The sequence below is a fragment of the Desmodus rotundus genome, chromosome 3 (assembly GCF_022682495.2).
Source record: "Desmodus rotundus isolate HL8 chromosome 3, HLdesRot8A.1, whole genome shotgun sequence".
Lineage (NCBI taxonomy): Eukaryota > Metazoa > Chordata > Mammalia > Chiroptera > Phyllostomidae > Desmodus > Desmodus rotundus.
The window spans coordinates 67,070,602-67,141,994 of NC_071389.1; the positions used below are offsets into that span (position 1 = coordinate 67,070,602).

At 39.3% G+C, this 71,393-nt stretch overlaps 1 protein-coding gene and 1 long non-coding RNA gene across 5 annotated transcripts; both read left to right on the forward strand.

Annotated features, from left to right (window-relative positions):
• Positions 1-7,006: 7,006 nt before the first annotated feature.
• Positions 7,007-17,573, forward strand: LOC123480273 (uncharacterized). Of its 2 annotated transcripts, XR_006656193.3 has the most exons (4): positions 7,007-7,146; positions 7,326-7,445; positions 14,049-14,090; positions 15,201-17,573. It is a non-coding gene; the product is annotated as an uncharacterized lncRNA (long non-coding RNA). The 2 variants fall into 2 exon arrangements; XR_006656192.3 differs by lacking the exon at positions 14,049-14,090.
• Positions 17,574-24,389: 6,816 nt separating this feature from the next.
• Positions 24,390-51,269, forward strand: CDC7 (cell division cycle 7). 3 transcript variants are annotated; one of them, XM_024565580.3, is made up of 12 exons: positions 24,390-24,477; positions 25,156-25,333; positions 33,489-33,572; positions 34,970-35,105; positions 38,495-38,588; positions 38,672-38,814; positions 39,740-39,992; positions 40,642-40,737; positions 41,460-41,638; positions 42,443-42,525; positions 44,721-44,870; positions 49,513-51,269. In XM_024565580.3, exons 2-12 carry the CDS (start codon positions 25,219-25,221, stop codon positions 49,902-49,904), a joined length of 1,725 nt encoding a protein of 574 aa, XP_024421348.2. In that variant the 5' UTR covers positions 24,390-24,477; positions 25,156-25,218; the 3' UTR covers positions 49,905-51,269. The 3 variants fall into 3 exon arrangements, with proteins under 3 accessions (XP_024421348.2, XP_071077060.1, XP_045055511.2); XM_071220959.1 differs by having other exon boundaries at positions 39,740-39,905; XM_045199576.3 differs by lacking the exon at positions 24,390-24,477 and adding an exon at positions 24,493-24,756.
• Positions 51,270-71,393: the final 20,124 nt, after the last annotated feature.

A 71,393-nucleotide genomic window follows, 5' to 3' on the forward strand; every position in this document is an offset into this window, starting at 1 on the left:
GTGTGTGCTCCTTCTAGTCTAGCTGCAGACAAATCCCGTCTTCCATCTGGGCCTTTCACAGAGTTTCTCAGTTTCATTCCTGTCCTACCCTCATGGCACCTAGGTAGTATTGAGGGAGAGGTCCATCTTTTATTCCTACCCTAACTTCCCCTCTAATTCAAAGAGGCTGGCTTCACCTTCACTTTGAGATTTCTGCATCAGTAACATTCAGCACTGCCTACATGTCCAACATCAATAAATCAACTATCAAAATTACACACAACATATCTGTCAACTAGAGAAAAGATAAAAAGACTTTCAAAGACTAAAGACAAAGGAGATTGTAGGTTATCGCCTGATGACTCTGTTTAAAATGTGGTGGGATGATATCTATGGGGTATTAATAGAATATTTTTCTTTGACACTTTCCCTTTCAACACTTCCCCTTGTCCATTGCCTCAGGGAAGGGGTGTCACAGAAGAAAGCATATTTTAAAAGAGCCTCTTCTTAGCTTTTGAGTTTCAAAGCCAAGGGCCCGAGGCGAACAGAACAGACCCAGGACAGTTTCTTTCTTTTTTTTTTTAAAGAAAAAGAAGAAAAGATAAGAACCTGATGTCAGTCCTAGAGGGTGAAAGGAGATGGAAAGGGACAAGAATCAAGGAATGCAGTAAGAGATTAGAAGTTGGGATCCTTGCGAGAAGGCTGTCTGCACATCCTCACTCCATCCCCTCCGGCTGAACTGAGTCCTGTGGTCATCTCTTACAGAAACTCTGGATGGCTTTGAGAGAGACATAACAGCGATAAGGGCCCGCAGGAGGCAAAACCCTGGAGAACTAGCACCTTAGACAGCCTCACCCACGCGCCCCGGTGTGGTGCAGAAACCATGGAATGCCTTCTATGGGCCTCAGACAGCACAGAGGCGATGAGACACTAACAGCTATAGGCTTCTCCACCACCCAGAGTGTCACGGGGGCACCTGACTGAACAGCAGAATGATGGCTGTTGCCCGAGAAGAGGGGCCTGAACCCAAAAAGGGCTTTAGAAATGAGCTTCAGAGGTGACTCAATGACAGCCATGTAGAGCATGGACTGAGGACCCTGTGAGTTGATGGTAGCCCCAGAAGATATCAGCTTGGCCAGATGACTCCAAGGGTCTAAGGTCCAACCCCAATCTCATACCCTGGCACTCCTAGAACATAGGTACAGCCTTGGGAAAAAAGAGGAGAAACCCCAATTTAACTGAAATTATGTTTATGCTGTCCAAGAGGAAGACTGAAAATACAACTTAAATCGAGCTAAAGAAAGATATTTATATTTCTTATACATCTGCATTTGTGAATGAGATTGAGCCCAGTACCTATAGACAAGAACATGCAAGATGACTGAATCATAGTGCTATCAATTCTTAAAGTACCATGGAAGAGAATACAAACCAGCACAGCTTTGAATCCAGACCTCCTTCCTTCACTCAGTGAACTCAAATAGCTCCCCTGTCCCCGATTCCTTCTAAAGCCACCTGGATACATATACTCCATCAGTGAGTCCTTTCACTTCCACTCTCCCGACACCATCCCCTTCTTTCTCTGTCGTCACTGTTTAGCCCAGGCCCCATAGTTTCTTTTTCGTACTAACATATAACAACCACGGCAACAGCAACAATTAACAATGACAACAAGCTGACATTTATCTGAGCCTCGTCGTGTGGCAGGCACTGTACTGTTTGCTGTCGTTTGACTGTCACATCAGTCCTCTGAAGTAGGTACTATTTTCCTCCCCATTTCACAGAGAACGGAGGCCTAATGAGGTTTAAAAAATTATCCATATCCATACAAGTTGAAAATGGTGAAGCCAGAAAACCTGGGCCCAGGCATGTCTCCAGAGGTCATATTTTAAACCACTACACTATACTGCCTCCTCTTAGTTTCCTAACTCTCCCTGCTTCTAATATTGTGCTTTTCCCCTCCATACTATTACTAAATGTTGGTAAACATATATCTGAACAGAACATATCGTTTGTAAAATTCTTTTAACAATTCCCCATCACTTTGAACATAAAATTTAAACTTCTTAGACAGGTATACAAGAGCTGACATGACCCAGCTCCTGTCTACTTGTTCAGCTCTATCACATATGCATATTTCCCTGGCCGTATAAAACTGGTCAGGTAGTTCAGTTGGTTAGAGCAGTGGCCTGATATGCCAAGGTTGCAGGTTCAATCCCCAGTTAGGGCACAAGCAAGAAACAACTAATGAATGTATAAATAAGTGGAACTACAAATTGATGTTTCTCTCTCTCTAAAAATCAGTAAATAAAAATTTTAAAAAATACTAGTGGCAGTTATTCTTACCCTAAATGAATGGAAAGGACAGCGCACACATACCAGTTTCCACTTACTCTTTTCAAAAGTCCACTATGTGCTTCCTAGTTCTGCAAACACTTTTTTTAACATCCTGTCCTAAAATATATAGTATTTAATTGTAATCAGTAACTTTTTTGTCTAATCACTGATTTTTTTTTTCTGTCTTCTTCACTACACTGTGAACATCCTCAGTCAAGGCTATACTTTGATTCTGTTTGATTTGGGGCAGAATGTAGCAGGCCCCGATATAATAGTCAAATGAAATATTCAATAAAATATCTTTCATATCTGCATCTTTTCTGCCTGATTCAACAGGAAGTTCACAAATGTAAATTGGGGACCTATTACATGCCAGGCACTTTGATATATACTTTTAAATTCTATTCTCCAAATATTATTCCCGTTTTAAATATAAAGAAAACTAAAGCTGAGAAGAGCATAAACAAAATAATAATATATTGTCTTGCAGGATTTTTTGAGAAGTAAAAATAACATAAGTACCAAGCACCAGATCCTGAATGTAATCATAACTCAGTAACTGGCAATCCTTAAAATTATTGATCAGTGGTTAAGTGCCAGGGCTTATAGTTTCTCCTAACGATTTGTCAGTGATGGTCCAGAAACACCACAGCTGCTTATAATTTAAAATTAATGGCTCATCTTCTTTTCTTAAGACAATTACTTCCTTTCTTCAGTGCTCATCGTTATCCTTAGTGATACCCCTTAATTCCCACAAGCTCCACATTTTTAATTTCTAGAGATCATTTCAAAAAATGAGACACAGCCCCTCTTGAGACTTCCTGACCCCACTTTGGGGAATACATGCTTACATTTTTCCCAGCATTGTAAAAGAATTTCCTTCCTGGCTTTAAAAAAACGGAGTGCTGCCCACTTGTCATTTTTAGGGTTGATGAGTTGCAGCCTTGCCTAGAACCGCTGTGGAGGATTGCGGAGAGAACCAGCTGGCTCTACTCAGATGAAACTTCAATTTCACTTTGCAGACCCTCTCCACTGGCACCTGGAAGTGTTCATGCTCTCCAATCCTAATGCAGAACCATAAAATATTTACCTGCCCCTGTGGGGTGTGGGATTGGCACTGCCCAATACAATGAGCAATCCCTTCTAGGATTCCAGTCCCAGCTGTGCCCCAACCCAGACGGCACGTGACTCCCTAGGGATTTTGGTGAGAAGGGAGAGGAAGAAAGTAAAAGAGTGGAAAAATAGGAAAAGAAAAGCCAGGAAGGGGTCCCAGATGAGTTCACATTCACTCAGAAAAGAGGACCTAACACTGAAGAGCCTAGTGTTAGTGAAATATGGAGTAGGAATGGACCTTAAAGCCAACTAGTTCAGTCGTGAACAAACTTCTTTGCACGTGGACCAATTGAGGAAACAGGAAAATGTTGACAGGTTTGGCAGGAATAGATCTTCGCAAGTTAACAGACATATTTTACTCCACATTTCCTCCTAACCTCATAACTCTTGTCTTTTCTCAGGTGGCAGACAGCATATGAGCTATGCATTGTCTCAGAGATAAGAATACACAGCAGGCTGATGAATTTCAAAACCCTAGACCTAGGCTTAATACTGCAACACACTTAGCATTTTACATGTGTTCTCTTATTTAGTCTCCACAATAATCCTATTATGTGGTGTGATAGAATAATGGCTCCCTCAAAGATCTTTATTTCCTAATCCCTGATGCCTGTGACTATGTTACCTTACATGGCAAAAGAAATTTTGCTGATGTGATTGAGGGTCTGCAAGTGGGAAAATTAGTCTAGGCTATCCAGGTAGGTTCAATGTAATCACAGGGTTTTTATGAGAGGGAGGCAGAGGAGTCAGAGAAGATGTGAGAATGGAAGCAGAGGTGAGGAGGAGCTGAGGGTAAGGTGGGGGAGAGGGGAGGGGTGGGGGAGGGGAGGGCAGGGGAGGGCAGGGCAGGGGAGGGGAGGGGAGGGGAGTTCGAGCAGTCACTCATATCAACCAGCATCAGGGAATGTTTGATTATTTTTGTGACATGAACAAGGTTCATATTTTGTTCAGACATAAGTATGGAATAGTCTTAGTTTGTCCTGATGGCTCCCAGCTGCAGGGTGCCCTCATCTGATGTCGCTATTTGGTGAAATTGTTTACATTCAAAGGGATCAGTAGGCTTTGCCCGTAGTACCAGGCCAGCTGTCTGATATCAGGGGCTGTTTCTTTTCTTTCTCACTTTTTACATGGTTTGTATAATTGCCCATTTGATGTTTACTCTTTATTTAACTATTCCCTTTCTACTAAACATATAGGCTGTTTCCAGATTTTCAATGTTACACATAAACCTGTAAATTTAGGCCTCACACTGCCTTAAACACTAAAGGAGATTCACCCGCTCCTGTAACTCATATGTCAAGAAAATGAGAAGACCAGTCATGGACTGGAGAAAATATTTGCAAATTAAATATCTGATAAAGGCCCCCCCCTTTTTTTTGTCTAAAATACATAAAGGACTCTTTAACCTTAATAAGAAAACAGGAGAATTTGAGATCTTGCTCCCCAGCATATATCGTCAGTTTGGCTCAAATAAACTCTTTTAAAAAGGAAAAAAAACCCACCTAATTTTTAAAAAGAACAAAAGATTTAAACAAACACTTTATTAAAAACTGTACAATCTGGCATAAAAACACATAGAATATGCTCAGCAACATCAGCCATTAAGGGAACGCACAAAGTGATACTACCGTGCACCTATGAGAATGACTAAAATGAAAAAGACGGATCATACCAAGTGCTGGGGAGGATGTAGAGCAACTGGAACTGTCACAAGTGCTGGTGGGATGTAAAAGGTACACCCACTTTGGAAAACAGCTTGGTCGTTTTTTAAAGGGTCAAATACTATCATGTTACCCAGCCATTCTACTACTAGGTATTTATCCAAGAGAAAAGTAATATGAGGGGTGACCCAAAAATCCAGGAATTATCTTTTGGAGGCAGGGCCCCTTGTAGTACATGCTTCCCCCGCTAGGTGAGTATTCTAGGAACCCACCTGTATTAGTGTACCAGCTGGTGTTGTTGTGAGAGGCTCTGTTTGGCTTCAGTGAAATTTTTTTTGAAGACTCTTTCAGTGTGTTTGCCCATTTCATGATGGGTGATTTACAAGCGCACCTGCTCATGCCCCACTGAGTGTTCACCAGTTTTTGACCAAAAACAGCATGACCCTCGTGCCCTACTCTCCCTATTCACACAATCTAGTCCTGAGTGAATTTTTTTTTGTTTCTGCAGATGGAAAAAGTCCTCAAAGAGAAATGTTTTGACGACACGGAAGAGGTGAAACCAAGTACAGCAGAAGCACTAAAAGGTATCAAAATCGATGAGTTCACAAACTGTTTTCAGCAGTGGAGAAAATGTCTCAACAGGTATATTGCATCAAATGGAGGAAGGTGACTAAAGTTTAAACATTTAAGAATAAATACACACTTTTTATAAATAAATTCTGGGGGTTTTGGGGATACAAATGATCATAGCAGTTTTATTTATAATAGCCCCAAACTAGACATAACCCAAATGTTCATTAATAGGTAAATGGATAAATAAATAGTGGTACATCCATACAATGGCATACAATGCAACAATAAAAAGGAATAAACTTTTGATAGACACACCAAGAATAGGTTTTAACAGTAACTATGCTCGGTGAAAGAAGTCTGACTAAGGAAAGTACATTTGTATGATTCTATTTATGCAAAATTCAGAAAATGCAACTAACCTATATAGTGAAAGAAAGCCCATCGGATGTTGCCTGGGGAATGAAAAGGGACAGGGGTGAGTGATTACAAAGGGGCAGGAGGAACTTCTGGAGGTGATGAATCAGGTCACTATCCCATTTGTGATGATGGTTTTATAGGATATACATATATCACTACTCATCCAATTGCACACTTTAAATATGTATAGTTTATTGTATGTCATTATACTTGAATAAAGCTGTTTTTTAAAAGGGGGGTGAAAGAGACGGGCTTCAAGGAGGCCAGGGACTGCCATCAGAGATCCAATTTCTTTCCCTTTCTGCACTGTGCCCCTGGGCCCGGAAGACAGCTTCTTCCTCATTGACAGGGGATTTCCAAGCAAGAATACTGAGACCTGGAATTTACCACTATTGCATTGCCTGAGGCTACTTTTGAAACAATAACTATGGCCAGGGGAACAGAATGTAGTGAACAGGGCCCACCTCTAGAAGTGAAGTCATAAATCTCTGTAGTTCTAATTAATTATCTTGTGAGAATCTTACAGGTAGAATTACTGCAGAAAAAAAAAGAACCAAAATGTTTAAGGCTTAATGTCCTGGGGAAAAAAAGAAAAGCACACTTGAAAGGGTATCTGGGGAAAGTTTAACTAAGGACTATTTACAAAGGTGTGAAGAGAATTAAGAGCTAATGAAACTGCTGGGTGACTAACAACAGCAGGAGGGATGGGGTCAGGGGCAGGGAACCTTTTCTGTTTTTCAGACCAGAAGGGGGAATGGAGGAGCTGTTCTTGGAACCTGATAAGAATGAGAACTGTGAGGGAGGAGCTATTTGAGGGACTTGTGGCCTTAGGAACACAGCCCAGTCAATTTGGGGCCCAGCAGGGCGGGGCTTGGGGAAATAAAACCCTAACCTCTCCTCCTCCTCACCTCTTCCCTGCCAGTTAACCAACCTTGCCCAGAATCTGGAGGGCAAGGGAGCCTGAGTGATGTGGTCCAGTCGACAGATATCAGCCTCCCAAGGCACAGAGCAGAATGTAGGGGTGGGGGTGGATAGTGGATGTGGAACGAAGAGAATATCCAGTACAGTAAGTACCTCTTGTTCAACTTTCTTCCACAAAACTACTCTTTAAAAATTTGTATTTCCTTTTTTAAAATACTGTTGGGAGGTGATTCATGAGGGACTGTCATGGCCTGCTAAGAAACAGTCTCCTGTCCTAACCTGCCCCCACATTGTTTGCCAAATATGTTTGATGTTGTCCTACAGCAGCTGAAGTTCTCTGAGAGGCTGGACAGCTGAGCATCTGGCAGCGTTAATGGGGAATGGCTTTTGAAAGGAGTGCTGGCTCCAAAGGTTCGAACACCCTTCAGTCAAATGAAAGCCCAGGTGACTTCTTTCTCTAAGTTTCCTCCCTCTCCCCAAATTTACAGCAGAACAGTTCTAATTGGATAAAAATATAAAATAGCACCCCTCTCAATTTGTCATAAAAATGTGAATATTCGGGTGGTGACACTGAACGAAAAAGTGATGGGACATTCTACCTGAAAATAGGCTGTGTTAGGAAATAGGAAGGCAACTGAGAAGAGAGTGATTTCCTTTCTAGTGTAAAACAGATTTCTGCCTTTAGTTTCCATGATTCGGCATCTATTATGAAGCTGGTTTTGGTTTTGGTTTTTAATTGGAACGCCAGGGAGCACAGTCTAAGCAGTGGCGGCCTCTGCAGGTCAGACTTGTCTGGGTGTGTCTGCAAATTACTTGGGCCAAATCCTGTTAAACGAAGGCCATGGAGGCAGGGTTCTCAAACCTCCAAGTGTGCAGGAATCATCTTTTAAAAATGCAGATTCTACCCTCGTTGGTGTAGCTCAGTGGATTGAGCGCCAGCCTGTGAACCAAAAGGTCACCAGTTTCATTCCCAGGGCACATGCCTGGGTTGCGGGCCAGGTCCCCAGTTAGGGATGTGTTGTTTCTCTCTCACATCGATGTTTCTCTCCCACCCTTCCCCCCCTTCCCTTCTCTCTAAAAAATAAGTAAAATCTTAAAAAAAAAAGATAAAAATGCAGGTTCTGATTCAGTAGATCTGGGGTGAGACCTGAGACCTGCCTCTCTAACCAGTTCCCATGTGAAGCTGATGCTGCTGGTACCCAGAGCACATATTGAACAGCAAGGATATAAAATCAGACAGATTGCAAATCAAGAGTCCAAGCTGGCAGCAGATGTGTGATGTAATGGGATGTAGGAGGAAGAGAACCAAGAGCCCTGATGTCCAAGGACAGGAGATGGATGTCTCAGCTGAAGCAGAGAGAGCAAACCCACCCTTCTTCCACCTTTTAGTTTTAGTCCCACTCACTTCTGTTCAGTGGATTAAATCATGCCTACCTGATCTGGTGAGGGTGATCTTTCCTTAGTCTACTGATTCATAAAGCTTATCATTTCTGGGAACTCCTTCACAGACAAACCGGAAATAATGTTTTACCAGATATCTGGCCATCACTTAGCTCAGTCTAGTTGACACATAAGATTAGCCAACATGCTATGTTTGAAATAAAAAAACCAAACAAACCCTACTTTACTACCTGCCTAACACGATTATTGGAATATTACACTAAAAACATTTATGTCAAAAAAAGCACGATGTCTGGTTCATAATAGGGGTAGTTTTCTTTCTTCTTTTTCATGCTGTCTGCTTCCCATTTCAATGCCCCTATGTACAAAGGAATCTCTTTTCATCAATCATAAGAAGTTATTTTTAATTATTCTTTTTTCTTGCTGTTGCAACTTGTTCTAAGCAGACTTCAACTAATTTTGTGCCAAAGTAATTTGATAGCACCTTTTTCCCAACCTGTGAAGTGTCTCTAAGTTGTCTGCTCCAGTGATCGTGGACACTTCCATGTGGAACACCCATAAGAACCCACCCAGCACCCTGATGTCAGCCACCTGGAACTGTAGTGGCAGTTGACCAATGGCGAACAGCATTTAGTAATGGATAAATACTTGCTGCTGCTTTTAAACCCAGGTGGAATGCTGTACAACACATTTCAAAAGCTCAGAAGATTCTGCAGGATCTTGGGCCAATCACCCATAGGGTGGCCAACCCCTTAACATGTCCGTGTCTCGGCTTCTCCTCTTCCCTGCCTTGTGTGCTTGCTCCCTGGAGTCAAACTGCTTAATAAATGTTTCTGGCCTTAAGGAGACCCCAGACAAAGACATCATTTTATATGTCTTGGCTTAAGCAAATGTTATTTTCCCGTAAGTTAATGTATAGAATATTTGAAAAGTTATTATTGCATCAGTGTTGGGACTAAGCTGATTAGTGCAAAGAGTTTGGGACCCTGGGCTCCAATAGAATACCACTGCTTTTCAGGCACCTTAAGTAGAATGCTTAGTCTCTCTATTTATTTCTTTCATCAGACCTCCTAACCTCATATTAAAAAGGAGCAAATGTATTTTAAACTGAATTATACAGTTTTCGATGCATGAATAAGCATGTACATAAATTATAAAATGAATGATAAGGATTTCTATTTAAAAAAAAAAGAAAAGGAGCAAATGTAAATTGATAACCACAAAATGGCATGGAAGAGGGAAGTGGGCATATCCTATGAACACATTTATTCCTTTAACGGGCTACTCAAGATTTAAAAAGAAAAAGAAAGAAACACAAGGAAAGAAGATAAAAAAGAAAAGAAAAGAGACAGGGAAATTTGGAAAGTTGGTTGTTAGAACAATTTTACAATAAAGCGCTCACTTTGTTCAAGCAAAATGTGAAGTTTAAGGGAACTTCATTTTCAATATTTATGGTGACTGTCCATGGGTAAACTACAGTGGAAATGTGGTGGAAGCAACACATTGGCCAGGGGTCTTGCTACGGGAACTATCTTGTAAAGTTAACTTACTTTGACAAGTTCCAGATGTTCTTCATCTGACCAGAAATATTGAGATAGTGGAGCCTAGCATAGGCCGCAGAGATGTGATTTCTTGCTGTGTAGGAGAGGAGTGTTTATGGAATCAATTGTCTTCTACCTATAAGATCTAAAATTAGAATATATTGGGGTTTTATTTTAATATTTTTTGGTAATACTGCTGTTTATTTGGGATGTTATGCTTTATTGTAGCACACGTGAGAAGGCACCAAGGCACCAGTCATTCCTGGGCCTCTGTTTTCCCTTCTCTTTTGTTTTTGGTTGTCTCCCGCAGCCGTTTCCTTTGCATTGTGACGGCTGAAAGAGATGGTGGCTCTACATTCTTGAAGCATGTGGCTCACCATCTGCAGGGGTAGCCAGTACGTAAGAGACGCTCTTTAATCCCCAGAACATGTTCTAAAATCGAAGTTACTTTTTTTTGGAGGGAAGACTTTAAGGGGTATTTGTGGGCAGTGAGGATATAACCCTGGTATCAGGGTGCTCAGAGGAGCTTCCAGCTTATTAAAGAGGTATTATACAATTCTCAAAAGAGTTTATGATGTAACTTTTAAAATTTTGCTCCAAATTGTAAGACACGTGTGCTATTCTTCCTTTTCACGTGGCTAGTAACACATAAGTAAGATACATTATTAAGAAAGATTAGAATCATTGTTATTGAAGAATGTCGAAGTAATTCTACTGGATTTACCACAACCCATTCCCAGCTATACAAGCGCAGCAGGGAAAGACTCAGGGGATCTTTGCTTGCTCTTTAAAGAGGCACTGAGTATTTGCTGACTTCGCTCTCCTCATGTCAAAATTAAACACCCAAGTCACTGTCCAGCGATTGTCATACTGGTAACAAAGACTTCAGCATATGATTCGTGCCATAGCTCCTACAGCTCTGCCTTCCGTATTTTTTCCCATGGAGAGGGTGAAGCTCTCCGTCAAGGAAAAGGAGCTACCATGAGAAGCACTAGTCACAATTCTTAACTGTTATAATTAGCAAAGTGAAAGTAAGTATTTGTGTCCTTTCTTTCTCCATTTTAAACACTTGACTTAATGTATGGTCAAAATTTCTTCTGCAGTCCTTAGTGACATTCATTTAATTTGCATGTTCACGCCCCAGCGCAAGCTGCTTTTGTGATGCTCCAGGAGTTGGCAAACAGTTTCCCTTTGGCCTGTAGACTGGTTCACAGTCCCCTGATGCTCCAATGTCAAATTTTTGAGAGTTAAGCTCATCATTGCATTTAAAACTTCAGAGTAAATTGTGGCTGTGCCTCCATTTTTAATTCTATTTTAGTATTTGGGGGAGGGGCAGAGATTTCCAACCTAACTGTAAAATTCTTTGGGATAAAATTTGGTATTTAAAATCTGAAACTGGGAAGACAATTGTTCTAAACCTGAAAAATCACTAGCACTAAACACCAATTAACATTGCTATATTAAATCATACCTTGATAAATTGTCTTTCAGACAATGGACATTTACATTTTTAAGTTTTTAAAATAAAGGTTGACTAATTATAATCTTATTCTGGCATTTAAAAACATACTTAAAGTTTTATTTAAAAGAATAAAGGAATACAATTTATACAATTTAAGTTTTATACAATATTGATATTTCTAGCATGTTTCTTTTCCAGAAAAAGGGCACTAAGACAAAGGCCCTGAACTTAAAATTTTTAGGGATTTTTTAAAACCTTAAATCATCTTCTTTAAAGATAACAAGCAGTTGAAAGTCAAATCATTATGACATCATTGTAATGGATGTTTTCCCCATTTAGGGCTAAACTGAAATTGTCAGCCCATTTCAGAGTGGTACCAGACGCTAGCAAGTTTCATTCCTCCGAGTTAAAACTTGACACATCACAGTACTTGCTCTTTGACCTCCTAGTCTTAACAGTATTTTACTTTATACTGGAGCCCAGTTAGTGTAAAGAATATCTCAGCTTCCATAAATTTGTGTTTAAATTTTAAAAATGTGAATTTGGTCCTGTGAGTGTCTCTAAATTTTAGTAATAATAACAGGATTTACTCCAGAGTGTTCAAAATCTGTATGTGTTAGGGGAAAAAAGTTGTTTTCTTTGTATGCTGCCATCACCTTCAACTATAGCATGTTTATTTCATCTTATAAATACTTTTCCCCCTTTCCATATATTTTTTACAGAGCTTCCTATTCTTCATGTTCTTAATTTTAAAACTAGGTTACAACTACCTACAAGTACCACAAAAATGGATAGATGAACAGCTGGATAAGACAAGATAGCTAGATAACTATTATACTAAATAGCTTGGCTTCCTTTTTTATTTGTTTTTTACCTAATCCTGTGAGTTTTTTCCTCTTTAAACTATACTACAAAACAATAGCACAAAAATCTGTATCTTCTTGCCAACAAGAGAGTATACAATTACTTACACTTTTAAATTGAATTTCAAATTTAATGTAATGAGCCATTTCTTTGCTAGCTATGTTGAACAAGACTTTTTAAAATATATAGTTGATGTCTACTAGAGAAGCTGGATTTCCACATGCAAAAGAGTGAAGTTGGATGCTTATCTCACCTCATTTACAAAAACTAACTCCAAATGGATCAAAACCTTAAACATATGAACTAAAACTATATATGTCTTAGAGGAAAACAAAAGCCAAGTTTCACCCATTAGAATTGGCAATAATCTCTTGGATAGGACACCCAAGGCACAGACAACAAAAGAAAAAACAGACAAATTGGATTTCATGAACATGAAAAACTTTTGCACATCAAAAACACTCTCAACAGAGTAAAAAGGCTGCATACAGAATAGGCAAGAATATTTTCAAATCATATACCTGATATGAGATTAATATCTACAATCTCTAGAGAACTTCTAAAACTCAATAACAAAATCTAATTCAAAAATGGGCAAAGGACTTGAACAGACATTTCTTCATAGAAGACACACAAATGGCCAAAAATACTTGAAAAGACGTTCAACATCACTAATCATTAGCGAAATGCAAATCAAAACCATTATGAGACATAACTTCATACCCGTTATGATGGCTTCTGTCCAAAACAAAAAACAGAAAAGAACAAGTGTTGGCAAGGATATGGAGAAATTACAACACTTGTGCACTGTTGGTGGGCATGTGAAATGCTGCAGCTTCTGTGGGAAACTGCATGGGGATTCCTCAAAAAATTAAAAATAGAATTATACTGTGATCTGGTAATTTCATTTCTGAGTATATACCCCCCGAGAACTAAGAGCAACTTCCTTTTTTAAAAAAAGATTTTATTTATGTATTTTTAGAGAGAGGGGAAGGGAGGGAGATAGGGAGAGAAACATCGATGTGAGAGAAAAACATTGATCAGTTGCCTCTGGTACCTGCCCCAACCAGGGACCAAACCCACAACCCACGCATGTGCCCTGACCAGGAACCAAACTGGCCTTTCACTTTGCGGGAGGACACACAACCAGATGAACCACACCGGTCAGGGCTAAAAGCAGGTTCTTGAAGAGATATTTGTACACCCATGCTCATAGATAGCAGCATTATTCGAAGTAGCTAAAATGTGGAAGCAACCGAAGGGTCCATGATGGATGAATGGATAATCAACAAGTGGCATAAGCACACAATGAAATATAGTAGTTTCCCTCCCCCACACTCATGTTATCTGCAGTTTCACTTTCCATGGTTTCAAATACCCTTGGTCAATAGCAGTCTGAAAATATTGAATGGAAACTTTCAGAAATAAATAATTATGAGTTTTAAAGTGTGTGCCTTTCTGAGTAGCATGATGAAGTCTTATGCCACCCTGCTCTATCCCACCCAGGGCACGAATCATCCCTTTGTCCAGCATCTCCACAGTGTATACGATACCTGCCCATTGGTCACTTACTAGCTGCCTAGGTTATCAGACTGACTGGTTCCACAGTGCTTGTGTTCAAGTAGCCCTTATTTTACTTAATAATGGTCCCAAAGTGCAAGAGTAGTGAGGCTGGCAATTCAGATGTTCCAAAGAGAAGCAGTAAAGTATATGTGTATATAGGAAAAAGCATAGTATTCATGTATAATATATATGGTTTTGTACTATGTGCATTTTCAGGTACATACTGGAGGTCTCGCAACATATCTCCCATGAATAAAGGTGATTACTGTATTATTCAGCCTCAAAAAGGAAGGAAATTCTGACATATGTCCAACAAGAATGAACCTTGAGGTCACTGTGTAAATGAAGTAAGCCAGGCACAAACCCCCCCTCCCACACACACACACAAATACTACATGATTCCAGTTATATATGGTACCTGGAGTCAAATTCATAGAGACATAAATAGAATGGTGGTTGCCAGGGGCTGGGAGAAGCAGGGAGTTACTGTTTAACGAGTGTAGAGTTTCAGTTTTGCAAGATGAAAAGAGTTGTGGAGATGGATGGGGGTGACTGCTATACAGCAATACGAATGGACTTAATACTACTGAACTGCCCACAAAAATGGTTAAGATAGTTAAGGTTATGTATATTTTACCACAATAAAAATATTTAAAAATATATAGCTGAGGCCTCATATAAATCAAGACCTTTGTAGTCAGAGTCCTGGATTCAAATGTTGTCAGCAATTTATCCTTTTCTAAAGCTCATTTTCCTGGTTCATAAAATAGATCCAATAATTAATAGAATTAATGAGATAACACATATTAAGATCTTACTGAGGTACCTGAGCCAATGCCTACGACAGTGCCCATTAAATATGTCCCCTTTTCTTCCTTTCATTATACCAGTAATTCAAATATACATCGAATGGGACTGAGGGGGAATTCTTGGAGGCTTCCCATTATAGCACTGCTCTTGAACCTCCTGTTCAGGATGCTAGGATGGGAAGGAAGTTGCTAGAATTTATGCCCCTCAATGCCAGTACTACACTCTTTTACCTATAAGTGCCCATTTTCCCCACGATTCTAACGCAAAACTAAGCTTGAATATCATCTACCTACCTCAACTATATGTTGACCCTGAAGAAAGGGCTGGGGATGGAACCATGTATCCCAATTTTGTCTCAACTACCCGCCACATTCTTAAAATCAAACAGGCCTATTTATTTGAGGAGCAGCAGGCCCCCACCCAAAAGTAGAGCCACCAGCTGTCAGAATGTGGTGAGTAAACACCTTGTACACAGAGAGTATTTGTTCTGCTTGTTTGTGTTCTCCCACCATGGACCCAGAGTAGCATACTCTCTTGTGTTGCCTGTTTTTGTTGCAGAAGAGATATGTCTGGAGCAAAGTGCCATGTTAGCGACCCTTCATGGACTACAAATTTGATTGCTACTGACTTTCATCTTTGGGGGAAGCCAAAAAGAAGAAGAAGAATCAAGTCTCAATCCATCACCCAGACAAGCAAGATACACATAGGAAGCTCCTCCCGTGTCCAGGATTCAGGCTGTCCTCTCCCCAACCCCTACCCCTAACAGGGACCCCTCTGCTCACTAATGCACCTCTCCCCAAAATGGCTGCCTCAGAAGGGATGTATTTTTTCATTGCCTAATTTGTTCCTACATCCACACTTTATAATCACTGGCCCAGTACTGCTTCGACTGTTTTCCCTTGCAAAGGAGAACACATTTGGCAACACTAGAAACAACATTCTTGTGGTCACATTGGCAATGATGAGAACAGTGCTGCTACTTTTGCTTTCTTGTAAACCTTTCAGTTCATAAACAAACTAGATGCTTGCTCTCCTTTCAACATCTCTCAAAGAAAAACACAAACAAAATAGAAATGCTTTGAATGCAATGCAAAGCCTCGTGTAGGAGTAAACTCAAAAATTGAAGCTTTTCCAAAGAGACCATTTCAGGTTATCTATTTCAAGTTCTCACTCTTGTCTCTCTCTAAACATTTATTGAATAGCTCGTCCAGCTTATAGCCTCTTCCTCCTAAGTTTATTTTCTACACTTCCCCCAAAATGATCTTAACAAAACTCAAGTTTATTTCCCTCTCCCCCATTTAATACCCTTTATTAGCTCTCCATCACCCTTATTGTAGAATAGCATACAATAAGGTTCACGATGAGGTCCCTCTCTACTCTCTAACTCAATTCCTACCAATCTTTCTCTCTTTGTGCTGAAGTAATACCAAACAATGTATAGCTCCCTGAACACATTCTTCTCTTTCAGTCCTCACAGAATGCCTAAGAGAGTGCCTCTTCCCCTGTTCATCTGGTGAACTCCTATTAATTTTTCAGAACCCAGCTTGGACTTAAATCTCCCCCCAAAAAGTTCTCTAACTCAGAGTTAACTCTTTCCGTGCCCTTATTCCCATCTTATTCATTTATTTACTTGACAAATTCAATAATATTTGATAAATATTTACACATCCTACTGAATACATTTCAAGTGTTGTGCTAGGGAATCTTATCATCACTGTTGTCATCCTAGCTAATGCTCCCAGGTGCCAGGCACTGTTCTAAATAACATACATTCATTAATTCAGTGACCTGAGCAACAATTCTGTAAAGCCTTACTATCACTGCCTTACTATCGTTGTTTTATAAGTGAAGCAACTGAATCCAGAGAGATTAAGGAGCTTGCCATGGTCACCCTGGCAGTCCAGCTTTAAAGTGCATGTTCAGTACAGACCTTGTTCATACTGGAATAGAGAAATCAAGTCTAATAAGGAAGATTGACATTAACAAGCAATTATAACAACATGTGATAAAAGGAATATAGGATGCTATGGAAGCATGCACCTAGCGACCTAACTTACTCAACTGGTGAGACTTCCCTGAGAAAATGTGTTTAAAGCTGGATCGTGAAGAATGAGTATAGAAACTGTCCATTTCAACCTTTAGACTTCCAAGCTGCTTGAGAGAGGAATCCTTCTTCTTAGTCATCTCCATAGACAGGCCCTACTCTACTGCTGGCTCACCAAATGTGAGAAGATATTTATTGAATGAATAAATATTGTTAGGAGTCTCTTCTGAGCTCTATCACAAGCTTTAATCAAAACTATGAACATTAAAATGGCAATAAATTCACAATTATCGACATTTGAATCTAAAAATCAAACTAAGCAAACATGCAGAACAGAAACACAACCACAGGTATTGAGATCATTTGGAGGGTTATGAGCTGGGAGGGGAAAGGGGGAGAATGGAGGACAAGATGCAGGGATTAAAAAGTATAAATTGGTAGGTACAAAATACACAGGAGGATGTTAAGAACGGTATAGGAAATGGAGAAGCCAAAGAACTTAGTGCATGACCCATGGACATGAACTAAGGGGGTGGATTGCTGGAGGAAATGGAGGGTACAGGGTAGAGGGGGGGAAAGGGGGAACATTGGGACAACTGTAATAGCATAATCAATAAAATATATTAAAAATAAAAATAAATAAATAAATAAAGAAGCTTTAAATAATTTTCTTATTTAATCTGTATATAACAATCCTGCAAGGCAGTTATTTTTCCCTTCCACATATTGATTGAGAATCTGAACTTCAGCTCATTCATGGACCTTCGTTATTTCAAAATTCCCTGTTGTTCTACTGCAGTATCCAAAGTGACTCATGGATAGCTCTTGGACTTCCAATTTTATTTTTGAAATAAACATTCTTCCCATTCTAAATTCTAAATGTTTTAAATTCTAAATGTTTTGTCCTATATATATATTACAATAAGAATCTAAGATTTTATTTTATAAGGTGGGGGTTTATTTCATTTGTCTATTTCCATCTCAGTCCATTCAGACAGCTATAATAAAAATACCAGAAACTGGGGTGCTTAAACAACAAACATTTATTTCTCCTTGTTCTTGGGGCTGGAACAATCCAAGAGCAAGACACAGACAGATTGGTGTCTGGTGAGAACATGCTTCCTAGTTCACAGACAGAAGGGGTGAGCAGCTCTTGAGGGTCTCTTTCATTAAGCTCACTAATCCCATTTATGAGGCTCTACCCTCATGACCTAATTACTTCCCAAAAGCCCCACCTTCTAAAACCATTACACTGGGGATTAGGTTTCACTATCAACATGTGAATTTAAGGGGGGCGTAAGCATTTGGTCTATAGCAATTGCCCTGACAGAAAATTTCTGTTCATATTCAAAAGCTATGTATTTGCTTTATCTTTATCCTAGGTTGTCTATCTTTGAGGAATTTCTAAGAGAGTGCCTCAGCTTAATACTAGAGGTAAAAAAAAAAAAAAAAGCGGGGAAGGAATATTTCAAATAACCTTTCCTTCTTGTACACTAGGCCGGCCTTTCTTTCTTCCTTCCTTCCTTCCTTCCTTCCTTCCTTCCTTCCTTCCTTCCTTCCTTCCTTCCTTTAGTAGGTGCCTTCACACAGAGAGGCCAACAGAATTATTTGAAAGTTGTGCAAGGAACTTATTCTATGTTGATTGTACAGCTGACCAGGGATGCCCCCACTTTCCCAGAGTGAGAGGCTGCACCCAACTCAAATTTCCACAGGCCCCAAGGTCTTTATTCGCTAGACACCTGGTTTTCCCCAGATGATCTGTCTATAATCACTCAGCATCTAATGATGCCCAAGTAGTTTGAAGCCCACTATGGTTGTTCTCATATATTCCCTGTAAGAGAAAACAATCAGAGGGCAGAAGAAACCTTGCTGCAAGTACAGACCCACAATCTCACTGGCAGCAACAGTTCTGTGGCTTCTCTTGCTAACTCTTAGTTAACAACCTTCTCAATAAAGTTTATTATTTTACCAAGACTATGTGACTCTAACACTGTAGAATTTACACTTAGCTACCTTGGAGGGCAATACTAAATAATTCTTTGTTGAATTAAAATTGCTGTTTTACTTAGTAATCAGGAGCAGAAGGTTTTGAGAAGATGCTGTGTTAACAGGTAGAGGGATGTGAAGAGTTCTGCTGACAATTGCTTCAGGATGAATTGAGGGTTTTTAACATAACTGGATACACACAGGTCCCAGCAAAGGTAGAAAATGGCTAATTGTCTTTGTCACTAGCTCCTTCACTGGGAAGTGCACAAGCGTTGGGACGTAGAGTAGAATTGTTAGTCCTGGCTCATCTACTGTTGTGTGAACTTGTCAAGCAAGTTCAAATTCCAATTCATCTGTTCAAAAAAATGCTGCCATTTATTTATCTGGATCAATGTAATTTACCTCTGAGCCACCGTTTTTCTGAGATGGCAGGAAATTTCATTCTCTGCATCTCTTCTAACCCTTGCCAGGATCATGCAAATGTCCAGGGAGATGTCTTATACAGCACCAAAGCACTGGGAGGCCACTTTTTAGTGATGACAGCCCACTGTCCAGCCCACCCAGTTCCTGCTCCTGTGCCAGCAACAATGGGGATCTTGCCAGGACAGGGAGCCAGGCTTCCTATAGGCATTACCCAGCCATTTCTCCACTCAAGTCTTCCACGCCTCGCTCCAGAGGACAGGACCTACCAACCTCTGACCTTATCCCCATTTGAAAGACCCCATCCCCTCTCCCATCTACTTTTTCCCTTCCCCATGGAACATCTAGAGTAGGATTACAGTGAGCGCAGTGGTCTGTATTTTACATGTTAATTTCCTTTTCTACTTCCACTTTTTTTTCTTTTTTAATTTCTCCTTACTATTCCCTGTTTCTTACCTTTAAAGATGAAGGTTCAGAACCATTACTTCATATACTATATTTTGCCATGTACAATGCACGCCCACATTTTTGGCCCAAACGTTTTTGGGGAAAAATCTTTCATTTTAATTTTTTAATTCAATTTTTTATTTATATATAAAACTGATGATCATATTCCAGGGTATTATTTTGCATATGGATATTATTATTGCTTTCTTGAGTTACACTTTTAATGCATAAGCATAAATAAATGAATTAAAAACATTTATATAGATACAGAATTAGTACTACCCATGTATGATGCGCATCTTTATTTTTCCCTCAAAAATTTGGGCAAAAAGTGAGCATTATACATGGCAAAACACAGTACTCACTGTCTTTCCTCTGACATAGCTTGGAACCGTAGAGGGTCTAGTACAGCCCTGGTCTGATATCAAAGCCTAAAGACATTGCAGAGCTGTCTTATTCCTTTGAAATAAGACTACCTTCATATTCCTACACCAGTTGCTTCTGCTTCTGTTTAAGTCTCAGCCTCCAACTCTCTGTTTCCCCTTCTTGGTAATCCTCATCTGTCCCTTTTGGAAGTAGAGAGACAACCACCTATTGGATAAACAAACTCCCCTTCCTTAAAAAAGCAATGATCTAGACAGAATCAAAAACTCAGTGTATGTTACTGACTGTAAAAGAATCCTAAACATTAATAAAATACCCACCCTATGGTCAGCACTAAATGCTATAAAGAATAAAAAAGCTTTACAAGAAAAGGTCCTTCTCCACAATATGACAGTCTAATGGGAATGTGAAATGCACAAAAGAGAAATAGAGTTCAAAGAACACCACAGTACATTGAAGAAGAACTAAATTGTTCAATACAGTTAATTAGAAAATAAACAGCATGTGATAAAATTACTTCTGGTCAGTCTACAAGGAGTTAACCATGCATTAGAGAAGGGACAGGATCCTGGGCTGAGATATTTAGAGAAATGGAACCTTCCTGACCTCAGAGGATGCATAGATAGAAACAAAAGACAGAAACAAGAGACGCACATACATACCAAGAGAGAGAATAAACATCCTGTGAAGGAAAAATAGTGAAGGTGCTGGCCCTGACTCTAAGGAAAACTTTGTGTTATATACTTACCAACATTCTCAAGTAACAATTACAAATTCAACAATCAGCCAATCTTCAATCTGCTACTGGAGATATACTTGTAAGTGCAACTAATCATTAAAAACCTAAATTCTCATTGTTCATTAATCCCATAGCCATTTATTGATTCTGTTATATGGACAGCATTACATTTCCTATAGCACATAGGAAAGGGGGGGAAATGCCTCCTATAAAATAACGAGCCAAGAATATCAAACCTACTAGGCTAAGCACTTCAGGTATCTTACATAATCAAATTCAATCCCTCTAGCAAAACTAAGCAAGCATTTTATTGATTTACATTTTTGAAATAGACTTGAGTGTTGGATATATTGAGTAACTCGTCCAGGCTACACAGCTAGTATTGTTAGTATTGTATAAAGCTTATAAATAATTTGAGACACAAGATACAATCATTCAAATAAGTAGTTACTGTGTACTTAATGTAAAAGATACAAAGAAGTTTAAGACTGTGTAAAATATATGATTAAATGAGGGAAATACCTTTGGCAAAGATTATGATAATAGGCTTTATAAATGAATGTGACCAACTTCTAAATCACTGGTTTTCACCCTTGTTTCACATTAGCATCAAATCTAAGTGTCAGGTACTTTAGAAGGACCTGACACTTAGATCCCAACCCCAGAAATTCTGATGTAATTGATCTGAGGTGCAGTCTGGGGTTCAGGATTTTTAACAGCTTCTCAGGTAATCCTAATGTGCAGGCAAGGATGAGAACCAATGTTTTAGAACAGTGCTTTTGAGGCTTTACAGTTCATACAAATCATCTAGGAACCCTACTGTATTGTAGACTCATTCAGTAGGACTGGGGTGGGGCCAAGGTTCTGCATGCCCTTCCTGTGCCTATGTGCTGAAACAGAGCCTTGCATAAAGTATTTACAAATAGAGGCCAGAGAAGGGGATGCTACTTACTGCCTGGGGAGAAAGTGGATGAAGCCACATAACTGGTTTCTCCCTGGCCTGAGCATGGGTTTTAGAGTCAAAATAATCTGCTCTTTCCACATCAAAGAAGATCTTTTCCTCCATCAAATTTAACTACCCTTTGGAATGCTCTATCTCTGTAATCCCAGTCTTTGCTACTCCAAGCACCATCTACTACTTTAAACTCAGAATTCCCCCATTGTACCAATTCTTAGATTACAGAGAGTGCCAATCCATCATTCCCAAGACTCTTTAATCTATCGGTTGATCAATCAATCTATATATCAATATCTATGACTTCCTGAAACCTTTCCTTCTTGTCCCCCAAAGATTCCACTGAGCATCACTGCAATCACTTTCTGGTGAACAGCCCCATTTGCCCCTCTCTCTGGGTGATTTCATACTCAGTTATAGCCAATTGTTTTTCTCCATGTTTGTATTCTCCTGTCTGAAGGTTACTTGAGAAAATCATAACACTCTGCCATCTGGGCCCACTTTAAATTCATGACACAAATTGAAAATGAGCATTTAACCCTTCTGGCAATATCACAATCTTTCCTCAACCCTCCTTCTCACTTCCAGAAGATACCTCTGACCTTCTTTTCCCTCCTCTAACCACCAATACCCACTTTTTGCTTCACTCTCACATTTTATTAAGAAAATTATTATTTTATTAAGAAAAATGATGTGATCCTGTAGGAACTACCCTATGCTTTCACCCACACACAAACCACCTGCATCTGAATTCATCTTTTGTCTTTCTGTTAAAAGAATGGAAATCTGTTTTCTTTTCAAAGCCCCATTCCATCCTCATGCTTTGAATCCATTCCTTCATCCTCCCCTATAGTTTCATTCCTGTAGGTATTCCCCTTTTCTCCAACATCAACTATTTTTCCTTCTGTACTAGATCATTCCCACCATAATATAAAGTTTTATCTGCCAACACAACATCAACATCAAAAAAACTTCCCTGGCTTTACTTGACGCACTTTAACCACCAACCTATTTCTCCTATCTCCCTGTCTCTCACCAGCCCCCCCAAAATCAACCAAGAACAGAAATAAAACCTCAAGACTTGTCCCTACATGTACATACATCTTTTGTTCTTAAATACACTGTCTTTCTGCCACACTACGCCTGAAACTACACTTTCCAGAGGCTCTAATGATCCATTTGCCAAATCCATTTGCCACTTCTGTGTCCTCACTATTTGACTGCCGTGCAGCATTTGCTATTGTTGACCACTTCCTTTCAATTGCAAAACTTTCTTCTTTTGACATCTGTAACATCACTGTCCTATCTAACAGGTTGCTCCTTCTCAGACTCTTGCTGGCTCTTCCCCTCTTCCTAACTTTGAAGTGTTGGGAATTCTCATAGCCCAGCTGTCTATCTGCAATCTTTGCTTAAATAATCTCATCTAGTCCCAAAGTTTTAAGTTTCATGTATAAATTTAACTTTGGGACTAGATGAGATTATTTGCCCCTCTCACTGGGTGATATTCATCCTCAGTTATAGTCAACTGTTTCTTGTCTCCAGCTTAGACTTCATGACAAATCAATATATTCATCTCTTTACTTGATATTTATCACTTGAGTACCTAAAAGGCATCTCAGACTTAATTATTGTCAATGCTCTCCAGCCAAAGGCCACTAGGAACACAACTGTAGTTGAATAAATGGGGTGTATTACTTGCTCAGGAAGAATGCACACTGTGGAGAACCGTGGGGCATCTCAGTAAGAGGTTGTAAGATGTTTGGGCTTGTGTTAGTTGATTTAGGAAATGGATCAAAGAAGAGGGATTTTGCTCTGGATTGGAAGCTGCGGGGAGGCAGGGGTAATCCCATAATTTGGTATTTTAATAAGTATTATCTAGAAGGACTGAAACTAAAACTGTAATTGAGAAAGAAGCAGCAGTCACTGTAGTAGCCAGCATAGGGAAATGTTTGTTCGTTTGGGTACGGGGCAGGCTCGTAGGAACATTTGTTTTTGCCTGTGTTCAGACATGATTACAGAGTGATCTCATTTCTGTCTTGATCCATCAGGGACACAGAGCGGCCTTGTCTGATGTTGACGTTCTGTGCAAGTTTCCTCCCCAAAACGTACCAAGCTCATTTCTGACTCTGCACTTTCTCTGTCCTTTACCTGGTGTCTCCTTCCCCACAGGCTCCCATCTTGGTGCCTCCTTCCTAGTCACTACCACAGCCTTTCTTCAGAGCACTAATCAATGCCTGAAAGACTGTTGTTCATTTACTCATTTATTTATTGTCATTGTAATTTAGTTTCATATAGAAATCTGCCTCATAACTAGGGGCTCAATGAATATACAGTAGCTGACTGAATGACGCTGGGCTCATTTCTGCTAATACAACCATAAACAACCAGCAGGTGTGTGTGTGTGTTTAATGGAGAAGTAGGACATTCAACAAAAAGAAGTAAAAGCAGGGAGTCAAAGTGAATCTTGTATATAGTGTGCCAAATACCTTGTGCGACCACAGTATTTCGGGATGCATTAAGACTTCAAGACCTGAGACCTCAGTTTCTGAATTATCTTCTTTCTTCGGAATTGTGTAGGATAATTAACTTCACGGTTCACTCTATTTTTCAGTAAAGGGTTATTCCCGATTTTATTTCTGTAACCGCTTTCGGCTGGACACGGCCTCGGGAAGGTAACCCAACCCTTTTGCGCAAGCGCCCAGTAGCGTAAATCGAGAGCTTTACACTGCGCATGAGCAACTAGAAGCATCCAGGCGGGAAGTATTGCGCAGGCGCGTTTGGCAGACTCACCAGGTGGGGCGCTCTTGGAAGCGGCTACCCAGGCATCTGGGGAGCCACAGAAGTCGTATTCCCTTAAACCGTGAGTTTGCAACGGTTTGTGCCATGGCGCGGGATTGTGAGGAATTAGAAAGGGATTATGGGTCGTGACTTTGGTTTTATTTCAGCGCAGTAGCCCTGGCCCCCCCTCCTAGGATCCCGCTGGCCCACGGCGGGAAAGTCGTGCGCCTGCGCACTAAGCATCCCGTTCGGTCTAGGGTCTGCGAGGGGAAGGTCCTTCCCAGCTGAGCTCGCGGTCAGCGGTGCCCGAAGGGATCCCATTCATTCCCATTTCCCTTCTTCCTTCCGGCGCTCGTGACCGGTACGGTATCAGTTCTCCATCAGCTTGCATGGGGCCTTGGACCAACTTCCTGGCGCTCCCTTTCAGTAGACAAACGATTGCCTCCTGTCCTCTTCCTTAGGTCACACCACTCTCTCACTAAGGGCCTCTCCCCAGCCCCCGTGGGTCAGAAGCCTGATGCTGGGGCAAGGAGGGTCCCCCGGCTAGAAATTTCCCTTCGGCCCCCCTGCCGATATTTCTGGAAGGTGAAAGTGAATTAAATGGAATCCTTAGAAACGGCCTACATTTTTCTTCCTTTGGGGGTTTTAACATATGGTTCGTTTTTAAATGTTTGCCGCTTTGGGGGCAGTGGCATATTTTAGTGCTTGGTTCAGTGAGTGATTTAAACTTACGTCTTCTCCGGTATTCTAATTTTCACAGCTGCTTTGCTTCCCCTGTGGACATGACCCCTTAGCTGGCATTTTGCATCGCAATTGTTTTGTGATGGAGTCGTCTTTGGGAATTGAGGTGGATGAACCCATGGCTTTTTCTCCCCTGCGTGACCGGTTGCAGGCTGATGGCTCGTTAAAAAAACATGAGCAGAATTCTAAATTACCAGGTATGTGTGTAATTTCCAAGATGTACAGGCAATTCTGTAATTTCGATTGTTTTTAAAAAACACACCCAGAACTTTCTGAGTCTTCAAGTGAGTTGTGTGTATAAATAAAAGCATCTTTACAAATCATTAAAGCTTCCTAAGATTTAGATTTAGGACAGATTTAGATCTAGATTGAGAAATGACATGGATTATAGTCCAACCAAGTCATTTTTATAGATGAAGTTACTTCTAAATATTAGTGATTGTCTAAGAAAACAAAGTTTTGTTGATACCCAAACTAGTTCTCTCGTCGTAGACCTGTGTTCTTATGTCTCCTCACCACATTACATTAAGCTTGGATTTAGACATTGACATTGGAGGGATTTGCACTTAAGTATTCAAAAGCAATATTCAATGACAAAAATATGTGAAACACTTATAGCGGTAATAAAGCACTATATCTCAGTGTACATCATGCAGTGTTATTTGGCCCTAACCCAGACCTTGAAGTGAAGAGAAGGTCAGATAATTCCTGATCTTGTACACTAAACATAGACCTTCATTCCTGCTCTAGCACAGTGCCTGGGACATAGTAGATATTTAATAAATATTTGCCAAATAGAGGAGTTCCAGTAAACCACTTTTTTTCTGAAAGGTGGCTAGATCTTCTTTTCTGTCTTTGTCTTAAGCATATTTAGTGCTTGTCCAAAAGATAGTAATTTTGAGTATTTGTCCATATGTATGTATATATGTGTGTATATACACGACAAAATAGACTTTGACCGCATCCTAGAAAAATAGGATGTCACATGCTTTTGATTTCTGACTAAAACTAAACTCCCTTCTCAAAATGAGTACCCTTCTGATGTCCCTATTTTTGGTGATGAAAGCCACTATTACCCCATTTATTTAAGCTTAAAACTTTAGAGTAGTCTTCACCTTACGCTTTGTGTTAGCTTCCCCTGTCCAGTCACCCTACGCTATCATTTTTAAGTGGGTGGCATTACCTCTTCCCAGTCCCACTTCCAACACATTAATTCATGCCCTTACACTTTGCTCTTGAATTATGACAAATTTTCTTACCTAAACTGCCTGCTTTTACCTTTTTTCTATCTTCTAGTGCATCTTATACATTGCTACCAATCTTAAAATGTCAGTTTCATCCAGTTTCATGGATAATGTCCCTCTTCCCGTCCATTTTCTTGCAATTACCTGTTTTTCATGGTCCAGCTTTCCCTTATTTCATTTGACACATAATATAGTAATACAGTCACTGTATTATTTTGCTTGGGTTGTTCAGCACTCTGTGTATTTTGTCCCTTCAGTTATACTATGAGATCCTTGAAGGCAGTTAATCCTGTAGCTCATCATATACGTTGTGCATTAAGCAGAATGTGTGAATGGTCCTAGCATTATGTTCAGAGGAAAGGTAGTATTCTAATGTTCTAGAAATCTGGGAAATAAAGAGGGGGGCGTATTTTATTCCAAATTTTTAAAGTTTTGTGGCTTTTATGTAACTGAACATTATGAACAGTACCTTTGGTAATTTATAAGATGTTGAAAAAAATTTTTATACACTTATAAAAAAAAAGCTAAGGTTGTATCAAAAGCTAAAATTATATCAGAAACATAACTTCAGTAAGGAGAGTAAAACTGATGGGGTCCAGGCATATAACTGTCTCGTGATCTAATGTGATTTACTTCTCCTTGATGGAATTACTTTTGAATGATGGAACTTTTTCTATATATTCCCAGAACCTAACAGTCTTCAGCATACATGGTAGGTGCTTGAAAATATCGAATGAATGGTTTAATGCAAGGATATAAAATAAAATACTTAGTATAATGGGTAAATAGCATGGCCCTTTGCTTTGGGGTATTTGTCAGCTTGTTATAACTTTTACATAAAAATTATACATGCTTATTGAAGAAAATCTAGAAAGTATAGAAAACCAAAATGAAATATTATCGCACTGTCCAAATATTGCCACCATTACATATTCCTTTTAGTCTCCTGTGCATACAGGTATATATACTTCCAAAAAATTTTTTCCAATCACAGTTGACTTACAATATTATATTAGTTTCAGTGTATAACATACTGACTTACAGTGTTATATTAGTTTCAGTGTACAACAGACTGATTAAGTATTTGTATAACTTAAGAAGCAAACATCCCAGTGAGCCTAGTACTCATCTGACACCATAATTCCCTATGCTTTACTTTATATTCCCATGTCTATTTTTTTTAATGTTTAGCTGAGGATATGTTCATTGATTTTACAGAGAGAGGAAAGGGAGAGACAGAGAAAAATCAATGTGGTAGAGAAACAGCGATTGATTCCTTCTATACGCACCCTGACCAGGAATTGAACCCACAACCTGCATATGTGCCTTGACCAGGAATTGAACCCTCAACCTTTTTGGTGTATGAGACAGTGCTTCTACCAACTGAGCCACCTGGCCAGGGCCATGACTGTTTTTATAACTAGCAACTTTGGAGGATTATAGCCCCCTTATTGTTATTCTCAGTTTTTTCCTTAGCAGTATGTATCTTGACCATTTTATGTGTAATTAAATATTCTGCAGCTTGATTTAAGATGACTGCCTATGTTTCACTACATAGTATACTATAATTTATTTAATTGCTTTTTCTTATTGGACCACCACTAGATAGTTTTCCTATTAAGAAAAATAGTGCAGTGAATAATGTACCTGGTGGAGTATTGAACCAAATGTTTTTTTCATTCTTTCAGGAAGCCTTTAAAAAAAACCTATACAAATTTAGCAAGTGCTAAAGGTCTACTCAGTGAAAGAATGAATTATAAACTACACACACATACTAAGTATCTCTTCCATACTGTTGAACTGTACTGGAATGCTTGCTTTCATTGTGTAGTATGGATACTCTTGGCCCATGGTTCTAAAATTGGTTATAGGTACTACTGTAGTTTGCCTGGAACAGATGTAGTTTATGGTTGTTACAGTATAATTATTATCAGTGCCTGTCTTAACTCCCAAGAGTGTCTCAGTTTGGGCTAAATTATATGATCCCCCTAGTTATAGGAAGTACATATCAGGCAGTACAGGGAGCCCCATAATAAGCATGATATATATTCCTGGAGTGTCAGTTTTGCTCCATGGTAAGTAATTGAAAGCATTTCATTGATATGATAAGTATTTATTAAATATCTATTATGTGCAAGTACCCTCCTGGATGCTAGGGATAAATTATGCATCAAACAGACAAAAATTAATGCATGTAATCCAGTGGAAAGAGAAAATAAAATAAATAGAATGTTCACAAATGATTAATGCTTTGAAGAAATTGTAGAAAAGAAGAGGAGATGGGAAGTATTGGGGAAAGAGATTGTAATTTTTGTCAATTGGTAAGAAAGCTTCAGTGTGGTTTGAACTAAGACTTGAAGTTGGTGAAGGAGTGAGCTTTACAGTTAGTTATCTGGGGAATAGTTTTCCAGATAGAGGAAACAGCAAGCTCAAAGGCCCTGAGATGGGAGTGTGCCTAGCATTTGGGAATAGTGAAGAGGTCATTGTTACTGGGAGCGGTGCCAGTGAAGAAGTGTCAGGAAAGGAGTAGTTACTTCGCTTTTATGTGGAGCAAGATATGAAACTATTAGCGGGTTTGAGCAAAATAATGATATGGTGACTTAGTTTTAACAACATCACTTTGGCGGCTATGTTAAAAGACTATAGGCCAAAGGCCAGCAACAGTGAGAGCAGGGAGCATAGTTAAGGAGGCTATTGCTGTGTTAAAGCCAACTTGGATGTATTATGCAGCAGAAAAAACAGAAGCCTAGAATTTTATGTATAAAAAATATGGACATTTAAATGATTTTTTTGTAGCTTGTGGACTTTTTACAGTCTTCCCCAATCCTCAAAGTATATATATTTAGTGGTCTCTGCCTTTAGTATTTTCTGGCTTTTGACATGAATGTTCTCTTTTGCTGTCTCCTTTCATCTCCTACTTCAGAATTTGAGGATTTTTTGCTTTCATTTTGGTTGTCAGGAAGTTTTACTGTTGTTTAATAGTGTCAAAGTTTTCTTTAGTAACAGGAAACCTTAATATAAACATATTTAGAGTTTTGTAAAGGTTCATAAGTACATAGTGAGTAGTTTCATGGAAGCACATTAAGTTTATGTAGTCATTCACATGGCTTGTGAATTACTTACTAAATATTCTTACTATATATATTTTCTTTTAATTTTTTAAAAGATTTTATTTCTTTCTTTTTAGAGAGAGGAGAAGAGGGAGAAAGAGAGGGAGAGAAGCGTTGACTGGTTGCCTCTTGCAAGCCCCTAACTGGGGAGCTGGCTTGCTACCCAGGCATGTGCCCTGACTGGGAATTGAACTGACAACCTTTTGGTTTGAGTGATGATGCCCAACCCACTGAGCCACACCAATCAGGGCCTATTACATATATTTTCTTTCTGGTGATTCTAACAGCTAACCAGTATCTCTAATTGTCAGCTCATGCTTATGCAAAGGGAAATTCCAGAATGTGCAACTCATGGGAAAACCATAGACTCTTACAGGTAGAAAGTAAAGCTCATCTAATCTAAACCCTTTCTTTTACAGGTTAAGAACTGAACACTGTGGTTTAATGATAGGAGTTAAGTCCAGGTCTTTTAGATCCCAGGCTTTCTTCCATATCAACGCTGTCCAATAGAAGTTTCTGTGCTAATGGAAGTGTTTCTGTGTTGCCACATGTGGCTAGTATGACTGAGGAAATTAATTTTTAATTTTATTTAATTTAAATTAATTTAAATTTGAATAGCCACATGAAACTAGTGGACAGTGGCAACTCTGTCATCCTACTACAAAGCTTTTGGTGTTATTAATCATCATACGCAAAAACAACACGTGCACATAAATACTTTAGGACATTTAATAATAACAAAGACTACAAACAAGGTTCCTAAAATATTTCATCATATCTAAACATCACTGAGTGTTGGGTACAGCCTTTTATGTACTACTCAGAAATGCTGCCAGTTGTACGATGGCACAAGACTTTCTTTGCACCTAGAATTTTTTCTTTTATACTTTTTTATACTTATATACTCATTATTTTATAGTAAAAGTTTTTTTAGACCTAATTAGACAAATAATTGTATATCTCAGGTATGGACTTAAAAAGGAAAATAGCCCTGGCTGGTGTGGCTCAGTGGCTTGAGCGTAGGCCTGCAAACTGAAAGGTCATAGGTTCAGTTCCTGGTCAGGGCATGTGCCTGGTTTACAGGCCAGTGTTTGTCTCCCTCTCTTTCTCTCTCCCTTTCCCTCTCTAAAAATAAATAAATAAAATTTTTAAAAAATAAAAAGGAAAATAAACTTTTCAGCTGTGTGTCTTCTGAGTCACTTTTTGTATGCTGAATTATTGATACTCTACTTTGCCCCTCACGGTACATTACTGATGCAGAATTTCTTTTCATGAATCCATTTTTTTAAAGCCATTTTTAAAGGGACCTTAAGTAGAGCCCAGTTATTTGGAGCTTGCCTACATTTGATTTGTTCTTCACCTCTACTGCTCTTCCCTACCACCATTTGGCACTTAAGGGATATATATAAATGTCCTGTATGGCTTCTTAGATTTTATTTGAGTCACTGAGGCTTATTTTGTTAGTTTTGATGCTAGCTGACAACTGTAAGTTGCACCCCAATTTCAGAGTTGTTACAATGTATCTTAGAATCAAAGAAATGTACTATAAAAAGTACTATCAAATTGAAAGGCACCCATATAGTGCCTTTCCTGTGGCTGGAATTTGAAGCTGGTTGAAACTGACACTCATTAGGAAAGATTCTAATGGACTATGGCAATTGTGACTGTTACAAAGCCTGCTTTTCGCCCCCAGGCCATGGTTTTGGTTTCTTGAGTTAAGTAGCATGGTAGCTGATAGTGAGGTAGCTCCTACTGTCCTTGGCTTCATTATGTGTGACATCTAAACTTTAGGGGTTTTTTGTTGTTTTGGCTTTTTTTTTACAGCTATCTCTGAATTGCCATAATGATGGTAATAATTCATTCATTTAACAAACGTGCCAGGCATTGTGCTAAGAGCTGAGTGTACTGTGGTGAATTATACAGACAGGGAACTTTTATTGTAGGAACTTATTCTAGTGGAGGAGGCAGACAGCAAACAAATAAATAAATAGGATATTTTCATAGTAGATAAGTATTCCAAAGACAATAAACAGGAAGGTGTGAATAATGGGAGAAATGTTAATTTACATAGGATGTCAGAGGAGACTGTGACAACTGAGCCAGCCACATGAAATCATAAGGGAAGAGGATTTCAAGCAGAGGGAATAAAATAATACGAGCAAAGCCCTAAAGAAATAGTAATGTTAATAACAACTAACAACAATAAGAATTATCACTATCATTTATTTAATATTGACTATGTGCCAGGCATCGTGTTAAAAGCTTCTCTTACATTATGTTATTTAATCCTCACGGTATCTCAGTGGCATGGGTACTGTTACGATCCCCTTTTTTATAGACAGGGAAACAGGCTCACAGCGATAAGTTGTGTGCTCAAGGAAGGTCATACCAGCTAGTAAATAATGGGGCCAGGATTTTAACTTAAGCTGTCCATCTCCAAAACTGGTACTTTTAATTACTGTTATATTGCCTCATTGAAACGATGAAGCTTTTCCAGCCAACCAATGAAGTAGAAGAGGGGGGTGAGGGTAATTTAAGTAAGTTTTCCTATTTTCCTAAATGGGCTGATATAGTGGAAAAAATACTGAACTAACCTGCTATGTATTCTCTACCTCTTAATGTTCTCCCAACCTCTCAAATTATCCACTTGTCATCTTCCTCCTTAAAAACTCTATGTTGATACTTGGATTCCCTGCCTTTCCCTTCCTTGGCCACATTGAATTTCATTATCTGCCCCACCCTACTCTCCCCACAATAATCTATGCCTTTTTCCTTTTCCACATCTTTGCATACATAGGTCCTTCCTAAAATATAATGCCTTCCACATTTTCTACTTGGTGAATGCTTCAAAATACAGCTTAAATTTCTTTGTAGCTTCCAGAGTATTCATTTTTCTCCCCCCTTCTACCTAGTAATACATGCCTTCCTCTATTATTACAATTCTCATCTTGTGTTAAGAGTAGGCTTTTAACATCTGTCTCTTCCACTAGAGTAAGCTCTTAGAGGACAGGGGCTGCACCAAATTTGTTCATTTTTCAAAAGATGGCCTTTGCTGAGCATTTGTTTAAACACAGTGTTTGTTAAATGAATGAGTCAAGAGATGTCAGCAATACCTCTGTGAATTTGGGCGTTGTGATTTAACGTCCCCGAATGGGGTTTCTTTATCTGCAAAATTAGGATAGTAGTTTCTGTTTTGCCAATATCACAGTGGTGGTGTGAAGATCAGAAAAGATAACACATATGACAGTGCTTTAAAAATGTCTTAAACTGTTACACTATGTGGAGTATTATGATAACCTAAAGAGTAGCTGATGCTTGGCCTAGATATTGGAATAAAATCTGATGGCTCAATATATAGCTCTCTTCTGTATCCAGTAGTTATCATATTTTATATTATTGCCTCCTTATTTTAACTATGTATCTTTTTGTAAAGAAGCTTGTATTTATTGAAAAGTAGCAATTTATCTACTTTTCAGGGTAGAGGATACTGTTGGTAATGGGACAATTTTTTTTAAAAAGTATTTTTTGACATTCGCAAGAGTCTTAGTAGACCGTCTCCCTGAGGGAATATGGTGAATATTACAATACGTAAAACTTTCCCAATTCCGTAAGACTTTATATGTTTGGGGGAAGGAAACAGTTTTCAAGAAGATTGCATTGTGTCCTTGTCATGCCATCTAGTGATCATAGCACACATTGTTTAGTTGTTTTTTAAATTTAGTTTCTTCATGGTGTTGTGCTGTATGTAACAGCAGTATATCTGTTACTGTGTAGTAGAAATCTGTGTGTATGATTCTGGGACTTAGTTTTGTCTGTTAGTTCAAGAGGTATATGTGAGTTATAGCAACTTGATAGGGTTTTAATTATTCTATCCTGATGGCAAGGCATCTACCTGTATATCTGTAACAATTCATGTTTTAGAATTTAACTGAGTTGTAACTTAAAGTGTAAAATATTCTGTCATTAATTATAACTATAAATTGTTTTTTCCTTGATAGGTGTTAAAAAAGACATCGAGAAGCTTTATGAAGCTGTCCCACAGCTTGGTAATGTGTTTAAGATTAAGGACAAAATTGGAGAAGGTAATTTGGGGATATATTTTTTTAACTTTTTTCCCCCTTGGCCTGTTTTCCTTGTTTAATTTTGATGTTTATTATTATTTCTTATTGAAAAATATGCTCCTTTTTAAAATATTAAGACTATGGTTATAGTACTATATTATCAGTAGTAATATAGTGATAACAGCTCCCCCTCCCCCCCAGAAAGAATGACAGAATAAATATTTATAGTAAAATGAACAGTGCTATTTTAATCTTTATATTTTTTTATATATTATTAATGATAATTAATTACTAAAAATGAAAAACATAAGATTCAAATGGGGAGATTTGATAAAAGCAAGCCAAATCTTTTTCCTCTTTCTCTGTTGCCATTTGGTAGAACTGTACATTGTAACATACATGAAACCTAAGATGGCAAAATGATGAAAATAAAGTGGTGCAATATTTATAGGATGGTCAATATTAACATACCATTGATTGAATGAAGGATGAATTTGGCAGACAGATGTGAAGGGAATGAGAGGATAAATGATAGTAGACTTTTTATGGTTATGTAGAGAAATGCCTAAATATTAAAAAATTTCCATATACTTCGTGCTTGCTTTTCACAAGGAAAAATGTCAGAAAAGAAAAGTCTGGGTCAGTGGTGGCAGAGAAATTAGAAGATGAGATGATTTGGGATATAAGAAGTAGGTCTTTACACCTTTTTTCCTTCTCTTTTTTGAACACTGACTTAGTGTGCAAACACTTTGTTCTGGAAAACAATGGTGTCCTAACACATTGATAACTGTTTCTGAAATGGGGAGGGGAGGAGTGTGTCCTAAGGCTAAATAAATTGGGAACTCTAGTGTATAGTTCCGTTTCGGTCATTCATGATGAACACATTAAAGGCTCTGGAGAATTTTGTAATAAAAAAAATCAATTTTTTTTAACTCAGTATTTCTCAAGTTTAACTGATCACCAAATCTTTAATTTTTTTCTCTTTAGTTTAATGCTAAATTTAAAAGACCAGGTGTTTTTGTAGGGTTTCTTTTCCTCCTAAGACTGCTATCATCTCTACTTCTAATGGTCCAGTATCCAAGGCTTAAGAAAGTAATTTCAAATGACAGTATGACAGAAAAAAACTTGTTAGAGTGGGTCATGACATTATGCTAACCCACTCAAACATTTACATTAGAGCTTTGGTTTAATTAATACTGTATCCCCTAAACAACTGAGGACAATTAAGAATGTATTAAAAATTGGAAATAAGTTGTATTCACAGATATGTTTGCTCTTTGTGTTCATTGTTATTAAAATATTAATGATAGATTATGATAATTGTATGGGTTTTAAACAGTTTTTATGATCTTTTTAACATTGCCTTACTAACATTTTTTAAAATCAAATATTGAGAAACCTAATAAATTGTTTTACAGGCACTTTCAGCTCTGTTTATTTGGCTACGGCACAGTTACAAGTAGGACTTGAAGAGAAAATTGCTCTAAAACACTTAATTCCCACAAGTCATCCTATAAGAATTGCAGCTGAACTTCAGTGCCTAACAGTGGCTGGGTGAGTAATTAATTTAAAGACATTTTAATTGAACTGCCTATATATAATTTTTAAGATTTTTAAGTAGCTACCTAATGGGGCTAGTAATGTTGTCTGTTAAACATATTCTTCAGTCAGGTGTTTGCAATTTGCTAGTACTTTTCCTCTAACCTTGGAATGGTTAGTTAAATTAATATTAATTTTGGTGTAGAATTTGCTTGAGGCCAAGCCTGATTTCCTGTTTTTTTTTTTTACCACTTTTTTTCTCATCTTCTTGCCAAATCATAAACCTTGGCACCACGGTCTAGATATTTTTTTAAATGTGGGGAACTCATGTTTCACATCTCCTCTGCTATAGACAGCCTCATCTCATAACTTATTTTGAGCAGCAAAATAAATTTTAACTACATTTTGTGGTGTGTCTTTCTCATTGGTCTCTGCTAGTTCATTCTTATCAACACACGGCTGGCATCTCTTATCCCCTCCGTACTGCCATCCCACTTCCAGCTGCCCCAGCAATCAGACTTCTCAAAAATTGTCTACATGTGCTATTTTCACCGCCACACCCCCTTTCACTACACTTAGATGTGGCTGCTCTTCTCTCTGCTAAACTAAAACTCCTTTAGGTAGAGTCAACCATGATTTAATTTTGCCAGTTCCCGTTTCTGTTCACACGAATTCAAGGCAGTGTTTTAACATGATTGATTTGAACCTGTCTTCTGAGCTCTATACTGCCATATCTTTTTTTTCTTCCTGCTTTATTTGGACTTTGAATTTCAGTGTCCTTTGCCAGTTCTTCCTCTCCTGCCTGATCCGTAAATGTTGGAGTTACTAAGTGCTTGGTCCTGGGCTTGCTTTCTCCAGACCCTTCCTAGACTCTAGGATCGTGTACTTCCACACGACTTTAAATGCACAGTAATGATTCCCTTAAGTGTATGCCTAGACTCAGACATGTAAACTGTGGATTTTTATATATCCACCTGCCTATTTGACATATTCCACTTGGATACCTAATAAACATCTCAAACATAATATGCTGAAAACTAAATTTTAATCCATCTTTGCCTACCATAAAAAAATCATATTGCAACAGCTGGTTTTCATATGCCCATCGCAGTGAATGGCACCACCATCTCTAGCCAGTTGCTCAAGCCAAAAACCTAGTAATCATCCTCAGTTTCTCCATTTTTCTTCTAAACCACATTCAATACCAAGTCTTGGCCATTTTGCCTCCAAAATATATCTAAAAACTCATCTACATCTTTATTTTTTCTATAGTAGCCTGCCTCTCTTTCCTCCCTTAATCTCATGGTTGCAAAATAGCCAGAGTAATCTTTAAAATATAAAAATATGTATGTGTATAATATAAATTGGATACTGTTACTTCAACCACTTAAAATCCTTCAGTGGTTTCCCAGGGTACTTTGAAAAAAGTCCAAGCTTTTGTCATGCCAGTCTTCCTTCCTGCCCCACTGCACTTCAGTTTTTTTAGTTTCTCAAGTTTGTCTCAAGAGCTTTCATATCTCAGGGCCACTACCACCCATACTGTTTCTTCATTCAGGAAGACCCCTTACAGCGCTGACTCCTCTTCTGAGCCAGTGGCACCACTTCAAAGAGGTCTTCCCTGAACTACATTAGATTCTGTTTTTTGTTGTCACAGCACCTTTTGATCTCTTTTAACACTCTTATAATCTGTCATTATTTGTTACCTTGTTTATTATCGGATGGTAAACTCCATGAGGGCAGAAGTGTTCATTTTAATTCACCATTGCATCCCTAATATCTAACATAGTGTCTAGCAACTAACAGTGCCCATTAAATATTTATAGAATGAACAAGCTTATTTCTGTTTCATCCTTCCGTTTATTATAGAAGACAAGAGGATGAGGTGGCCTTCCTAAGGCATGATTGCATGCATTCCTGTATCTTGAATAAGAGCACTTCTTTTTCCACACTTTAAGTGTCTCCCTCTACCACTTTTTCTTTCCCTGTACTCGCATGCTAAAAAAATCTTTATGGGATCTTGCTTCCCGTTTAGCTTGCACTCTGACTTTTCTTCTTTTCTTTGCCAGATATTTCAGGCAAATTGTCTTTATGTTCTGATTCTTTTGTATTCTCTTTTCCTTCCTTAAATCCTTTTTTACCTCTTCCTTTCCACATAATTTGCTCTCTGAAAAATTACTGGTTAATTCCTCCTTGCCAACCTAAAAGCCTTCCCTCTGCTCTTACTCTCTTTGACCTCCATGCTGATCACCCCTTTCTTCCAAACTCCTCACTTGGCTGACATCTCTGTCTGGGCTTTCTGCCCCTTCCTCCTTACTTTGCCCTCCAACTTGAGAGTTTTCCAAGGTTCATTTTTCTCTTCTCTAATCATTTTCACTGTTTTATGTATCACTTTTCTGCAATTAATATCACTGAGTTTTCACTTAAGATTTAGTCCTATATCTAGAAATCTTTATCAACGTGATGAGGTTTTGGTTTTGAAACTTCTTTTTCTGATTTCTGTATGTTTTTTATTGGTATTCATGTTGTTTTACTCACCTAGGCTGAAAGCCGTGGAAATCAACTTTACCTGTTTCCTTCGTCTTCCTCCTCTTCTATGAGATGCATTGTAGCATAATGGTTAAGAGCATAGATCTTGAGCAAACTGCCTGGATTCAAATCCTGGCTCTATGACATACTGGTCTAATGGGGAACTTCCTTAACTTCTCTGTGCCTTAATTTCCTCAGGAAAAAGGGGAGAAAATGATGTCACCTTTCTCTTAAGGTTATTGTGAAGATTAAGTGAATTTGTTAATAGATGTGAAGTGCTTAGATTCAGAGTTTAGCATATAGTGAATACTTAATAAATGTTAGCTATTTTAAAATTTACTTACTACTCATACCATCTTATCTGCTACTAATCTTGTTCTTTTTTTTATGATTATTTTTTAAATTTATTTTTAGAGAGAGGGGAAGAGAAGGAGACAGAGAGAGAGACATTGTTTGGTTGCCTCCTCCACGCCCCCAACTGGGGACCTGGCCTGCAACCCAGGCATGTGCCCCGACCAGGAATCAAACTGGTGACCTTTTGGTTTGCAGGCTGGCACTCAATCCAGTGAGCCAGCAGTCAGGGTGTTAATTCATTTTCATTCATCTTTTTTTCACCCCTCCAATTACAAATAATTATGTCATATTTCAATTATTATAGTAACCTTATAAATGGTGATATTTTTGTTTTTAAAAAAATCTTTATCTTGTATAAGTCAGTTAAATGTGTATACTATCCTATATGACGATAGTTCTAAGTTAGCCTTCTGGCATTATTTATGCAGTGCTAGAATTGCATGTTAAAAATATAGGCATATAGGCATAAAGTTTTCAGTTTATTTGACCTTTCCTCTGAAGTTTACTGTGCAGTTTTTCACTAGGGGGCGAGACAACGTCATGGGAGTGAAGTACTGCTTTAGGAAAAACGATCATGTGGTTATTGCCATGCCGTATCTGGAGCACGAGTCCTTTTTGGTAGGTTTTGATACTTCTTGAATTTTATTAACTAAATATTTAATTGAAAAAATCTCATGACCTTATTTATAATTTTATTTTAGGATATCTTGAATTCTCTTTCCTTTCAAGAAGTACGGGAATATATGTTTAATCTCTTTAAAGCCTTGAAACGTATTCATCAGTTTGGTATTGTTCACCGTGATGTTAAGCCCAGCAATTTTTTATATAATAGGCGCCTGAAAAAGTGAGTATGGAAAGTCACCAGAAAATACTTACACTTGAATGAATTTGTGCTGTGGGATCCATCTCCTACCCATAGAATACACGGCAACAGCCATGCACAGATTTTTTGCCTGTTTCAGATTTTCGTTGTGGTCAGGGAAGGGAAATACAGTGAGGAAGAAGATGAAGTTGTATGAGTAAATACGTGTACAACATTAAAGGTTCCATGGCTCAGGGGAAATGTGCTCAGTTAAAAGAAACTTAGAAAGGGTCTAGTCCTTTTTGACCTCACACATTTCTCTTTATCTCTGGGCTTCATTTTTGTTTTTTTTCTGGTGAGTGAAGGGATTAGACACATGATGGCCAATTTCCTGTTTTAACACTAAGTTCTGTGTTTGTATCTTTTATGATGATTACATGTATACATAGAGGCATTGAAAACTTATATATGGCTGTTCATTCACTGGATCATACTAAGTGTGATAAGAAGAATAGAACTGTAACTTAATTTCCTTGGGCCTTTCTACTCCTGAGTTTTATCTTAAATTTTCTTTAATTAAATCAGATTTTAAATCTGTGGTTTTAATTTTAGTCTTTTAAGCTTGTTTAATTAAAAATTATTTGCTATGATAACATCTCTGGCACCTTCAAAGAAGAAAGGATCGTGTTTATGTCCTGCATTCTTTGTCCATCTCATCAGTACGAGCCATTGGAAAAGATAAAAAATGTGTGTGTGATATCTTTCCTTAGTTTTCAATTCCAGTTAGCTATTAAATTTTTACCTTGTTTGTAAAACTTATTTTTATTTTCTTTTTTCAAGAACATTATAAATTCTTAATTGGTCACCAAAAGAATTATAGTTTCTGTATGAATGTAGACTGAGTATATTATGATGTTACTAAGCTTTAATTGTTACAGAGAACTAAAAACTTACTTTTGTTTCTTAGGTATGCCTTGGTAGACTTTGGCTTGGCCCAAGGAACCCATGATACGAAAATAGAGCTGCTCAAATTTGTCCAGTCTGAAGCTCAGCAGGGAAGTTGTTCACAAAATAAATCACATGTAATCACTGGAAACAAGATTTCACTGAGTGGCCCAGCGGCACCTAAGGAGGTGGATCAGCAGCCCACCACAAAAACTTCTGTTAAAAGGCCCTACACAAATACACAAAGTCAGATTAAACAAGGAAAAGATGGAAAGGTTCTACTTCTTTTATTTCTTAAGTACTAACAGGGTTTCAGAAATGTACTTCTTCATCCAACAGAGGGAGATATAATACTAGGATAATATTTGCAATTTAAAATAATTTTTACATTTGCTATATAGCCAATTGATTATATTTTTTCTAAGGTTTATAATGGATTATTTTCCTATTTTATTATTTTTTTTGCTTTCCTATTTTAAAACAGAAGTTTACTTGGTAGATTTATGATGTCATTGTCATTACAATTACATTATATAACAGAAATGGAAAATAATAAATTTTCCTTGCATGTTTTAAAGTTCAGATCAATTATCCTTTTTACAAGAAAGTATTAGTTGCAGGGGAAAAATTCTGAAGTGTCTATCTCCATTTTAGCTGCACAGCAAAATATAACATCCATGCAGGTGGCTTTTGCATTTTTTTAGTTATGTATGTTGGTGGACTGTGATAACGTTGTATGGGTGTTAAGAGTTCTGTCTAGACTATTTTCTCCTTTCACAGAAGTGCTTTGGTGCCTGAGAATGACTTGGATGCAGCTGTTTTTGTTTCGTGTCACTTAACTCTTTCAAAACTATGGCAGAGTACAGCTGGCAGAAAGTGTTACAGATATAATCCTTATTTTCCTTGTTTTTGTTGGTATTGTAGGATGGATCTGTAGGCCTTTCTGTCCAGCGCTCTGTTTTTGGAGAAAGAAATTTCAATATACACAGCTCCATTTCACATGAGAGCCCTGCAGTGAAAGTAAGTAACGTAGCTTATTAGTGCAATCATCAGCTGGTCGTACACTGAAGAAAATGTAGGGAATGGCTGTAGCATTTATTAGGAAGTTTTTAAAAGTAGAGTTTTGCTTTGGCAGAAAGTATTGCTTGCTTTGAGTATCTCTAGTCAACACTTTCATCCAGGGTTTTGTTTTGGGTTTTTTTCTGAAAACTTCTGGTAGAATTTTTCATCAGCTGACTGTTGTTGCTCTTTGTCTAAAGAACATTTGGATCATTAAGGCCTTTTCTCTCACTGGCTAGAATGTGAGCTCCCAGCAACTAACACATTTCTGACACATTTGATAGTGTAAAGATGTTTGTAGAGTTTATAAAATTGTCACCAGTGTTAAATTATTTTAAACTGACTTAAGATACCCTGTCACAGCTAGCTAGCATGAGCAACAAATTACAACTCTGATTTTAGCTGGTGTAATTGTGCAGTTTACAGTTCTGAAATGGAGTTAGACACTAGAATGTAACTTATATAAGTCAAATATTTACCAAACTTGGACTAATTAGTAAATTTTAATACATTTACTCAACAGGAAAACCTAAAAGACCTTAAATGTTTTAATAGACAAGTATTTGTTTATAATCCAGTAGCACATTCAGCAGTTTAAGAAGTTAACGTATTTTGCCGTACGAGCATTTAAAAGCATCATGTTAAATGTCATGAAAATAGAAAACACAACTTTTCTTTTACAGCTTATGAAGCAGTCAAAGACTGTGGATGTACTATCTAGAAAGTTAGCAGCAAAAAAGAAGGCTGTTTCTACAAAAGTTATGAATAGTGGTGTAATGAAGAAAAGCAGCAGTTCTTGCCCAGCTAGCCAGACCTGTGACTGTTATGCAACAGATAAAGTTTGCAGTATTTGCCTTTCAAGGTAATGTGCTTTGGTGGTGCTATAAAATGACCACCGTGTTGCTAGACAGGATTAGAAATTGCATTGATTTTGTTAGACAATTGATTCAGTGAGTGAAAGTGAATAAAACGGTCCTATGAACTACACAGGCACTGATTGAGAGCAACACCTTGAGAGCAGATGATAACTATTGTCATACATTGCTCATTTGACATGCATATGCTCTTCGGAAAACATACTTGCTCTTGTATTTTGGTGCAGGAATAGTCTTTTTAGAATCTTAGAATGTACAGTTTTCTTGTTAGTTTAATTTTTTGTTTTCTTTCTTTATTCCTGCCAACGTAGAATAACCAGATCTAAATAATTGAGCTCTTCTCCCACTTCCATCTCCAACTCTTTGCCACATAAATTTTTCTTTTCTATCAGGACGTGGCTTTCTTGAGTCTTGCCTGATTAAATCAATAAATGAATTAGTAAGTATATTAATGGATAAGTATATTACTCCAAATAGAAATGAATTTTCATACCTCTGAATTCCTATGGAATTCTATTTTTCTCTTATGGCTCTTATCATCTATACCTCTTTTTATACCTGGAAGTGACCTTAAAACCTTTCTGGAGTAGGCCTGGGAATTAGTTGAAGGCAGTGGAGAAGCATGCGTGGAAGCAAAATTGAGGATTTTTGTCGCATTGGATTGATTATTGTTGACTTCATAATAAGTTCTATTTATATAGACAGAATATGCTGTGAACTGAATGGAGAAGTGTTATTTTTTGGTCTTAAATAATTTAGCATAACTAGAAAACTCTTATTTTGTCATCAAGGCGGCAACAGGTTGCCCCTCGGGCAGGTACCCCAGGGTTCAGAGCTCCGGAGGTCCTGACAAAGTGCCCGGATCAAACTACAGGTATGCTGCACTAGAAATACAGGGCCCAAGTAAAACTTATGTTCTATTTTATCATGTTATCTGTTTATGACTAATATTCTGAGCTCTTCTGCTTTTGATTATGTAAGTGGTTCTACAGTGCAGTATTCACATTTTTAAAGGCAATACTGTTTATAAAAGTTTCTAATCCTAACTTTTTTAAAAAAACAGTTTTTTTAGTAGATCACATTTTTCTTATCAGTTTACAAGATGATTTTACTAGGAATTTTGTTAACATCTTTGTGGGGGAATAAATTGTGTTTAGTAGTCTTTGCTAACCTAAGACTGGCAGGGTGTTACCTGTTTGCCTAATATCTCGGTCCTTTTCTGTGATGTGCATGTGATCGTGTGTTTCATTAAAATTATCTTTTGTTATTGTGAAAACCATGTAATAGCATCAGAAAGGTTTTTGAAAAATAAAGTTGTCATGGAGCTGATACCAAGAAACATCTTATTTAATAAATGAACCCTACCATTCACTTGGATTATGCATGTTAAAGAAATGCTTTTATTCATTGTGTGTATTCTGTGTTTGCTAATGATAGAAAAAATTAGTGAAACTATCTGCTTATACTCTAGTTAGGACACAATGTCAAGTCATTATAAAATAACCCAGTGAGTGTGGTTATAAGTCTTTATACAGTATTTTAGGGCTACCTAACTATCCTTACCTGAAGGGGTTTTGGAAGAAAGTTTATGAAGAGCGAATCTCTGAAAAGACAGTGTAAATTGGGGTGGGGTTGGTGTTGAGGCATGAGCAGAGGAACCCATTAAACAGCATAGTGTAGCCGTGTGGGAATCAGAAGTTTAGCGTGGCTGAAATGTAAGGCAGAAGTGGAGGAATGATGAGAAATAACCCTGAAAATAGGCAGTCAGTCAGGTCACACTTGTTAAATGTCTTGGACTGTATCCTGTAGGTGTTAGAAAGTTATGAAGGGAAAGAGATGGTAATTTTTCTAGATGGATTGTTCTGGCATGTGTGCAAAGAGTATAGATTTTGGAGAGTGGTGGCCTGCAGTGGTCCAAGTGAGAAAGGATGAAAGCCTGAGTGAGACCATTAGGAATAGGAATGAAAAGAAGAATGTGAATAATTGGAAATGCAGAGCTTAGTGGATAAGTGGGTGTGGGGTTTGGGTGTGGGGTAGGGTGGGGAATGGCATCCAGGATGTTTATCAGATTCCAAGCCTGGGGGACTTGATGGGTACCAGTAACCAAGGTGGAGAATAAAGAAGCAGCAACTAATTTATTGAGAAGTATAAGGTTAGGGCGTAATTGGTTTGAAATATTTTTGGAATATCCAGATAGAGATGTCTAACAAAATGAAAGTAAATCTTAAGCTCAGGGAGATCTGCTTTGGAAATTCATTTGGGGGTTGTCATTATATTAATGGTAGTTGAGGCCATGAAATGGATGGGCCAATAGGGAAAGTAAAGTGTAAGGGGGAGAGGTTGGAGCCCTGGGGACCTCAGCACTTACAGCTTCTAGAAAACTCTGAAGGAGGAGGCAGAGGTACAAAGGGAACGAAGAAAGGCAGGTGATACAGTGGCCAAGGGAATAGAGAGCAAATGTGGTGATACTGAGAGGCCAACAATTAGGAGAGATGTCCCTAAAAGAGGAAAAAATGTTTTTGAACATGAGGCTGAGCTGGTCTTAATTTTAACTGCCAGAATTCTGGAGATTAAAGTTTCTGTAGTGAAAGGGTTAGCACCTGGCTGAAGAAAACCTACTCTGTTCAATACTTTTCTCTAAAATGAACCATTTTTACTACTATGGTGTATAATTTTTGAGGATTATCTAGATTTTTTTCCGCATAGCTATTTTTGGATTTTTTTGATCTTCTAAAATGTTTCTATGATGAGCTTTGTTTTAAACTTACCAGGAATATTACTCTAGGGAAAAAAAAACCCACCACATTGTATTATGTATTAAAGATACTAGATGAGAGAGTCTGAATCCTGAAATTACATTAAAAGCATCTGGGGAACTTTAAAAAAAAATTGATGCCCAAGCTCTACTCCAGAACAATTAAATCAGAATCTCTGAGGGATTGGGCCTGGGTGTCAGAATTTTTAAAGTTCTCACGATGAGTTGAATGTGCAGTAAAGGTTGAGAACTATTCATGTAGATGATAACATTTTAGATTCGGGGATTTTTAAAAAGTTTGTTTTCTGTTACAGCAATTGACATGTGGTCTGCAGGTGTCATATTTCTTTCTTTGCTTAGTGGACGGTATCCATTTTATAAAGCAAGTGATGATTTAACTGCTCTGGCTCAGATTATGACCATTCGTGGATCCAGAGAAACCATCCAGGCTGCTAAAACTTTTGGTAAGCAGTTTTATATTACAGAACAAAACAGATGCCTTCGATTCTCCCCTACAGATTACTGTACTTAATAAATTATTACGAAATTCTCTTCACAGATAAACATTCTGTATTCATAAAGTTCTCTCATGTTAGAAAATTTCTCAGATGCTTAAAAATTAATTGCATTGCGTAAGAAAATTTTTCATCACTTCTATGTATCTAATTATTTAATGTTACCAAGCACACAGTGCTACGCTTCTCCAGTATTTAAAGTTTAACTGTATAATCTTAAAAGAATAAGGAATAAAATCTTAATTCCCTGTAGTTGTGATTTGACTTTATTGCAGAAATATTTTTAATACTATTTTTAGATTTGTTTATTGTGTCTTTTTAAGCGTTGGATGCTTTTGGGCCCACTTTAAATGATCTTAATCTATACTAACAAGTAAACATTTAATTTGTAATACTGCATAATAAGGATGGTAATAAAATGTGTGTTAGTTGTCAGGTTTCTTGGGATTAGTGTAGCAGAGAAGAAAATGAACAGAACACGTTTACTGATGTAGTTGTGTTATAATAAAAGGCGGGGGACCCCAAAAAAACCCAGAATTATCTTATGGAGGGCGGGCTTCCTGTAGTGCACACTTACCCTGCTAGGTGAGTGTTCTAAGAACCCACCTGTATCAGGGAAGTCATCTCCTTAGCTACAAAGTCTTGTAGCTCAAGACTGGAATATACAGTGTACATAATAGGGCACCTGAGAATTCTCTCAGCCTTGCTCTGGCCAAAACCCTGAACTCAAATGCCTGCCTTGTGTTTACTCTCCATGCACAACTATGTTAATACTTTCCAAAGTAGATGGGTGTGACTGAGTCAGCATGTCACCACACAATATGAAATACCCCTATGGGACAGAATTTCAATCAGCCCACTTCAAGAGTAGCTTGGCTGCCTGGTGCCCAGGCCCAGGATCATCGGGTTTTAATCAGGGGTGCAATCAGAATAATCTGATTCTGACTCAAGAAATACATATGCTTGATGAAAGCACAAATGTGTGGAACAACAAATGTATGTTTTTCTTTTTTTCCTCTAAAATCAAATTTGAAAAATTACAAAAAAGGAAAAAGAAATACATGTGCTTATCTCACCCCATCTGTTCCTGGAAAATATGACTTGGAAAAATATGATACAGAGGAAGGATCCAGGCTTGTTAGTTTAAAAATAAATTTTTTTAAAAAGTAAGAGATTTGGACCAAGACCAACTTCTAAGAAAATAACTGCCCCTTAGGTACCAGTGCTGTGGTCTCATTCACCAGACAAGCCTAGTGGTGGTTTTAAAGAAAGCCTTGTAATAGAGGCTTATCAATACATGTTTCTGCAGCAAAGTCAATCCAAAATTACACCTTTCTTGCACCAGTTAAAAGAAAAATTATTGCTTTCCTTCTCCCTCTTGTGTGTCCTCACACCCATCTTTCTCTGTGGCAATCACCTTAGTGTCGCCTGCATGTATGAGGGTATGGTTGTTTTTGTTCGTTGCTTAATCTTTTACCTGTTTTATCCTGTACCTCTCCTCTGACAGCTGTCAGTCTGTTCTCTGTATCTCTATGAGTCTTGTTTCTATTTTGCTTGTTAGTTTATTTTGTTCATTAGATTCCACGTATGAGTGCAATCATATGGTATTTCTCTTTCTCTGACTGGCATATTTCACTTAGCATAATGTTCTCCGGGTCCATCCATGCTGTTGCAAAGGGTAGATTTCCTTCTTTTTCATGCTGCATAGTAGTCCATTGTGTAAATGTACCACAGCTTTTGTATCCACTCATCTACTGATGGACACTTGGGCTGCTTCCACATCTTGGCTATTGTAAATAATACTGCAGCGAACATAGGGATGCACATATTCTTTTGAATTAGTGTTTCGGGTTTCTTCAGGTAAATACCCACAAGTGGGATCACTGGGTGAAAGGCAGTTCCATTTTTAATTTTTTGAGGAAACTTCATACAGCTTTTTACAGTGGCTGCACCAGTCTGCAGTCCCACTAACAGTGCACTAGGGTTCCCCTTTCTCCACATCCTCGCCTGTTTGTTGATGTATTGATAATAGACATTCTGCTGACAGGCGTGAAGAGATAGCTCACTGTGGTTTTAATTTGCATCTCTGATGATTAGTGACGTTGAGCATCTTTTCATATGTCTGTTGGCCATCTGTATGTCCTCTTTGGAGAAGTATCTATTCAGGTCCTTTGCTCATTTTTAAATTGGGTTGTAAAAGAAAATTTTAAGGAACCTAGGGTGAAGTAATATATACAAGAGAAAAGTGATCATAAATGGAAAGCAAGATTGATACCTTAGAAATTGTATTCTTATATGAGTTTGTTTATTCTCAACTGATTAAGAAAACTCTTCTCTACTATTGAATAACTTCATGAGAAATTTTTTAACATGTTTATCAGGGAACACCAAAACATTTTGTCGAAGAGCTAAATCTCCCCCATCCGTAGTCACAGTTATAATGAGGACCAACAGTGGAAGTAGAAATCTAACACAAAAACTTTCCACGGCTAGCGTCACGTAGCAGGCAAAGGCTTTTAGAGTTTTATTGTTGTGGTGCTTGTTCTCCTATTTAAACAACAGTGCTATGTAGCACTTGTCTTTGGTTGGTTGGTATGACTTCTGTAGTTATGTTAGTCAGATCTTACTGTCACTTTTGAACGCAGGACTCAGAACTTTAGTAGTCATGACTATATTGTCCTTTACGATTCAGAAAAATGACTTGCCTAAGATTAGCAGTGACAGTGCTTCTAATTCTCCTGTTTGTGTGTAACCTGCCCCAGTGTCCTCAACCACTAGACCGGGCCCCGTGATAGATTGTCATTAAGTACCTGTTGAGTTGTGTCAAATAAATTAAAAAGATGACCCTGGTCGGGTGGCGTGGTTGGTTGGAGCATTGTGCCCTACACCAAAGGGTTTCGGGTTTGATTTCCAGTCAGGGCACAAATCTAGGTTGCAGGTTAGATCCCTGGTCAGGGATTGTACAGGAGGCAACCAATCCATGTTTCTCTCTCACATCAATGTTTCTCTCTCTCTGTCTCTGTCTCTCTCTCTCTCCCTCTCTCCCTCCCCCCCCATTAAAATCAATAAACATATCGGGTGAGGATTAAAATTTTTTTCAAAAGGCAAAGTATTTTTTGATTGAATGTTTCAGTTTAAATTATTTTCCCTGAATAACGAGTTCTTTCTTTGGATATATAAAAAAACAACTTAGGCATATTGTGTAACTTGGGGAGATGCTATAACTTACAGTGTTAATTATGTCATTACTTCAGAGTAGCCTATAAATTAAGGAATAAAACTATATGACTATTGTCCTCTGGCTATAATTTTATAGAGAGAATATAAATGATAAAATAGATTTCAAAGTAAAAAAAGATTGGCATGTATCCTCAACCAACTTAGTTTTTGGTAATTTGTTTCTTTTGTCTCATCCCCGCCTGCCATGCCACCTCTCCCATTTTTCTCCTACCTTAGTCCACCAATCCAGCAGTTAGATCCGAACATGTAAAAGTAACTTTGTATTATCCAGAGCTAGATTAATTAATTGCTTTAACAGTCAACATTGTTAACATACCACAGAAAGGAACCTATATGCTGTGCTACTCATTTAGAGCCACATTTCTAAGGAAATGTAAGGCAAACATATTACTGTCTATTTGCATGCTTAACCTATTTTTGCCTAATAAGGATCCTGTTGGGAAATTGTTTGAAAGACATTTATATTTTAAAAAACTGAGATCTTGTTTGAGTAGTCATTTATTCAGAAATATTTATTGGGGCTTTGTGTGTACCAGATACTATTGCTGAGTCTCTGTTCTCGTAGTACTTAAATTCTAGAAGGAAAGACAAAATAAACAAATATAACTATCGCGTACATCAGTATTGAGAAAGATACAAGGGGAAACAGTGAAAAGGACACAGCTATTTTGATAGGTCAGTCAAGGACAGCACCTGTAAGGATGTGGTATTTGAACAGTGATGTGAGAGGCTGAACAATGCCTCTTTGTCCAGTCCAACAGTCATTAACTGAGAACCTAGTATGTGCCGAACTTGTCTAGGTTGTAGGGAATCAAAGATAAATAAGATAGTCCCTATCCTCAAAGAGCCCACAGTCTGCTAAGCAAGGCAGGCAAACATTTTATCAGTTACAACACAGGATAGCAAAAGTAGTAGACATCTTCACAGGATGCAATAGAAGTTGAGAATGGTCAACTCTCTGAGAGGGTCAGGTCTCACAGTGGTAATGCTTGAGCTGAGTGGAGTATCCTGGGCACGTGGGGGAGAGCAGGGCATCCTGGCCAAGTCAGGAACCATGTAGTCAAATTCATATAGAAGCTGCAGCTGATTAAAGACTGCAGAAGGATAGGATGAAGCTGGAGAAGTTGGCAGAGTCAAGTGAGTCCTTGTCTTAGTAAGTCACTCCTTTGTCTTACTACCTACCACTTTATGATTTGACCTTCACAAAACACAACTTAATATAGCATATGGTGTTCTCTTTCATACTCAGTATAAATATATCCACAAAACAATGGCTGGACTTGTGTGTTTCATAGGAGAGAGACTTCTGGTTTATTCAAATAATATGATATGTGTAATTTTTCTCTTTTAGGCAAATCAATATTGTGTAGCAAAGAAGTCCCAGCACAAGACTTGAGAAAACTCTGTGAGAAGCTCAGAGGTATAGAGACTAATGCTCCCAAACTAACAAGTGATACACAGGGATCTGCTCATGACCCAACTGTTTCGGAGAAGACTGACCATAAAGCTTCTCACCTCAAACAAACACCTCAAGCACAGCGCTCAGGAAATTCATTGTATAAAGCGCACAGGAATGGCTGTGGGGGTGGTTTTGATGCAAACACTACCAATTTAGAAGGCTGGGACAAGGTACCTGATGAAGCTTATGACCTGCTTGATAAACTTCTGGATCTAAATCCAGCTTCAAGAATAACAGCAGAAGAAGCTTTGTTGCATCCTTTTTTTAAAGATATGAGTTTGTGATTGTTGTTCTTCGTTAATGTTTGCTGTTACGTATTGTGAAGTGCAGTGAAAGAGCTCTTTGTATAGCATAAGTTCTTCATTAGAGAGCAGGGCAGGATGGATAGTTTATTTTAAAATGTTAGTATTTGCGCTCCTGGCAGATTGTAAAATGTGGATTAAGCATACTTGTAGTGCCTGGGATAGTCCTTTGGACTCACACCCGATCTTTGAGTTAGCTCTCCCCGAGGCGCATCAGCACTTTAGTTTCCCTGATTACCGGTCATTGCCATGTGCAGGGTTAGCCTGGTACCTAGGGGTTCAAGGTGCAAGTCGGAAAATTAATGGATGTGTTAGGGGTTAAATGAGCCAAAAGACTTGCCTTATTGGTTTCTTCAAACAATGAGCTGTGTGTACCTTTGGAAAGCTCAACGTGGTACTGGTACTGTAACCATTCTGTAGGTTAAGATAATTTCCTCTTCTAGGGGCATATATTATACCTGTTAGGAACACTAAAACAATGAGAAAGTGTTTGGGGAGGTGGGGATATCACTGAATTTATCCATTTTAAAAAGTATTTTGTGAAAGCATTCATTTTGTGAATCGCCATTTTTAAAAAATGGTTTCTCTCTTGGTTTTTTTTGCCTGCTCTACCCCAGCTTACACATTCTCCATGGAAATTATATGGTGCTTTTCACAAAGTTTCTGGGTGCTTTGTTAAATATTGTATATGTTTACAGTTGGAAACTTAAAATAACGCATACACTGGTTGATAAGGGGAAGCCATCAAGGTGAAGATCGATAGTCCAGAGTCTTTTTCTCTCACTGTGTATGCTGCTTTTTTTTTTTTTTCTTTTTTACACCATCATAGGTATAATTAGATAGCTGCTAAAAGGAAGAGTGAAGACAGGGTTGAGAATATTACTGGAGATTTTTCCTCTGCCTAGAGCCATCCAGATCTCTGTTTTGACTAAGTTGGTCCTGCTCAGAAAAGGTTGATTACTGCAGTCTTTACTGGGGTGGAAAGAGAGGTAATAAAGTAGAAAAAGACCAAAGATAGAGGTTTATGTATTACTCATTCCAAAATGATATATCAGTGATAGCTTATACAAATTTCTATAGGAAATTAGTCTGGGAATGTGGATTTGTTGAAAAGTTTCCCATTATTAGAAGTAATAGGATATAAAACCAGCTTAGGGACACATAACATTCATTTTATTTTGAATGTTGAAGTTAGTATGTCTACCTACTCCATTTGGTAAGTGTGGTGTATATATGTAAACCATTACCATTGACTTGCTCTCTATTATGCTGTAATCTTAAAAACAAAACAAAACTAATGTTTTTTGAATTTGTATGGTTAATAAAGTTATCCTTTTATGTATTTTATGTCAGGCTACTCATTTGAAATACAACTTTAAAAAAAATAGTATTGACTACCGAGGGTATTTTCCTTCTCTTTCTTTTTGAAATTATATTTTATTATGCCATTACAGTGGTCCTGATTTGCCCCCTCCACCCAGCACCCCCTCACTCCCTCAGGCAATCCTCCCACCATTGTTCATGTCCATGGATCATGGTATAAGTTCTTTGGCTACTCCATTTCCTATGCGCTACTTTACAGCCCCATAGCGATTCTTTAACTACTTCTTAATCCCCTCACCTCTTCACCCATTCTCCTATACCCTTTCCCATCTGACAACCATCAAAATGCTCTCCATATCCATGATTCTATTTCTGTTCTTCTTGTTTGCTTCATTTTTTAGATTCAATTGTTGATAGATACGTATTTATTGCCATTTTATTGTTTGTAGTTTTCATCAAGTCCCTTTAACATTTCATGTAATAATGGTTGAACCTGGCTGGTGTGGCTCAGTGAATTGAGTGCCAGCCTGCAAACCAAAGGGTCACCAGTTCAACTCCCAGTCAGGGCACATGCCTGGGTTGCGGGCCAGATCCCCAGTAGGGGGCACTTGAGAGGCAACCACACATTGATGTTTCACAGTTTTTCTCCCCCTCTTGAAAAATAAGTAAATAAATTTTTTTTAATCTCACAGAACTTAATAATGGTTTGGTGATGATGAACTCCTTAATTTTTTTCTTGTCTGAGAAGCTCTTTATCTGTCCCTCAATTCTAAATGACAACTTTGCTGGGTAGTGCCATCTTGGCTATAGGTCCCTCTTTTCATGATTTAGAATATTTCTCACCAATCCTTTCTAGCCTGCAAAGTTTCTTTTGAGAAAGCTGACAGTCTTAAGGGAACTCCCCTGTAGGTAACTAACTGCTTTTCTCTTGATCCTTTTAAGATTCTCTCCTTTAATGTTTGACAATTTATGTGTCTTGGAGTAAGCCTCTTTGTGTGCATCTTGTTTGGGACTCTGTGCTTCCTGGACTTGAATGTCTATTTCCTTCGCCAAATTAGGGAAATTTTCTTTTAATTTTTCAAATAGCCTTACAATTTATTGCTCTTTCTCTTATCCTTCTGGCATCCCTATAATATGAATGTTGGAACACTTGAAGTTGTCCCAGAAGCTGCTTTCACTATCCTCAGTTTTTTGGATTCTTTTTTCTTGTTCTGATCAGTTGTTTTTTTACTTCCTTCTCTTCCAAATCATTGATTTGGTTCTCAGCTTTATCCACTGTGCTGTTGTATCCCTGTAAATTGTTCTTTATTTCAGTTACTGTATTATTCATTTCTGACTGGATGTTTTCTATGCTGTTGAGATCCTCACAGTTCCTTGAGCATCCTCATAACCAGTGTTTTGAAAGCTGCGTCTGCTAGATTGCTTATCTGCATTTTGTTAGTCCTTTTTCTGGAGTTTTGATCTATTGTTTTATTTGGGCCATGGGTTTTTTGGTTTTTTTGTTTGTTTTTTGTGGGGTTTTTTTTTGCCTCCTCATTTTGGCATCTTCCCTGTGTTTCTATGTATTAGGTAGAGCTGCTATGACTCTGTGTCTTGGTAGCCTGGCCTAATGTAGTAGGTGTCCTGTAGGGTCCACTGGCACAGCCTCCCCTATCACACAAGCTGGGTACTCAAGGTGCACCATTCATGTGGGCTGAATACACCCTCTTGTAGTTGAGCCTTGATTGTGTTTGACAGGTCAATGGGAGGGATTTACCCAGGGCAGTCAGCTGCAAGGACTGGCTGTGACACCTGGCCACCACCCTGCACCCTCCACACAGTGTCAGCTGTGCAGGGCCAGGGTAGTAGTGCTCTGATGCGGACACCGGCCTGCAGTGTCCATGGCGTTATGGATGAGATGAGACAAATTCACATGGACTACAGAAATCCTGTGGAGGAAAAGGGATGAGACAGCCGCTCTCTCAGAGAAAGAGAGGGCCGGCCCATCCCTTGCCTGGACAGGCTGTTACTGGGTTTAATTTGCATAGGAATACCGGGCATATAGGTAAAGCTCATCAATCATTGTCAGGCAGAAATGATTAAACAACAGATAACAAAGAACTACGAGGGCTTATTTAGAGGCAGGGTCAGATAGTTAAAGGGCCATAAAACTTTGGGGAACAAATTTCATGCTTGGACCCTTATCATTTAAATTGAGGATTTTAGCAAAGTAGGTTCCATAAGATTTTATGCATTCTTTCTTAGGCCTAATCGCCCTAGGCAACCCACCCTTTCCAGCACAGGGCTTCGCCCACCTCCAGCATTGTTTCAGGTTTAAGGCATTGTTTTAGGCTTAAGTCAGGGGAGTAAGGCAGCCAAGAGATTAGGAGACTCCTTGTAGACAGAAAGAGGATTTAGGCTATGTCAAAGCTGAGGGGGAAGGGTCCATCATCCCCTTTTTCTATAGCCCCCCCAAGTCCTTCCCTGAAGTCCCCTTCATGACCGTGCCTGTCTTAGGTCATCCCGCCTTTGAGGAATCTTACCCGTCATTGGCTAACCAGTCATCCACCTGGGGCCAAGCAGGGTGAGGTGAAAGTGGACAGAGGCAGTGCCCCTACAAGGAAAAGCTTTGTTTCCTAAGTGGTTTCTGGTCCCAAGGTCTTTTTACTCAGCTTTAGCCACAAGGGGTTACAGTTTCTGAAACCAGGCAGGATGGTTCCCAACAGTGCTCCAATGTGGTCTGTAGCTGTCCACTGAGCACACAGGCTCTGGGGTTTCCCAGATAGTGCAAGCCAAGGTCAGCCCCCACCCGTGTTCCGGCTGAGGCCACTCTGCCTGAGCTATAAAGCAATCTGGAGATGACTGCTATTTGGCTTGGAGATTCCCAAGGGAAGCCCAGCTGTGAATCTATGCTGACTGCTGTTGGTGCCAGGCCTGCAGCCACATAGCAAAAGTAAGGGAGGTGGGGGATCACTGAGGCCACTGTTGTTTGTTTGATAGGATTTAGGAAGTTGTGAAGCAAGAGCCAAGATCAGGCATTCATATGGAAAATCCATGGTTAACGGTGTGGGTGGGCCCCTGAGTTGGGTGGGACAGAGTCTCAGGGGATCTCCAAGGCAGGGCAAAGGGTGTTAGCCAGGTTGATGGAGTCTCACATATGGCACTGGCCTGCCAGCTCTGGCTCTGTGGCTCTGTTGTGGGAGGGCTCAGAAAAGGGACAATGGCCTCTGCCTGCCTTTCTATCTGGGAGAAAGCTGTCCCCCAGTTCTTGCCTGGATGCTAGACACTTTAATTCCTCCCTGTAGGCCACTGGTGCCTTTCAAGCAGCTTCCCTTGTGGTGGAGCTCAGAGGCAATGAGTAAGTCCATGTGTGGGTTCTTTAAGTGGAACTGCTTCGGATTCCAGAAGTTCAATCCCCACTGGTTTTTGCACCCAGAAGTTATGGGGACTTACCTTCTTGGCACAGGAGCCCTGGGCTAGGGGGTGCCTGGTGTGGGGCTGGGCTGGGACTCTTCACTCCTGAGATATCCCTCTTAAATTTTTATCTGCCACACGTGGATGAGGGACCAGCCCATTCCACATCTGTGCTTTTCCTACCAGTCTGGGTGGATGTGGTTTCTTTAATTCTGTAGTTGTCAGACTTCCATTCAACTTGATTTCTGACAGTTCTGGGTGATGGTTGTTCTATAGTTTAGTTGTAATTTTGATGTGGTTGTCCGAGAAGGAGAGCCATGTTTACCTAAGACACCATCTTGATCGGAAGTGAAGTAATATTTTCCTTCTGAGATTGATAAATGCTCTCTCTTCAGCAAATAGTGGGTAGTAGATTTATTTTTTTTTTTTCTGGCTCAAGTAATATATGAAAGATAGAACTAGATTCTTTTAAATAGAAGAGATGCTCCTTGACTTCATTTATAGGATATTTGTTACAAATAGTAAAAGAATGAACCATCTCAGTAACTAAAATGAAGTCTTCACTAAAAAAAAAAAAAAAAATGCTTATTGTCAATCAATCAAGTTAATATGTTTCTCAGAAAATTAACAGGAAGAAAAATTTAACTACCAGAAGTTCAGGGAAGGAGACATTCTCTAAGAAAGTTTAATCTTCAGGGCTGTTTGAACTTTCCATTAATGTCACTTTTAGAATAGAACTTGGCTCTTGTGCAAGGGGAGGTAAAGGGAGCTCGTGCTTTGAAAGATACCCGGCGTCACAGATTGGTTCGTGGGGGATTTCAGTCCCACTAGAGAATGTTGCTTCACTTGGGGTTGCTACATAGATAAAAGCTAGCGAGGAGCTTCCATATGCATGTTCTTCAGGGGGGTTTTGGCCTTCTAAACACCATTTTATAATGGTAGAGATCTCCCTAAAAGATTTTAATTAGGCAAAATAGCCATTTTTAGGAAAAGATTAAAAAGATAAGTAGTTATATTATTATGGTAGCTACCCGAATATTCAGCTATTTTTCATTTTCAGCTTTTTAAAATTCTTATTGCTCAAATTCTTGAGATAACCCTGTTAAGGGTGTTTCCATTTAATAAGCCTTAGACGTTTAAAACTATCAATATAACAAGATACATGTATTGTTTTTTGAAATGGGCTGTAGCTCTCTGGCATTATTTTTTCATTTATTCATTTATTATTATTATGTCTTGGTTTGGGGTGTACAGCTTCGGGTTAGACCAGTATACTTTACATAGTGGTCCCCTTGGTAATTCCAGCTCCCCGTCTTGCATTTTTAATGAAATGTTTCCTTTTAAGGAGATGCTTATGGTGGTCTTAATGACCTGAATAAAAATGTGCCTCAAGAATGGTTATTCTAAAGAAATTAAACTTAGTTTATTTCAAAATCTGAATGAAAGTCATCAAGTGATGTTAATCGCTTGTGTTTCTGGCATCTGCATCTTGGGAACAGAATGGTGTTACAGATGTCAGAATATTGATCGCATAAAATCTTGAAACCACAAAACTCATAGGCTGAGATCTTAGTAATTTCTGCTGTTTATGTAATTTCAGCCTTACTTGTCACCAAAAAGTTATTTATCTTAAACTGTGGCCAAATTTGGCAGGTACTGCTGTCTGCCAGTGCCTGCAGATGTATTGTTTCTGCCTGCATTTGTGTGTGCTAAAGAACACTACTTAACACCGGGCAGAACTATCAACTATGCTCAGATTTTGTCGTGTTCTTAGAACTGATGTGGCTGCATCCTAATTTTGTCAAATTGTGTTTGAACTGTCTGCCTTTCTTGAAAAGTGGGTATTATCACCCATGTGTTAGATAAGTAATCAGAATTAGTTAACACTGTGCAAAATCACAGCAAAATTTTCAACAGAGTAACCACAGAGGTCAGTGCTAAGGCAAATGTTTAGTAAATAATGACATTTTAGATATCTAAAGTGAAAAGACATGATTTGAGGAAAGCAATTACAAGTTGGGTGAGAAAATTATAAAGTTCAGAAAAGCGACTGCAAAATCGTTTGAGCTCGGTTTGACCTGCTAATTATTTTCTCAGCAGAAGAAAGTGAACTGAGAGACTACATTGCCCTTGATATCTCTTTTGAATACTTTAAAAATGTAACAAAATAATATATGGAAAAGAATTCAAAAGGATAAGCAAAAACTTACTTGGCAAGTGTGTACATAGCTTTTATAAGGCAAGAAAGATGACTAGAAAACAGATGTCAATGGTTTAGAATTTCGATCGCACATGCATAAAATGTGCTTTTAAATTTAACACATTATGCTGTCCAAGCCTTAGGCAGATTCCATCTTGGACCCTACTGAAGCAATTCTTTTCGGAGAGTAATAGGTTTAGCACAAGAAAATTTCATGCTATCTTATGAAGACAAATAGAGAATAAATAGCTTCTAGATAGATTTATTTAGAAGGTATTCTAGATGAGTTAGATTTAGAGGAAGCTAAGATCACTCACTCTCGTTGGGAACCAAGGATGAATCAGGGATGGGTTTCTGACATCCTGAAATCAACAGTAATAACACTGTCAGCTGTCGGGGGGGTGAGGGGGGAGGGGGTAAGTAGAACAAATCAAAAAATGAAAGCCATCTAGTAATTTCTAATCATAATTTTTGCATATGTTCCTTATATACATTCTGTTGGTGCATTTTTATATGTATATATTTAATAATATGTTCACCTTTTGTATAAATTCCTTCTGTAACTTCTCTGAAGATTGTAGCATATGATCTAGAAATGACTCCAAGTAGGACAAGACCAGGACAGTAAACCAGAAACAGATGTGAGGCCTCACGGCGGCCTCACGTCGCTATTTGAGGTCTGTCCATAAACAAAAGGAGCAGGGACTGAGGAGTCCAGCCACCTCCGAAGTTCTCTAGACACTCATCTTAATGCTTTTTACCCAGTAGAAGTTTATTTCTTCTGGCATGTTGCTGGTCTTCCTGCACTCAAATATTCTGATTGAAAACCAAACCAGTAACACCGTATTTGTATGTATATGAGTAATCCTCAGACAAGTATTAGCAATGCTCCTTTACACTTTCCCCAAGGTTTGTGCTATGAATGCCTGGTGTTCTGTGAGCGTCCTTTGTGTTGTTTTTAGTTCTTGTTTTAAAACTCCATAGATAAATATCCACATCAAACGTGTCCTCATAAAAAAGGAAACACGTTATCACTTTTATGTGTGAAAATAAACACCAGTGTCTTACACCTCTGCTGTGTGTGTGTTCTGAGGAAGTGCCTTCCCTGTTTGTCCCTATAGTGTGACTAGACTAGTGCCTGGAATTCAGTGGATGTTCAAAGAATATTTGTTGAATGAATTCATTTAAGATAGATTTAATTAATTTACTTTCTTGTCAAGATATTAAAGCCAAAAACCTGGTAATAAGGGTGTCCATTTTCCTAAGTTTGGTACAATGTATTTGATAGAGATTGACACCACAAGGTAAGAGGAATGAAATGACTCATACCTTTTCACATCCTCTCTTCCCAGTGACTGTCTTCTTCCCCCTCCCTCCCCCCACCCAATAAATACATAATTTAAATGAAAGCGAAATTTTCATGCCAGGCTTTAGATTCAGAATAACCCTAACAGGGTCTTTCTCTGGACTTTTAATTGCTATTATCTACAATTCCTTTCCCTCCTCTCTGTGTGTCTCTGATCACTCCAATCCAAAAGATCATTTCCTGGATTTCCTATATCCAGATTATAAACTTCTGGAAGGTAGAGACTTTCATGACTAGCCCCCACCCCACCCCCAACACACACACACACACACACACACACACACACACCTTATCACCACATTAGAGACTCCAGCACTCAGTTAAAACTTGGGTTGACACAGGGAGATTTCAAAACCTCACCAGGATGATCCCAGCCGAAGGACAGCCACATTTACTCTTAAACATCTCAGGATTATGCTGTTTTCCCTTGGCAGTCTGTTTTAAGATTTCCCAGCTCCCCACCCCCATCCCAGCCGTATCAGTTCTAATTCCTCTCCACTTGAGTTTGCTGGCGCTCCTTGCCCATTGCTCTGACCTCAGTGGAGACAGAACAGCTGGTGGACTTTCTGTCTAATAAGGCTTCACATCCTTGTATAAGAGGCAAGTGAGCAAAAATTTCATAATTATTACAGTCATGTTTTTAGCTCCTACTGTGTGCTAAGCATCACAAAAGTCAAATCAATTTGTCTTAAGGGCTTATAAGTATGTATAAAGTACTGTGGGAAAGCATTGCATACACACAATTATGCTTTGCTAATGCGATTCATCTTCATACGTGCAGGAACCTATCCATCTTGGATTTTTTTTTTGAGACAGCTTCAGTTCCAAAAATGTCAGTCCTCGTTGATGTGTTCTGGGATTCCAACATTTCTGCATCCAACTTGCATTTCTAAGAATGTCTCTCAACCAGAAGTAGTGTGAAATTGTTAGGAATGTGTTCCAGTTTTTTAACTTTGAAAATATGTCTGTTGTAACATGTGGCATTGGAGGCTCTCTCTGCTAAGTAAAGTGGAGAGTCTTCCAATGTCTTTGAACACCAAATGGGGCTTTAAGCATTTTCACTGAGGTTCTCATACTTAAAAGAAAAGATGTAACAACTGGGAAATGCCCCTTACTCACCGTTTGTTGATTAAAAATAAACCCTGACTACAGGCAGCGTAACATAAAGAACTCAGCTAAGCCTGGCTCTTCCCTGTACTGTGAGCCGTGGTTTCCTCAGCTGTACAGTGGGGTTTGTATGCCTTCCTCATCGTCTGGAGGAGTAAGCGAGAGCATGCTCTCTAAGTACGATGTTGACATGGCCCATAATTATTTTTCTTCCTTTCTTCCCCTAGTTTTTCTTCATCTACCATCTACAGGGGAGCATGGCCTGAGAATATTCTTACATATTTCTTCCTTAACCATTTTAAAAAAATATATAGCACATTACGGCTTTTAAACCACTGAATGGAAAATTTCCATAATCTGGGATGTTGTGATTCTGACACTAGCAATGCTCATTTTCTACTCATTGTGATGTTCTTTCTGTCCACCAGATGGCAGGAGCTCCTTTGGCATGTTCTGTCAGATGCCTAGACAGCTTTGGACTGATGTATATCAGCCAGGCTACAAAAACAGAAAAGAAGGTCCGCGAAAATACGAGCCATTACACAGTTACAACAATTTTACCAGGCAAAAGGGGAGCTAGTGATCATCTGCCACATCCTCATCTTTTCCAGCCACGAACTTACACTGGATTTTGCCATGTATGATGTGCACTTTACCCCCGAATTTTCGAAGGAAAAATAAGGATGCGGGTTATACATGGGTAGTACTAATTCCATACCTACATAAATGTTTTTAATTCTTTTATTTATGATTATGCATTGAAAGTATAACTCTAGAAGGCAAGGATGATATCTATGCAAAATAATACCCTCAAATATGATAATCAGTTTTGTTTCTAAATATAAATAATTAAAATAAAATGAAAGATTTTTTTTCCTGAAAGTTTTGGCCAAAAACTTGGGTGCACACTATACATGGGAATGTAGTATACATGGTGAAGTACGGTATGTTCTGATCCTTCTCCCCTAGGCTTTTGCATATCCTGCTTCTGCTGCCTAGAACACTTCTCGCCAAACCCCAGCCTCTGTCACCTGGATTGCTCCTGTTCCTCCTTCAGGGCTCAGTCCAGACATCACTGCAGGTAGGGAATTTCCGTGACCTCTCTTTGAGTTCAGTGCACCGCACCTTTCCTCCCTGATCCCCAGATCCCACTCATCACTCAGGACCCTGCTCAAACGTCACCTCTTCAAACAAGCCTCCCAGTTTATGCATTTATCATTTCTCCCTCTAGAATCTAGAACAGTGCTAGGAACAAGTAGACACTCAAAACTTTGTGGTAAGGAATCACTATTCTCACAGCACCCTGTAGCTTTCTATGTGGCACAGCACGTATTATTGCTGCCAGTGGAAATTTGGTTCTTTCACAGAATCTCAAGGAAAGCATTCCCAGAGACCTGTGCGTGGGGGAGGTCGTGGCATGGTAAGATTAGAAGGCTGCCTCTGAGTGTCCAATGTCTCATTTACGTTCATCTCGCCATGGAAGACGTCCATCCTTCTCTTCACCAAGGCCAAAACAAAGGCCAGCGTCCAAAGATTTCTTTGCGCCATTTTAAAGCTTAGTCCCCACTCCAGCCTTTGTCACCATCCAGCTAGCTTAACCTCTTCCCAGGTACACTTGGTGGCTGTGCTGCGGTGTATACAGGCTGCTGCTCGGAGCCTGGGTTTGGAGTCTGTACGGTGGCTAGCACCACATGGTTGCTAAGGAAAGAGAACGTGTGAACGAGCACATGCATGTGCATGGCAGAGAGAGAGCTCTTTGTTGGCTGGGATTATATTATCTCAGGCTTGGGAAGGATCAGGCACTTTTTCAAAATAACCAATCAACTTCCCAAGCTTTTGCAGGCTTCTGATGAGTCCACCCCCTCACCAATCCATTCCCCAGATATTCCGGCATTGTGTCTCTTATCCAATCCAATCCTTTCCCTAAGCTAGACTGACACGCCTCTGTGGTTGCCCTCTTGGTTCCTACTGTGCATGTGCTTAGCTCTCCCTTGACTGTTCTATCCCTTCCCCCAGGGATCTGCAGGGAAGGGGCTATGGCTCCCTGGGGAGTGTGTGAAGCTGTAACTTCCTGGTGAAGAAAGCAGGCTTCTGCTCCCTAAGTTATTATGCATAACAACGTCTAATTTCCTTTGCTCCTTTTATTAATATTTAGCTACACATTCTAACATTATCAGTCTCTTTTAACTATATCACCTACTAGATTGTAAACTTCATGAGAAGAATCATGTCTATTTTATACACTGTTGTATCTTTAGTGTCTGGTACATAGTCAGTCCTCAAATATTTGTTAAAAATGAGCACCCATAATAATATACACATACCCATAGCATGACTATAGTGAGGCAATTAATGTTTCTTTTGTTGTTTTTTGAGGAGCTCAACGAAGCAAAGGAGATATGGTAGCAGGAACTTATACTTGACTTTTTTTTCCCCTACAACAACACCTGTATACTCAGAGTTAGCCAGGTGGACTTTTGATGACAGCCCCACTAAATGAAGAGGTTTTATGTTGGCCTGAATTCTTGAACAAGTTTAGAATTGACATCAAACTTTGTGGGCAATTAAACACAGTTTGCAGAGCAAGAGTTTGGGAGGCCAGAAGATTTCAGGAGATAGAAAAGATATGTGTGAACCGTCATCTGGTGACCAAACAGATATGATGATATAATACGTGCAGTAGGAGAATCATGTGGATTTAGACAGTTATCTATGAGAAATGAGGCTGAGGTGTCACATTCAGAAAAAGAAAAATACATACTTGGACATGAGAAGGACTTCTAAAGATGTGGTCTGGGTCTGGAGCAGCATATGATGCTCACATATACATGTGTCAGAGGCCTCCTCTGGGAGGGTCCCAAGAAAAAGGTAGAACCCAACTTTAGCCAGAGTCAAGAAGGGCCTAGGCCACTTCCATTTTTCTAAATATACCAATATATTATTTTAAAAACAATGGCAAGATACCAAAGGTTTATAAAAATGATTATTTAAAAATATTTTTCGAATGAATTAACATCTTCAACATATAAAATTTATCATGTATATTATGTATCAAGTTAAACCACATGAAATTGTTGGCATTCAATTATATTTTGGTCAAGAAAACCAATTATTTCATATAGTTCAGCCTAATACAACCTGGAATAAATGTCAGAAGTCTAAATCTAAGGCCCTGCACATGACTATGACAACTAATTTAAGTGCCCACCTGCCCATTCCGACTCCCCTAATTCTGACTATGGCCTAAAGGTTGAGGGCATCTCCTCTGTGTGTGAGCATGAACTCTCAACCTCCAAACAAGAGCATTCTAAGATCTTGGACCCAAGGGCAGAAGCTGAATATTTGGCTTAAAGAAGCTACATTCTAGATGTGAAGCCTACACGGGTATTAAGTAGAGGAGATGTCTGCCATATCTTTGTAAGTCTCCAAGTACTTACAAATACTGGAGCCTTCTCTGTTCCTAAATTCCCAAGTCAAAGAAAATATAGCAACGCCTGACGCACAGTGGGTCCACAAAAATTGTAATTGACTGATTCATTTTTTCTCCCTTAACTGATCACTTCCTCACTCTTTATTGCTAAAGGTGAGACTGATTTCATTTTGCTTAGCCTCTCCCATTTCAATAGTGAAAACTGTGATAAGCAATTCCAGTCTTTCTCTTTCCTCATGCTCCCCAATATATGCACTCTCCTCCCTCCTTAATCTTCCTGCTTTCTTCCCTTCCGCTGAATCCCCTTTGCTCCTGCCTCCTCCAGTAATCACCCAGTAAAACCAGGCCAAAGTGACAAGTCATATGGGAAGAAGCCTTTGCATTCCCCACCCCCGTATCAGATCCTAAGTTCATCTTCCCGGAACCGGAGGGGTCATGAGGTGCGATATGCACTTGGTGCTCTCAGTGAAGCAGGTGTTTCTGGTAAGCCCAGTGGGGCCAAGATGTTTAAACTCTTCTCACTCTCTCACCGCCACAATGTGAGATGGAGCCAAATATGTTAGGACACTATAGCCTTGGGCCTGCCGCTCTTGAGTAAGGAAAGTGTTGCCGCAAACTCTCTTTGTAGAGCCGTGTTCTCAGCCGAGGGTTCTGTTCTTACCCGCTTGCTAAGAGTTCTAGGGGGCTTTCCCCATGTCTGGGCTCAGATTTGCAGAAGTGCCTGCCTGATGGAACAAACATCTGAAATCTTCACCAGAGTGTAGGCAGGTCTCTTCCGGTAATTCCCTTTTTCCTTCCCTGATACCAGGTTTATACAGTCCACCTAAATGGGGGCTTGGCAGCAGCACATGAGCTGCTGAACCTGATGCTTCCCCTAAATGCACATTTATAAGGGTGCAGATGTTTGAATTGGCAGCTGGGCTGCACTAGGTGGAAATAAGAACACTGTGTTCCTCTTCACGAGCAGTCATGTATAGCTTCTCCAACAGATGATGAAGTGCCAATAAGAAGGAAAACTTGGACTTGAGTTTTTTGGTTTCCCTCTGGATATAAATTTTAGGGAATCTCTTTATCCTGAGGAACCTCAGAGCACTCTGTCCCTCTTGGAGCATCACTTCCTTTATCCTGCCTTGCATCATCATGATTTATATGCCTCTCTCATCCTGAGCCAGGTCTCAGTGATTTTCACATTCCAATCTCATCCCTTTCCCCACCCAGCATCTAGCATCGTACTTTGCACAGACTAAGCATTCAATGACTCCTTGTTAAAATGTTAGTTACCTTGGAGCTGTTTTCACCCAACCCTTCCTTTACCCAATTGTATCCAGGGAACTTAGGATTGAAAATATTAAATGGCTGTAGGAGACTCAAGTAGTGATGTATGCCTAGGTCTCAACAGTTTATTTTTCCTTTGGGAAATTCTCTAATACACAGGAGTGGTCCCGCAGTGATCACATCAGTGTTCTGCCATCCTGCCTCCTCCCACAGATAGCCCACCATAGCTGACTGAGCCAGGACTTACACCTGACCGGGCAGGGCCCTTAAATTTTCACTTCCAGGCATTTGCAACTTTAAGGGAGTGGGCTTGAGCTGACTCCGTGAGCTGAGGGAAGATTCAAAGACTTATCGCTGGAGGTGCCCTTGTTCCCACTTCATCTGGCATCTGGTCCTTCAGTTCTTCCACTTATGTGAGTTGCCCCAGCACAAATCTTTTTTTGTGCTTAAGTCGGCTAGGGTCAGATTCCTTGCGCATACTCAAAGGACCTGAGCCAATGTGAAGATTAACAAGGGCACAAGGAAAGCCTACTGGGCTTTGGGGCCTGAAACTGCCTTCCACTTGCCATGTGCACAGGTTACAAACCACTCCGAACCTTGCACAGCCATCTCGAAGTCACCAGTGATTCAAGTCAACGCTGATAAGAGTACACTGAAGGATGGATAAAATTTAAGATGCAGAAATGGCAGAGGAAGTTCATTCTGGGAATGAGGAATAGTACAAGCAAAGACCTGGGTGCCCAAAATCAGGGCCTATGTGGGAAGCAGAGATCTCCTCTGGAACATGAGTTTCCTTGTTTGAAAGGATAGGTTTTATTATGATTTAGGTATGGCAAGGTCAACAGATTGGGAAAGGATTGCCATTGAAAAGATAGTTATACTCACAGATCCCAGGAGCAGGGGGCACATCGTGCCAAAGGGGGCCGCAAGGCGAAGCATCAGATTTGGTCAGGAAGCAGAGGGAGCAGGGGAGAATGTGGGCAGGGGCCTTTATTGTGGTTTCCATGGGACAGAATAGGCCAGACAGAGTAAGCAGGTTTAGGGTGGATTAGTTTGAATAATTTCATCGAGCTCAGGGGCATATGGGTTGTCCCTAACTCTCTGGTACCTGGCTCTGGGGAGTTCCCAGCAGGGGGAGAGTGGCCCTGTGTGTGAGAACCCCATGAAGGAGGTGGTTGGGGGTGTGGGCTCTGGACTGGTTGGTTTGCCTTTGAGAGGAACATTCAAGGGCTAGTTGTTTACTATCTCTAAGAATTAGCTACCCTGGGACCTGCAGTCCCGCCAGGATGAGCAAGGCCCGGGATGTCAAAGAATCAAAATACAAAAAATAAAAGACATGGTTGATACATTCCTGTAGAAGAGCAGCAAGACTAGAAGGAGGAAGTGGGGGCTGAGGCCACAAATGTTAAGCTAAGGAGTTTCATTCTACAAATTCTTCCACAGCAACCTGAAGGGGTTTGAACAGTTGAATGATGTAAGATCTGTATATTGGGAATGTCACCCTGGTGTCTTTGGACAGGTTGAGGTAAAATTTAAGGGCCAAATCAACAGAATCTAGCGATTAACTAGATGTAGAGATGAGGGAAAGATGGGAATTAAAACTAGTCCAATATTTCAAGCCTTTGTGATTCAAAGATATTATTCCCGTTAGTAGATACAGGCATCTGAGAAGGCAACTCCAGCAGGAGACTCGGGAGAAAAGTGGGCAGAAATGATGAGATGGATCTCAGAGATGTTGAGAGGAAAGTGGCGCCAGCACACTTATGTGACCATGACCAATAGGCAGTTCAGTTGCGCTGCTGTTTTGTATGATTAGATGGTACTGTGTGTGTGTCAGCTCCCCAACTATGTCAGGAGAACACTGAAGGACTTACTGTCCTTGCCTCTCCCCAGTACCCAGCACGAGCCCCGCTCACTTGGTCCTTCTCCATTGGGACATTACCATAGAGTACTTCTCAGGGTGCACATTCACCAGGATTTGTTCACGTGGCCCTCTCGCCACCTAGCAGAAGTCTAAAGGTATCATAAAGCTACACACACAGTGTACGGAGAAGAGACTGACTTCCAGTGTACTCTGGCTTCCTCATCTGTAAACAAAGGAGCTTCCTAAATGTTCTCTAAGGTCTTTCCTGGTGCTAACATTCTGTGAATCATTTTTGAGATTTGTGATGAAGAAAGGTACCTAATGGATCAGGGAAGTTGTTTGCTCTTGTCTTGTCAATATCAGCTTTAGGCAAGCTTCCTCTCTCTTGACTCCTACCAGACCTTGTTAGCCTAAGAAACAATAGATTTTAAAGGTGTTAGTGCCTTCCTATTCTCCTCCCCATACTCTTATTGTTCGCTTTATTAACAACTCTTATAGTGCCTTGAACTATTACATCATCAGACTTGTAAATGTATGTCTAGTGTATCTCTTTCTGTTAGAGTGTATGTTCCATGAAGACAAGGACTATACCACGCCTTGATGTGGACCCCGGCCCACGGGATCCATGTGTTGTGGCAGCAGTGGACAAATTCACATGGACTACAGAAATCCTGTGGAGGAACAGGGACGGCATGGCCACTCTCTGAGTGAGAGAGAGTCAGAGGGCCAGAGAGCCTGACCCCTGCCTGGACAGGCTTTTATTGCTTTTCTGGGTACATTACATTGAGGATGATCCTCATTTACTATGCACAGGTTCCTGTAGGTGATTACCTTTTACAGATAACAAAGGACAGAATACTGCTAATTACTTCAAAGAGAAGGAGGTTACAGATCAAGGGGGGAAGTGGTTGAACTGGTTACACTCCATACTTGGGAAGTTTAGCACAGACTTTAGGAAGTTAAAGGTACTCAGTAAATATTTGCTGCCTCAATCCAGGGTGAGGGAGTTTTAGCAAAAGCAAGTCTCATAACAGCCTAGGTACAATGCAGGCCTGATTCCCCACAGGAGAACCTGTCCGTGGGCGTGGGTCCTGTGTGCGAGACCTTGCTACCCACTGGCTTTTCCGAGTGGAAAAGCATTACGTATTAGGCTTATTAACTATTTACTAAAATTTTCCAACTCTTGAGTCCCATATCAGATGGATGTGGTTTCTTTAATTTTGTAGTTGTCAGACTTCAACTTGATTTCTAATGGTTCTGGGTGATGGTTGTTCTGTATTTTCACTGTAATTTTGATGTGATTGTGTGAGAAGGCAAGCCGTGTTTATCTATGCTGCCATCTTGACTGGAACTCCCGGTCTCTCTCTCTCTATATATATATGTATGTGTGTGTGTGTATATATAGATATAATTAATAGATAATAATATTTCTTTATTATTCTCTCTCTCTCTCTCTCTCTCTCTATATATATATATATTTTTTTTAAAGGGCTGTCTTTACCTTAACTGAGCCTGTCCATTGTCTTTTCACATTTACAATAAGATACCTTCGGAATGTCAGGGTAACTTTCTTTTTTTTCCAGACCCATCAGGACACAACCACAACACCACAGCAAAGACTACAAATCCCCTCATTGCTATTGTTGTCATGTTAATTGTTGACTGTTAACTTTCCTATACTCACCTACATAAAAGAAATAGATGCCTTACTTTCTATCCAATCCCAGAGGTTCCTCCAACCCCTGCCTCCATAATCTATCACCAGCGAATTTCATGTAGCCCTTTCTGTCCCCTCCTCTGATTGTAATGTATAAAATAAGGTGCAAAACTGCCATTTTCTGGAGCATTTTCTCAGTTCGTTTGAGACTTTGCTTCCTGGCAATTGTTGTCAGTTTGGCTCAAATAAACTCATAAAAATTCTCTACAAGTTTTGATGTTTCTTACATTGACAAATTAAAGGTTGAGTAAGGCCTGTTGAATCAGATCATTTCCAACATTATTTTCCGCATTCTTGTCTCCACTCAGCTCAACTCAAGAGTCCAGGAGGGAGAGTTTAATAGGCCAGACGAGGGTACCTGTATTGACTGCCCCACCCAGATTGTGCATAGTGGGGGAGAAAATCCACCCCTGCCCCACCCAGAGAATCCAAGTGATCTTACCAGAAAAATGTAGGAGCCTGTGCTGGGCATCCAAAAATACAGCAAGTGTCCACTACAAGTTTTTACATGAAGGACCGCCAGCATCCTGAGGCAGAAATGAGTTGTCCCACTGGACTGCTACTTTTCCCTCTGCTCCTCCATGAGGTGTTAATGGAGGAGGGGAGGAATCTATCACCGAGCCATCTTTGAATGCCAGCTGGACTCCTCCTTAGAAGTTACTGAAGTGTTGAAGAAGGTGAGAACTCACTTGTCTCCCAACCCAACACCCCCTCTCAGACCTGGCCTGGCTGGATTTGTTTGTTGCTTCTGTTGTTATTCACACCTTCCTGTGGGATCATTTCAAATCCCCATTTCCTGATGATCCAACATCCTTCTGCAATCAACTGGCAGAGGGGGAAGCCTGCCAAAACCTCAGGTAGCAGCCCTACCCAGGCACCATTTTCAGCAACATCCTGTGTTCACAGCTTTCCAGTTCAGCTCTAAATGCCAATTTTGGTTTGTGAAAATTTCCATGGCCTCCTGCTAAGCTGCTGTTTACATATCTCAGCTCATAGGCATAGTGACCTTGGCCAGATTGTATTCCTCTCACACCGAGCCCCATCCCCAGTCTCTGCTTTGTGCCATTATTACCTACATAGGACACATTTAATGCTGGCAAGAGCTCTGAATTCTGAAGCATCCTGACAACTCCATTCGGGATGCGGTGCATATCTTAGAAACCCAGAGAGGTTTAAGGAACCTCGGTATAGTCATATGGTATGACAGTGGTAGAACCAGTTTTGGAAACCAAGGCTTTTGGTCCATAAGTCTTCATTAATAAAAATGCTAAATCAGGTCAGTGAGAGGCTTGTAATTCTGTGACAATATACCAAGTGATCCCACAATTCTATATTTACAACAAAGCTCTGAATTTTCTGTAGAAATAATTGGTCCACAATTTTCCTTTAGCAAGTACCTACTATGTTGCCAGGCCCTGGGCTAAGCATTTAACATATATTATCTATCTATGAGGCTCATAACTGCCTCCGTATTTACTATTAGCCCCACTTCACAGAGGCTCAGAGCAGTTAAGTAATTCGTCTCAGGCTCATACAAATGGTAAGTGCTAGCACCAAAAACACTAGAGCCCTGGTGTTTTTCCACTGCACTTAAATTCGTTAACTATCTTCCACAGGTGTTTTCTCTCTTCCTGTGACATCTATTCTCTCTCTCTCTATCCAAAGACCTCTCTAGGAGTCTCCCTGCGCTTGGTTTTAACGGCTTTGTTGATATATAATTGGCACCCTATAAAGTTCACCAATCATATGTACAGTTAGATCAATTAAGTAACTTTATATGGTTGTACAGTACCACAATTAACATAATAATCCAGTTTTAGAACACTAACATCTGTCGATGTAAGAAATGCCCAAACCTGTAGGGAATTTTTATGATGTTAACATAAGAAGTGTCCAAACCTGTAGAGAATTTTTATGAGTTTATCTGAGCCAAACTCACGACAACTGCCAGGAAGCAAAGTCTCAATGAATTGAGAAAACGCTCCAGAAAATGGCAGTTTTGCACCTTATTTTATACATTACCAGCAAAGGAGGAAACATAAGGAGGGGGACATGAAGTCTTTTGGTGGTGGTACATTAAAGGGGCTGGAGAACACGAAGTGGGGAAATATCTGGGGCTGGATAAAAAGGCAAATTAGAGAAACACATCCTCCTTTTACACTGGTGGTACAAAATTGTTAGTAATTAACATTTACAGTACATAAAGGTGATATTTAGGGAAGAAGATAAGAATGAGAATTTCTGTGGTCTCCTGCTCTGGTGTGCAAAGTTGTACCCTGATGGGTCTGGAAGAGACGGACCTTTCAAAAATTGTTATCTTTGATGCGAAAAGACAATAAACAGGCCCTGGCTGTGTAGCTCAGTTGGTTAGAGCATCGGCCTGACCCACCAAGGTTGTGGGCTCAATCCTTGGTCAAGGCACATGCAGGAATCAACTAATGAATGCATAAATAAGTGGAGCAACAAATCAATGTTTCCTTCTCTCTCCCTCCAACCTGGCTCCCTTTTCTCTATCTTAAAAAAAAAACTAAAAGACAATAGATACACTCACTTAGGTAAAGACTGACGTTTGTCAGGGAAGCTGCTGGCCTAAGGCATAATTACCCACCATGACTTGCTTTTAGTTAGGAATTTTTATGTTCAGGCCCTCCTATGTGGCTACTTTCAGTCTGAGTTTGTATAAGGCCCATCATGCAGGCCTCCCATGAGCTTGTCAGGTTTAGCATGTGGCCCCCATTTTGTCCACGCATTCCACTAGAAAGTTCCCTCCTATTCTTAGGCAGACAATCCCTGTTCCCACCTCCACTCCTCTGATCTGCTTTCTGTCTCTATACTTTGCCTTTTCTAAAAACTTCATATAAACAAAATCACATGAAATGCTCTCTTCCGTGTCTGACTTTTTCGACTTTGCATGCGTTTGAAGTTCATTCACATTGTTGCATGTATCAGTTCACTCCTTTTTTACTGCTAAGTAATAAATAGTCCATTGTATGGATATACCAGATTCTGTTTATCTATACCAGGGGTGTCCAACTCACGGCCTGTAGGCCGCATGCAGCCCAAGGTGGCTATGAATGCAGCCCAACACAAAATCACAAATTTACTTAAAACATTACTTAGTTTTATACTGTTTTATTACTTAGATATGTACATTTTCTATATTAGTGATCACGAACTTGGGACCTGCTCAACGATTTTAAAAGATTATCGAAAGGGCAGCAGCATAATTAAGATCATTATATGAGGACATTTTTGCTTATCTGTGGTAGCGGATATCACAAAATTATGGACAGACCTTTTTCTTGCTCATCAGTTTTTGTTAGTGTTTGCGTATTTAATGAGGCCCAAGACAACTCTTCTTCTTTCAGTGTGGCCCAGAGACGCAAAAAGTTTGGACGCCCCTGCTATACTCCCTTTGACAGACATTTGGGTTATTTCCAGTTCGGGGTTTAAGGGAGGAAAAATAATTTTACCTCTATTCTTCTGAGTTCTTAGCTGAGACTCCTGTAATGAAAGACAGATTAACCAGAGGAAAACAAACAAAAGTTTATTGACATGTATATATGGAAGATACTCAGGGAAAAATGTGTCACTCCCTAGGGTGGCGTAAGTTTTATGTGTGGGGCGGGGGGGGGGGGGCACTTATAAGCGATTATGGTTACTGGGAAAAGCATAATAAATAAGGTAAGGTTGATTATGCAGCTTTAAATCAGTGTCTGACTCCACTGAAATGATTCTCTTGTGATTTAGAGTCATACGTCTCTTCCTGGTAAAGAAAGGGAGACATCCTCATACA

Excerpts from the sequence above, each read along its gene's own strand:
- CDC7 (XM_024565580.3), top strand. The coding sequence starts at position 25,219 with ATGGAGTCGTCTTTGGGAATTGAGGTGGATGAACCCATGGCTTTTTCT. Across the intron at positions 38,815-39,739 it reads TATAATAGGCGCCTGAAAAA|GTATGCCTTGGTAGACTTTG; the intron begins GTGAGTATGGAA and ends TTTGTTTCTTAG. Across the intron at positions 41,639-42,442 it reads TGCAGTATTTGCCTTTCAAG|GCGGCAACAGGTTGCCCCTC; the intron begins GTAATGTGCTTT and ends TTTGTCATCAAG.